Source organism: Schistocerca serialis, chromosome 4 (genome assembly GCF_023864345.2).
Source record: "Schistocerca serialis cubense isolate TAMUIC-IGC-003099 chromosome 4, iqSchSeri2.2, whole genome shotgun sequence".
Classification (NCBI taxonomy): Eukaryota; Metazoa; Arthropoda; class Insecta; order Orthoptera; family Acrididae; genus Schistocerca; species Schistocerca serialis.
In genome coordinates, this window is record NC_064641.1 from 368,824,552 (window position 1) to 368,896,640 (window position 72,089).

Sequence of the window (72,089 nt, forward strand, 5' to 3'; positions counted from 1 at the left end):
CATATTCTTATGCGTTCAGGGTCCTCCATGTCTTACAGTTTGTTGCGGAGCCGCCAGGTATTACCCGTGCTAGTAAACAGGTGGTAATTCTTCAATGCCTGCTTCCGAATCATCGGAAGCTTTCACAACGACTTCAGATTCGTAAATAATTCAGCATGTCTAGCAGTACTTTCTCTTACGTCCAAAAGCATCAGCTAGTGTCATTATTCCGAATTCTTGTATCTGTTCTAATAAATTTTAACCCTCCACTCCCGCTCCGAATCTCTCCCCCATCTTTCCCCATAATCGTGGATCTTTCTGACGGGGAACCCTCCCACCAAGTTGGGTTCGCTGAGTGCAAGATAGACTCGTCATCTGCCCGCCATGCATGCAGCAGTGAAAAGTAAGAGAGGTCACAGATATTGTTAGACGCTACTGAAGTACAAACAGGGAGTTTGGTTCTGAATCAGTCTGTGATCGAAAGAATTTTTCGTTTGTATGATTACTAGTTTCGATCAATTACAATGATCCTCAGATTCGCTTAGATGGGATAAAGGAATGTAATTGAACACAAAGTGAATAGTGCAACACAATAAGAAATTATTAGTCTTAACGTGCACCAAATTATTAGTATTAACATTCACATAAAAGTGTGGGATTTGGTTAAATATCATCGTATGGTAAAATACCTCTTGAACTGTAACCTTTCTTCGTTTTCTCTGAAAAAATAGCGAAAATTTTCAGAGAGGCGATTCATTTAAATTAATTTAAAAGTAATGTACGTAACAGATGCAGTCAACGGCGGCCACGAGAGGAGAACGCTTCATTTTATGGTGGTAAGTGATTTTGTTATCTCACAGGGTTCGTGCTACGAAAAGAAAGTACATACGTACTATGCGGAGATACGTGACTATTTTTTTACCACAATCGATTAAAACTAGTAAAGTGGAGCCTGTGTCTGAATGTTACTGAAGACGGACAACGTCATTGTTTGGAGGACAATGAGCGAATCATTCGCAGCATTGTTTGCACAAAAGTTGCAAGATACTAAGAATGATCAGTAATGCATCTCAGGTCCGCTTTCTACTTTGTTCAAAGAAATTAAAGACAGAATATGGTGCGTGTAGAATAGGTCACACACAGGTTTCATCTTACTTAAAGCCAGTGAAAAATACGTACACGTGCGGACACTTACATAATAACTCAACTCTGTAGAACAGGAAACGGAAGACAGGTTGCAACTGAGCTAGCACTCAAAAACTAAAAAGAAAAATACAAAGAAAGTGTAAGTACTATTGCATTTTCTTGGACTAGCAAAAGAATATTACATATCTTTAACTTTCTACAAGGTTCTGGTTTGAAAAACAGACCACTGGTATCTTTAGGAGGGTATCTGAATTTTGCAGTATCGATTGAAACGAAATTTGTGTATAATTCATTAAAGAAGGGAAGGTACACGTACCCCCTAGAGCTAGCTTCTGCCCTTAACATTAATAAGAAAAACAAATGTATTTCGCGTAGAGACATCTCATCCCCTCCCTTCAAGCCTTGGACTAATCCCATAGTGCGAGCTATGCTAGATATTTGCATTTTCGTACTTGTTCAGGAAACAGTGGCAAAAAGCTAAAACATATTGTATAAGATTGCTTGCAAATAATTTAAGTATCATATACATGATTACTGTGGCTTCCAAGTGCTTAAAGAAACCCTGGCGAGTTCATAAATAACAGATGGTTACTAGCGGATCCGTTTTTGCTCATGATTTGCTCAAGACATCGTGACAGGCTACTAGGGATTGGATTTTCACTTCAAATGATTGACTATGACTGATGGAGCTTTTTATCAGTGGTGCAAATTGATTTTCAGTCGTAGTATGTTTTTCAGTAGTTTTTATCTTCTTTTACTATGAGGTAGATTCTTGGTACTGTTGTGGCTGCTTGATGATAGATTTAAAATTTTGACTTGGCGGAATGTCTTTGACCGTGGCACCATACACAATCGTTAATAATGCGGGGGTGGAGTGATAGGATGGCTGAGTTCTAGCAGGGACCCAATCCTGTGGGATATGAAACGGAACCCATGCCCAGGGTTACGGGTGAAGATCTTAATGGCAGCGGAGAAGCTGGCAGATGAACCAACCCTCCTTTCTGGAGATTAAATGGGACAGTAAGCACTGACTTTTGGTGGAGGAGAAACTCCAAAGGCTAATCCTTTCTTGTGTTAGGCGTAGCAAGCCAATAGGAATGTCTTCATATATTGCTTTCAAACCACAGACGAGACTCTATGGACGATGCTGCAGATGGTGAGCTCCGCCTTAATCTCGGAAGCAAGACTGGCAGTCTTTACCATTCTCGCTAGCCTCCCGAAACCATACAGAATCTGCGCCGATCCAAAGCGACACACGTCATTGGTACCGACATGAGCCACCACCTGCAGTTGGCTGCACCCTGTACTCTTCATGGCATCGGGAAGCACCCTATCCACATCCAGAATGACTCCCCCCCCCCGGAATGCACACAGAGTGCACACTGTCTTCCTTCCCCACCTTGGTAGCCATGTTCCTAAGGGGCCCCATTTAGCGCCTAACATTGGAGCTCCCAACTTCCAGCTAACCCACCCTCTGTGAATGCCCAGACCTTGCGGGCCGAGAAGCTTCCTCTGGAATGGGGTGGACGAATGCATCCGGCTCAGAGACATAGTCAGCCACAGATAACGCCCGAAACCTGTTCGTCAAACGAACCGGAGAGGCCCTTCGATCGGCCCCACGGAAAGTTTTTCGCTGCCTGGCAGACTTTGGAATGATCTCCCACCCGACCACGGGTGAGGGGTCAACCTCAGCGAAGGCAGTACCCGGGGCGGCCACGGCAGTGGACCGACCGGAGGACACGTGGGACGTGAACGAAGTCCCTCGAATCCCCGCGTCCGGTCCTCCACAGTGACGCCCCTTGGCAGCAGCCTCAAGCTGTGTGACGGAAGCCACCGGAGGCTGAAGCTGTGAGCGAAGGGTCGCCAGTTCAGCTCACATCTGTACACAACTATCACAGTTCCTATCCATTACTGCACTCATCCAGTTTGAAGCTTTAATAATATGTAACAAGCGAACGGTGTACTCGCCTTAGTAGTAGCAGGAACTAGCGATGCGCTCTCGCTGACGGTCTAACTGACACTGATCCTCCCAAGAGGATCAATGATCTTTGTTACCAATTTCTACACATATATTTACAACACATAAAATTCGCGAAGAAAATACTGTCTTGTCTATTTGTTACTTCTCTCACACACAAGTAAAAAAAGTTTTGCATCACTCCGGTTCCCAGAACTCCTGAAGACAGACGGCGACTGTGGATATTGTATCACAGACAAGTCACTTTGACTGTTCAGAGATATCACTAAACCCACCCAAAGACGTAAACAACCATGCATGAGCAATGCCTATTAGACGGAGGGGTCCGACAGCTGATCAGTTCCAGTCATTCCACCAGGAAGGAGGTACACGGCTCGTGTTTCTGTAGTTCAATCATGCCTAGACGTTCAGTACCGCGGTTCCAACGCGTCCGCATTGTTAGTTTGTGCCAGGAAGGGCTCTCAACAAGGAAGTGTCCAGGCGTCTCGGAGTGAACCAAAACGGTGTTGTTCGGACATGGAGAAGACACAGAGAGACAGGAACTGTCGATGACATACCTCGCTCAGGCCGCCCAAGGGCTACTACTGCAGTGGATGACCGCTACCTACAGATTATGCCTTGCAGGAACCCTGACAGCAACGCCATCATTTTGAATAATGCTTTTCGTGCAGCCACAGGGCGTCGCGTTACGACTGAAACTGTGCGCAACAGGCTGCACGATGCGCAACTTCACGCCCGATCTCCATGGCGAGGTCCATCTTTGCAACCACGACACCATGCAGCGCGGTACAGCAACATGCCGAATGAACCGCTCAGGATTGGAATCACGGTCTCTTCACCGATGTCGCATATGCCTTCAACCAGACAATCGTCGGAGACGTGTTTGGAGGCACCCCGGTCAGGCTGAAAACTCCTTAGACACACTGTCCAACAAGTGCAGCAAGGTGAAGGTTCCCTGCTGATTTGGGATGGCATTATGTGGGGCCGAAGTACTCCGCTGGTGGTCATGGAAGGCGCCGTAACGGCTGTGCGATACGTGAATGCCATCCTCCGACCGATAGTGCTACCATATTGGTAGCTTACTGGCGAGGCATTCGTCTTCATAGACGACAATACGCGTCCCCATCGTGCACGTCTTGTGCATGAGAATGACTTCCTTCAGAGTGGTCAGCATGTTCTCTAGACATGAAGGCTATCGAACATGCCTGGATAGATTGAAAAGGGCTGTTTATGGACGACGTGACCCATCAACCACTCTGATGGATCTACGCCGTTGAGGAGTAGAACAATCTGGACGAACAGTACCTTGATGAACTTGTGGATAGCATGCCACGAAGAATACAGGCATGCATCAGTGCAAGAGAACGTGCTACTGGGTATTAGAAGTACCGGTGTGTACGGCGATCTGGACCACCACCTCTGAAGGTCTCGCTGTATGGTGGTACAACATGCAATGTGTGGTTTTCATGAGCAATAAAAAGGGCGGAAATGTTGTTTATGTTGATCTCTATTCTAATTTTCTGTACTGGTTTCTGAACTGTCGGAACCGAGGTGACACAAAAGTTTTTTTAATGTGTGTATAATGAAGGAGATCCTAGAGTTGAACGCATTACCTTAAATATTGATCATCCATTTTTTAGGATTAATCATCAGATGTAGAGACATACACTAAGGCACTATATAAATAATGTAGATTCTTTAATATATAATATTATATATTATATATAAATTATATATATATATAAATATATAAATTATATAATATATATATATTAATATAAATAATGTAGATTCTTTGGTGAAACATTCGTTGAAACTTTAACTGCATGGAGTGCATTTACTCTATCACTCATGAAATAATTCTTCAGTGTATTAAACATTTAAAACATTAATTTACAAGACATTGTGCATAAGTACATACAGAATAAAGTTCCAGAAAATGTCACTACATCCTTTCTCAGACCTTCGCAAGTCTCATGTTTCACAGTGTCCCTCTTGGCCCAAGGAGTGGATTAAGTTTGTTGGCAGAATTACAGTTGGAAACAACATTCGTGTGATACTCATATCCATTAATTACCTAGGATTGCCAGAATACCTGATCATATAACAACAGGTTCGCCAGTTCAGCTTTCTGATATACGTCAAGGCAATCATATCCCTGAGCCTTGCCGCGGATTTTGCTCGAATCAGGGAGTTCCTTGTTTAGAGTCACTGACACAGGTTGTTTATTGCGATCCTCTTGGGAATTCTATGTTCAGAGTACCTTGCTACCCAATAACGTCAGTTTAAGATTCTAGCAGAATTTGCTGTTGCATCCCTTAGTACGAATTAATTCTAAAATAATTACTTTTCCCGTTATAGCTAAAAATCGTCTTCCACTTTGGAGGTCAACCTTCACGTTCCCCCGTCACAGGAATTCAATGCCTAACAAGCTCGGCACAGACAATCATTTTACTAAGAGGAAGTGCATTTTATTGATCCTTCATCGAATTCTGTTATCTTCTGTGCCTGCTTCTCTACCCTTTGTGTACAAGTGTCAACAGTTCTCGACACTACACGATTATGCACTGGTGACGCTGAAATCTTGCTCGTTACACTGATGTTTTCTAACAACTGGCTAGCCAAAATATTCATTTCGGCCCCTGTTCAGTCACTATAGTAGTGGGGATTCCTGCAGCAATAGCATGGACTGCGGTCTGAACTTGGTCCTCACACTGCTCTTTCCAGGGTATAGCATCATTGCAAAGTTATTTTGGTATGTCGGTATCGTCGGTGTAACGTAACGTGTTTATTGGTTCGGTGTAACAGGTGACACCATCTTTTCCCATGGTCACTATCAGGGAGAGTGTTGAGACCGACTTTGGTTTGTCTTCACGTTTGAGGTGGAGGATCACTCTTCAGCGACCGCAACTATCCTCATTGGTTCCTGCAGATGCTGAGACCAACCAGGAGGCGGTCCCAGATTTGTAACCAACCGATTTAAGTTATCATTCATATTCTGTATTGGGGTTGGTCCATAAAAATAAGACTGCCATCGATTACTATTACGAGGAGACGTCCAATGTCCTCCATACAGCCCATTTCTACTCATTTGCTAACCGTGGCGTGCCGGTTCTGATGGCTGGTATTTCGTCTTATGAAACCTGCAGCGTTTTGCATCTGCTCATTTCTGTTGACATCTTTAGGTACACCTAGAGGTGGGCGCTGTTGCCACTAGTAATGATATTCCGGCCATTGCTGTAGTGGCGCGCGGAATGTAGTGTCGCCGCGCCACCGTTACCACTACTTTGCTTGGCGTCCTCCAGAATAAAGCCTAAAGAATTGACCGCGGACAGTAAGTTCTCTATGCAGTTTTCCGGTGTACGTATCAACTTTCCTCCAGTACGGATCGGTAATCTATCTTTCAGTATTCCTATTACGTCCTTATATCCTATCGGATTTTCCCAAAACCGAATTTTACTGAAGTTTCTCTTGAAATACTTCTTAAGACAGCTTTACTTCGGATCATAAGTCTCAGGATTGAACACTTCCGGCCTTAGGTGAGCTTGCACATCCACCGATCAATATTTTGTGAGGAACGCCTGTTCGAACAGCTAATTGATTAAACAAGTTTCGGAAGTTTCCGCGGCCCGCAGAGCGGATTCCCCTTGTACATTGAAGAGCCAAAGAAACAGGTACACCTGGCTAATATCGTATAGGGCCCTCGCGAGCACGCAGAAGTGCCACAACACGACGTAGCATGGACTCGACTAATGTCTGAAGTAGTCTAGGAGTGTACTGACACCATGAATCCGTCAGGGCAGTCCATGAATCCATAAAAGTGGAGATCTTCCTGAGCAGCACATTGTAAGGTATTACAGATATCCTCAATAATATTCAAGTCTGGGGAGTTTGATGGCCAGCAGAAGTGTTTAATCTCAGAAGAATGTTCCTGGAGGCACTCTGTAGCAATTCTGAGCTGTAGGGTGTTGCATTGTCCTGCTGGAATTACCCAAGTCCGTCGAACTACACAATGGATATGAATGGATGCAGGTGATCAGACAGGATGCTTACGGATGTGTCACCTATCAGAGTCGTATGTACACGTACCAGGGATCCCATATCACTCCGACTACACACGACCCACACCGTTACACAGCCTCCACCAGCTTGAACGGTCCCCCTGCTGACATGCAGCGTCCATAGATTCATGAGGTTGTCTCCATACCCGTACACGTCCACCCGCTCGATACAATTTGAAAAGAGACTCTTCCGACCAGGCAACATGTTTCCAGTCATCAATAGTCCAATGTCGTGCTGATGGGCCCAGGGGAGGCGTAGAGCTTTGTGTCGCTCAGTCATCAAGGGCACACGATTAGGCTTCGGCTCCGGAAGCCCATATCGGTGATGTTTCGTTGAATGGTTCGCACGCTACACTAGTTGATAACCCAGCGTTGAGATCTGCAGCAACTTGCGGAACGATTGCACTTCTGTCGCGTTATACGATTCTCTTCAGTCGTTCCCGGCCGTAGCGATGTCAGAGATTTGATATTTTTCTGGATTCCTGATATTCACGGTACACTCGTGAAATGGTCGTAGGGGAAAATCCCAACTTCATTACAGCCTGGAGATGCTTTGTTCTATCGCTCGTCGACTGTGACACCATGTTCGATCTCACTATAACAAACTTGATAACCTGCCATCGTAGCAGCGGTAACCGATCTGACAACTGCACCAGGCGCTGCAGTCCGCAATGGCGTATTCTGCCTGTTTACATATCAGTGAATAAGCATGCCTTTACCAGTTTCTTTGGCGTTTGGCTTGAAACTGCCAGTGCTTATGAAAACTTTCTTCCAGAAACAAAGCTGTTAACGGTGGTGTCGCCCCCATCAGTTCATATGAGAATTCTCCTTTTCGACGTGTTTTTGACAGACTTTTCCTGAGCACCTTCTAGAGCCTAAAAACATTCAGCCAGTTTGTTAACTGTATCTGGTATTTCGCAGCAGGCCTCTGTGAGGCTTGGTGTTTCTGTTTTGATTGATTCTTTATTTCTAACCATTTGATTATTAACGTCATTAAGCACGCCGTTGAATTCTCTATCCATTCTAGTGGATTGTTCTTTCGCGATTCTAGAAAAATTTTCCTTCATCTTGGCTCTTTGATTTTCTGCAACATTATCAAATTTTCCATCCATCTTTGTGGACTACTCTTTCATCATGCAATTCATTTTGGTCATTACTTCAGTATCGCGGGCAGTCGCCACTGTGGCTAATATTTCGTATAAATCAATGAATGGACTCACAGCTTGACTGTTTTGAGCATCTTCCACACCGAGTTGCGATTGTTCATCAATATTGGTCTGATTTCCCGTTTCGGTTTCCATGTTGTGCGGTTTCCCAAATTTTGTCATCACTGAGAGTTCAACAATATTGTAACAGTAAAAAGAAAGTGATTTACTGCGTCACACACGTATATTTTCCACACGTGAGCGCTGCAGTAATTATGATGTAAGGTTTAAGACAAGGTGGATGCTAATGTACCAAAATATGAGAACGTCAAAATATGCTACCATGCCGACGTGCAGTAGGAAAGCGGCCATGTTTTACAACTTTAATTAGTAATGTACACCATTGCGCAAATAAAAATTATCATTAAAATTCAGGATGTGTCATGAGTTTTCTTTAAAATTTTGAAAAGTTGTCGAGCACGTAAAACACGCAAATAATGATGGTACACCTTACCGTTCTATATGTGTATCTGTGTGTTGCGTCATGTCGTGGTAATAAAAGGTTTTTCCTTTCCCGGATCCAGTAGAGATTTTAATAAAATTACTTCAAGACAGATATCTTCGCTTTTTTTCTTTTTGCAGTTATTGATTTCCAAGTTTGCTCTCGGACATTTGACATGAAGCAGAAATGATTTATAATACACACATAAAAAACATTTCGCGGCCTTACGCTGGGTGTCAGCATGAATTGTTTCCCCCTCCTCGCTCTCTGAAGTAGTGAAAGCTTTCAGAGAAGCGAGTCAACTGCATTAAATTAATGACACGTATTAACAGAGACAGATCACAACTGCCACGAGACGACAACAATTAATATGACTGTGACAAGTGATTCTGCTACCGCATAGGGTTCCTGCTGCGAAAAGAAAGTGCATATCTTCAGTAGAGAGTGCTGGATGAGTATACTTGACATTTTTTCTACTAGCATTGGAAAAAATAGGGCAGCTGGGTCTGTATCTGACTGGTATTGAAGATCATTCTCAGCACAGTTTGCACAAAAGTTACTGCAAGATACTTTAAATATCAGTTAAAGAATCCAGGGCGGTTTTGTACTTGGTTCAAAGAAGTATTAATAACTGAACACGGGGTATGTTCGGCCATTACGACTCGTAAGAATTCGTTGCTGAATTCGCTGTTCCAGCCGTAGAATATTTCGAAAAATAATGACTGAATACACATGCAAGTCAAAGTTCAAGGAGAGGTAAGTGCTCTATAAATGAAATAGTGGCATAGATCAGACACATTAGTTTGATTCTTATTTAAAGCAGGCGAAAACTATGTACACGGGCAGACGATTACAGAATAATTCAACTCGGCAACGCAGGAAACGGAAGACGGATTGGAAGTGTGTTAGCGCACAAGGAAACAATAGAAGTACAATTACACTTTTCTGTTTTAGCAGATGAATATTGAATGTCTCTGACTTTTTACAAGATTCTGACATGAGGTACAAATCGCTGGGGCCATTCATATTATATCTGCACTTTACAATGTCGATTTAAACGAAAAGAAGGTGCACATACGCCCTAGAGTTAGGCTCTGTCCTCAACATCAATGAGGAAGCATGTATTTTTATAAAGAAGTATCTCAATGAAATAATCAAACGACCTGAAAACATTAAATTTTTAGTCACTAGTGGCAACTTCAGACGATTTAGAAGCTCGACGAGAAAATTGCTGTGTGATTTCGATATCTTTTCTTGCATTTTATTCACATCACACTATCTGATGATCGTCAGGCGGTTAACCGAGTCTCTCCTTCAGCGCATCATTTTTCGTGTCATTACCACAACGTCATACAACACCTCACATTGCTACATCTATGTAAAACATGAATATTTTGACATGAGAAACTGAGAAGCATTTAAATATTATCGTCTGAAAACACATCTACAGCTTCGTGACTACCTAAGTGCTTTCCGTATTCCTTCCATTCTAACCAAGAAATGAAATATCAAGTGCAGAGAACATTCTGCGAGCATCGTACCAGCTATGTGATGCATTCAGCCAGGTTTTAGTTAACGAACGTATAAAAATGTAAAACAACAAATGAAATGCTTCCTCTTACTATCAAAACACGTACTCAAACATTCGTCAGCACAATACGTACTACACCGTACAATTTGAAGTGTGTACCGCAATACAATAAGATATTTTAAATTTTAAATTGTGCTAATGAAAATGCTTGCATCGTTTGTTTACCAACAGCAACATCACAGAGTCGTTCGTGTCCACTCTATCATTTTAGTATAGTTTGTCATATACGTCATTTTGAAGCATCGTACAAGATAACTGCATACATGGAGCCTAACATTTTCTGGATGGAGTCGCGGCCATAATGTGATTTATGAAATAAAAAAATTTAAATACCTAGACCGCAGGTTTTTTTTCCTTTAGCAAATTAAAGGACAATAACTAGTTTCAGTTACTGTCTACAAACGTCTTCCGATCGTCGCAACCGTAAAAAAGCGGTGAATATTCGATGAAAACTATCATCGTTCCCTGTAATCATGCAATTATAAGCGTTCATGTTGTGGGCCAACAAGATTACTGTGATGAACAGAGCTCCTTATCATTAACAGTAAAGTGAAGTTGCTACTAGAACTTTGTTAAGAACAGCAATTAGGAGGAAAATCATATTAATGGTTTATTGCTTATCCTTATGTCTCTTGACAATGCAGCTGTCAGACACACATTACTGTCGCATTTTTATGCAGATTCTGCAGAACAGCCTACGTCACTTTTCATCTATTTTCATTTTCGATAATGTGATTGACATTCTGCTGGGAAGCTAATGCTGATTCATTAGTTTGTGGTGCTTGACGGAAAAAGTTTCAACAGCGCGATACTTTTGAAATCACCGACACCTGTCAATCGAGCTCCGATTACTGTGGCCTATATACGTCAAGCTAAATACGTTTGACCATCTATTTTACGCTTATCAAACGGCCGATAAGTGGAGAAAGCATACGTGCAATCCAAATGTGGTCGTTGGCTGTCCTCTGACATTAGTTGCCTCCTACTCAGCTTACGTATCTCGTAATTTTACTGACAACTATTCCGAAATAGGTGTGTCTAAAAATAGGTGTGTCTAACACCTTTGATTTTTTCCTTGCGTAATAGATCTCCGCGATAGCTGTCCATATAAAGCTACAATTTAGTGCATGTTTAATTAACGCCGGCGCTCCTTATATACTTCACGAATCACGCTTTATTTCTAGGACATCCATTGTTAGCAAATTTCTCCTAGATGATCAACCAAATGGCCACACTAGAATTTGATTTGACTAGCAAATATCCACATGATTACCGCTCATGCGTGATAAATCAGATGGTTGTTGAATTCGCACTTCAATAATCTACAACATATACACGTAAATAGTTTTCATCCACAGAAGCACTCTGCATCTACATCTCTTTGATTACTCTGCCATTGACACTGAAGTGACTGACAAAGGATTCATAGAACCACTTTTGAATCTCACATCCATCTACAATATCTTCAGTAAACTACAACAGCAAAGCTTGCGCAGGACCTTTATTTAAGAAGTGTCCGCGTCACATCTTCCTCGGTCCAGAACTTTCTCCGACAAAGCGCATGAGGCGCAAAAAAGTACCTTTCAAGCATTGTGGATACGAGACTCGATTTGTAGAATAGGGAATTTTATATGTTGCTCTATAAATACGAGGGTCTGTTGAAAAGTTTTTAGCCCGACATAGTTACAGTAATGTCTTGCACAAATAACACCACCTACTTTTATGGTGACCCTTGTGGGTATGAAAGTCAAATTTCGCGGCTCCAGCTTCGTTAGTGTTGCCTCTAGCATGCGTTGAGTACCGTAGTGTAAGCAAAATGGCGAATATCGAGAGAATGAAGAACCGTGCTGTGATTGAATAAGTTCCTTTGAAGCGAATGACGCCCAAGGAAATTGCGGAGAACGTGCAGAACACAGTTAAGGATAGTGCTCCGTGCTATACAACAATGAAAAACTTGGCGTCCCACTTGAAACGTAGAAGAACGAGTGTGGAAGATGAGCCAAGGAGCGGAAGGCCTATCACCGTTGCCACTGATGAAACAGTGACTGCAATTCACGATACGATTTTGCAGAATCGTCGAACAATGTTGCAGCACATTTAAACTACATTTGGAATCTCCCATGGGCGTGCTCGTGACATTGTTGTGGATATTTTGAGGATGCGGAAAGTTTCAATTCAGCGGGCCCTGAAAGACTTGTATGAAAAGATCAGAGACGGGAGGGTGTGCAGTCTTGTGAAGCAATCGTCCGCCAATTTTAAGCGGATGAAGGCGGCTTTCATGCAAACTATGTGACAATGCATAACACGTGCGTTCGCCACTTTGATCCCGATATAAAACAACAGTCACAACAATGGAAACATCCTTCATTCGCTCCGCGGGACTAGCCGAGCGGTCTTGGGCGCTGCAGTCATGGACTGTGCGGCTGGTCCCGGCGGAGGTTCGAGTCCTCCCTCGGGCATGGGTGTGTGTGTTTGTCCTTAGGATAATTTAGGTTAAGTAGTGTGTAAGCTTAGGGACTGTTGACCTTAGCAGTTAACTCCCATAAGATTCCACACACATTTTTGAATATCTTTCATTCCAGATGCCAAAAAAAGAAAAAAAAAGCAGGGTGCAAAAATTAGCCGTTGGAGTGATGGCATCGGTCTTCTGGGATGCAGAAGGGGGTAATTATGGTGGTTTACTTGCAAAAGGCTTGATTATCGATTCATCATACTATTGAATCCTCTTGCGCTGTTTGAGAGAAGGGGTAAAGAAAGCCGCGCCGGGTAGCCACGCGGTCTAAGGCGTCTTGTCACGGTCCGCGCGGCTCCACACGTCGGAGGTTCGAGTCCTCCCTGGGGCATGGGGTTGTGTGTCGTCCTTAGACTAACTTAGATTAAATAGTGTGTAAGCTTAGGGATCGATGACCCCAGCAGTTTGGTACCATAAGGCCAAACCACAAATTTCCAAATTTCCAGAAAAAGGAAAACAGGCGCGGAAAATTGGCGCCGCGGAGTTCTCTTGCATCGGGACAAACGCACCGGCACACAGAATTCTCGCAACACTGGAAACTCTATCTGAATGCGGATTCGAATTGTTACTTCATCCACTGTATTCTCCAGATTTCGCTCCACCGGACTTTTTTCTCTTCCCAAACCTACAAAACCACTCAAAAGACGACGATTTGACATTGGAGATGCAGTAATTGATACTGTGAACGCTTGGTAGGACTCGAAATCGAAGACCTCTTACTTCAATATTTTGCAGAAGGTATCTGAGCGTGCCCGCAACTGTATTAGTGTACGCGAGTATTACATTGGCAAATACACTCCTGGAAATGGAAAAAAGAACACATTGACACCGGTGTGTCAGACCCACCATACTTGCTCCGGACACTGCGAGAGGGCTGTACAAGCAATGATCACACGCACGGCACAGCGGACACACCAGGAACCGCGGTGTTGGCCGTCGAATGGCGCTAGCTGCGCAGCATTTGTGCACCGCCGCCGTCAGTGTCAGCCAGTTTGCCGTGGCATACGGAGCTCCATCGCAGTCTTTAACACTGGTAGCATGCCGCGACAGCGTGGACGTGAACCGTATGTGCAGTTGACGGACTTTGAGCGAGGGCGTATAGTGGGCATGCGGGAGGCCGGGTGGACGTACCGCCGAATTGCTCAACACGTGGGGCGTGAGGTCTCCACAGTACATCGATGTTGTCGCTAGTGGTCGGCGGAAGGTGCACGTGCCCGTCGACCTGGGACTGGACCGCAGCGACGCACGGATGCACGCCAAGACCGTAGGATCCTACGCAGTGCCGTAGGGGACCGCACCGCCACTTCCCAGCAAATTAGGGACACTGTTGCTCCTGGGGTATCGGCGAGGACCATTCGCAACCGTCTCCATGAAGCTGGGCTACGGTCCCGCACACCGTTAGGCCGTCTTCCGCTCACGCCCCAACATCGTGCAGCCCGCCTCCAGTGGTGTCGCGACAGGCGTGAATGGAGGGACGAATGGAGACGTGTCGTCTTCAGCGATGAGAGTCGCTTCTGCCTTGGTGCCAATGATGGTCGTATGCGTGTTTGGCGCCGTGCAGGTGAGCGCCACAATCAGGACTGCATACGACCGAGGCACACAGGGCCAACACCCGGCATCATGGTGTGGGGAGCGATCTCCTACACTGGCCGTACACCACTGGTGATCGTCGAGGGGACACTGAATAGTGCACGGTACATCCAAACCGTCATCGAACCCATCGTTCTACCATTCCTAGACCGGCAAGGGAACTTGCTGTTCCAACAGGACAATGCACGTCCGCATGTATCCCGTGCCACCCAACGTGCTCTAGAAGGTGTAAGTCAACTACCCTGGCCAGCAAGATCTCTGGATCTGTCCCCCATTGAGCATGTTTGGGACTGGATGAAGCGTCGTCTCACGCGGTCTGCACGTCCAGCACGAACGCTGGTCCAACTGAGGCGCCAGGTGGAAATGGCATGGCAAGCCGTTCCACAGGACTACATCCAGCATCTCTACGATCGTCTCCATGGGAGAATAGCAGCCTGCATTGCTGCGAAAGGTGGATATACACTGTACTAGTGCCGACTTTGTGCATGCTCTGTTGCCTGTGTCTATGTGCCTGTGGTTCTGTCAGTGTGATCATGTGATGTATCTGACCCCAGGAATGTGTCAATAAAGTTTCCCCTTCCTGGGACAATGAATTCACGGTGTTCTTATTTCAATTTCCAGGAGTGTAAATTGGTATTATGAAATTTGTGCCATTCTTTATTTATTAGGCTAGAAATTTTTCGACCTCCCCTCGTAACCTCTTCACAACAATACTGTCCAATGCAACATTGATGGGCATAGACTTATTCTTACTGTCGAAGAGATTTGGTTAGGCTGGATGCAACCTCAGCGAAAGAGCGGAAAACTCAAAAGATTCGTCTATTATCCGATCCGAGAACGATGACGTTATCCAGAGACAAGCTTATTGAGCTCTCATTTGAAAGGAATTGCGCTCGAATCCCCATGCTGTCATTGTGCTACGTTTTCCATAGTGCATGTTCTCCATCATTAAAGTACCAATTTGGAAACTCTGCAGAAAGAAGAGCACTGCCCAGAATGACGTCAAATTTGAACACTATATTATTAACGCAGGGGAAACGTCATGGAACTAAAAAAGATTTAATGGAAACTTCACTATCAAATGGCTCTGTAAGCGTCTTAACGTAAATGGTGTGGGCTAAAAATGAGAGATGAATCGTATTACGACGGCTAGGGTTTGAGTTACACAATATTCCATTCGTAGTGCATGGTTGCACAAGGTCGGCAGTTAACAGTTGTGGCAGTGTTAGTTAAAAAAGCCCATTCACCACGACAGAGTCCTATCACATCGGGTGGGAAAATCGCTTTGTAATTTTCTTGAGGCCAAAAACCGCGTATAAAGCAATATGGCATCGGTTTCTAACTGCCGTGAGACTGGTGCAAGACACGTTTAATACGTTGTCCACCGTTTTCTATCACAAACTGAAATCGAGAAACAGCGTGTTTCAGAGCAGACCAGGAGTATCTCGGGAGTCACGTTCAGAATGTACTGCGCAATACTTTGCCTTCAGTTCTGCTTCGTGCGTAATTGGAGCACTGGACATATCTTTCAGATAATCTCACATCCATAATCACGCGGATTAAGATCAGGCGACCTGGACTGCCAGACTGTGCAGTATCGATGGCAAATATGTCTGGCAGTTCGAAAATGCCTTTGCAGCTGCCGATTCACTGTCTGCGTGATGTGCGGAGGGGCGACATCTTGCAAAAAAGTTGTTCTACCTATATCTCGAGACTGCTGGAGGGTTGGATGAAGTTGGTGCGCAAAAAAGTCTCATAGTGTTTATCAGTGAGTGTACAGATAACAGGACCCGCAGGACTCATGTGCTCGAAAAAATACGGCCTTACGATAAACAATGCCGTCAACCCGCACCACACAGGCAGCTCTGCAGAATGAAGTGGTTCTGGTTGATGTGTGTAGGGATTTTCGGTTGCCCCTATTCTGCATTTCTGCTTATTGACATGTGCCTGGAAATGAAAATGGGCTTCGTCTGCACACGAAATGTTCCACGGTCATTCATTGTCCACTTCCATACGAGCAAGAAATTTCAGAGCGTAGGTTTGCTTGCTGGAACGTCAACAGGAAGTAACTCCTGAACCTGGGTGATTTTGTATGGACAGTACTTCGGGAATTTGTGCACCGTACTCTCAAGCATGACCAGTGTTCGGGCAATTCCCGTGGACTGCATATTTGCACATCATCGCTCGACCCCTCCAGCATTGCTTTGGCCACATTTTGACCGACGTCTGATCAACTGCTTTCCTCTCTCTGTCAGACTGCACTTCTAAAGAACCTGACTTCTAAAATTTTGTAATTATTTGTTCCAGACTCTTAGTAGACCACGGACCTCTGCCTTTTTTTTTTGTAACCTTCGGTGTCCGGAACTTCTGCAGAGCTACTGGTGACAGTCATCGTTCTTGTAAAGTATCTTTACCAGCAGCCCAGTTGTACTGCACGCATCGGGCGCAAACTGATGAACAGCCGCGTGCCGCGTGTCTGGTGGTGCGCATATTCTGACGCTTACACCGCCATCTATTGGCCAAATTTTCGTAAATTTTTTATATTCCATGACTTTTCTCCCTGCGTCAATAATGTCAATAAAATGGTTCACATGGCTCTGAGCACTATGGGACTTAACATCTGAGGTCATCAGTCCCCTAGAACTTAAACCTAACTAACCTAAGGACATCACACACATCCATGCCCGAGGCAGAATTCGAACCTGCGACCGTAGCGGTCGCGTGGTTCCAGACTGAAGTGCCTAGAACCGCTCGGCCACAACGGCCGGCTATTGTCAATAATATGCTGTTCAGATTCGAAGTCATTCCCCGCAATACCTCTCTTTTGCAGCGTTCTCAAACTGGTATTTTAATTATGGACTCCACTAACTCTAAATCAATGAACACAAATGCCGGCACGATCCCTTTGGGAAGGATACCACTGACTGCTTCGCCCTCGATGGGACGATAACCATCTTCTAGTCCAGGCACGGTTCGCTCTTCTACCTGGCTATTGGATCACTAGTATGACTCTGAAAAATTTCTTTCCTTTGCGACGGTATTACCAAGAGACTCAAAGTCACTGTAAAGGTCTGACAATATAGCATTCATAACTTCAAAAGAGAATTATGAAATCAATATACAGGAGCACGGTGGTTTTCTATTGATTGAAGCGGTTTTCTGTTGTTTCATGGAGGAAAAGTAACATCTTCGTTGAGTTCTTCCTTCTTCAGACCGTGGACACGGCGGACGCATAAGTTACTGTTGTCGGCGAGAGACAGAAAATGAGATGTTAATAATAGTCAGTTGTTCTTGCAGCATTTGTTATTATGGTTATTTGGTTTCGTACACAGTCTTCACGGTCTTCAGTACTCAGCAAGTTAGCTGAACAGTTCAAAGAAAACTTAAGTCTCCTTTCAAATATGTACCCCACTCATACAATTGTAGTCGGTGGTGACTTCGATCTACCCTCGATATGCTGAAAAACTATAAGTTTAAAGCTGGCGGCAGGCATAAAAAGTTATCCGAATATGTACTGAATGCTTTCTCAGAAAATTATTTTGAACAATTAGTTCATGAGCCCACTCGAAACGTAGGTGGTTGCGAAAGCATACTTCACCTCTTAGCATCAAATAATCCTGGACAAATAGTGAGTATCGTGACGAATACTGGGATTAGTGACCACAAAGCAGTTGCTGCTAGATTGAATACCCGTAACACCTACAACCATCAAAAAGCAACTCAAAGTATATCTTTTTGAAGAAGCTGATAAAAATGCTCTTAACGCCTTTTTAAGCGACAGTCTTCACTCCTTCCCATCTGATCATGTAAGCGTAGAAAAGTTGTGGAATGACTTCAGAAAGATAGTATCCGCAGCAATTGAGAGACATATACCACATAAATTAATACATAAGGATATTGATCCTCCGTGGCACACAAATCGGGTCAGATCGGTGTTGCAGACGCAGCGAAAATTAGCATGCCAAATTTAAAAAAAGCGCAAAATTTCGAAGACTGGAAAAGTTTTGCAGAAGTTCGGAACATATAGCGTACTTCAATGCGAGATCCTTTTAAAAATTCCCATAACGAAATTCTGTCTCGAAATCTGGCAGAAAACCCAAAGAGATTCTGGTCATACATAAAGCACACCAGTGGCACGACGCAGTCAACACCTTTACTGCGCGATAGTAACGGTGAAGTCACTGATGACAGTGCCACTAAAGCAGAGTTATTAAACACGGTTTTCCAAAACTCCTTTACCAAAGAAGACGATCTAAATATTCCTGAATTCCAATCAAGAAAAACTGCCAAGATGAGAAACATAGAAGTAGATATCCTCGGTGTAACAAAGCAGTTTCAATCAGATAATAAAGCTAAGGCCTCCGGTCCAGATTATATACCAGTAAGGTTCCTCTCAGAGTATGCTGATACAATAGCTCCATATTTAGCAATTATATACAACCGCTCGCTCGTAGAACAATCCGAACCTAAAGACTGGAAAATTGCTCAAAGGTCACCAATAGCCAAAAAGGGATGTAGGAGTAATCCGTTGAAGTGCGGGCCCATATCACTAACGTCGATTTGCAGTAGGAGTTTGGAACATATACTGTATTCGAACTTTATGAAGTACTTCGAAGAAAACGCTTTATTGACAAATAGCCAGCATGGATTCAGAAAAATATCGTTCTTGCGAAACACAACTAGGTCTTTATACTCATTAAGTAATGAGAGCTTTCGACAGGGGATGTCAAACGGAATCCACATTTTTAGCTTTGTAGAAGGCTTTCGACACTATTAATTACAAGCGCCTTCTAACCAAACTGCGTGCCTATGGAATATTGCCTCAGTTGTGCGACTGGACTCGTGATCTCCTATCAGATAGGTCACAGTTCTTGGTAATGGACGGAAAGCCATCTAGTAAAACAGAAGTAATATCTGGCGTTCCCCAAGGAAGTGTTATAGGCCTTCTATTCTTCCTGACCTATATAAGTGACATTGGAGACAATCTGAGTAGCCGTCTTAGATTGTTTTCAGAGAATGCTCTCATTTACCGTCTTGTAAAGTCATCAGATGACCAAAATGAAGTGCAAAATTATTTAGATAAGGCACCTGTATGGTGCCAAAGTTGCAGTTGGCCGTGAATAAAGAAAAGTGTGAAGTTATTCACATAAGTACTAAAAGAAATCCGCTAAATTTTGATGACGCGATAAGTCACACAAATATGAAGGCTGTAAATTCAACTAAATACTTAGAGATTATTATTACAAATAACGAAAATTGTAACAGTCACATAGATAATGTTGTGGGTAGAGCAAACCAAAGACACATTCACTGGCAGAACATTTAGGAGGCGCAACAGGTCTACTAAAGAAAACTGCTTACATCACGCTTGTCCGCCCTATTCTGGTGAATTGATGTGCGGTGTGGGATTCGAATCAGATAGGACTGACGGATGACATCGAAAAAGTTCAAAGACGAGCGGCTCGGTTTGTACTAGGGGAGATAGCACCACAGACAACATACGTGAATTGGAGTGGCAATCATTAAAACAAAGGAATTCTTCGTTGTGACGGGATCTTCTCATAAAATTTCAATCACCAGTTTCCTCCTCCGATCGGGAAAACATTCTGTTGGGATCCACCTACATAGAGAGAAATGATTGTCTCGATACAATAAGAGAAATCAGGGCTCGCACAGAAAAATTTAACTGTTCGTTCTACCCATGCGCCGTTTGAGAGTGAAACGGTAGAGAGACAGCTTGAAGGTGGTTCATTTAACCGTCTACCAGACACTTTATTGTGAACAGCAGGGTAATCACGTAAATGTAGCTGTAGAAGATGAATAGAGCACTGAGTACTTTGTTATTACGACAACTGTAATGACTGACTTAAGCAGACAAGAGGGAAACAATAGAAACGACCGATCAACTTCGAGAGATGAAATAGTGAAGGCAGAGGAGGAACAAATAGGCAAAAAGACGAGGCCCAGTAGAAACCCTCGGCTACCATCTGAAATATTGAATTTCCCAAATTTCATTTGATAAAGAAGAAAATATAATAATTATAAGAATGAAACAGGCGAAAGGAAAAAAAAATATGGCTCAGCGGGAGTGTTCAGTATTCAGTGATTCGAATCAAAAAAGTCTAGTAAACATGGCCTCTAAGCTGCATTCCTGGAGAGCTATGACCACTTCTCAAAGTTCCATACTGTATAACGAATCTCTTCTAATGCAAGGTCCTTGCTTTTCATAATTTGAGAGGAGGTAGTACTGACCAAAACAAGTATAAGTTGCTAACAAACATGGGCTCTAAAGTGCATGCCTTAAGAGCTATAAGCAGTTGTCTTGGAAGAGGTGTTTTTCATGCTAGCGAAGAAGAACAAGTACTCATATCGCTTAAGGTATACACTTTAAGGACCATGTTTACTGGCCTTTTGTTCTTTTTTTTTCCCATAGTAGAACATCTCAAGATATGGGAAGCAAAGGTCTGACAGATGAAAACGTTTGTCTCACAGTGTCGAAGATCTTAAGCTATATATTTTAGAGCCCATAATAACAAGACTACTTTTTCATTCGAATTTTCGTTGCCGTCATATCCCTAAATATAGACCATTCCTCCTGGGACACCCTGTATAGACTTCTATAAATGATATTGGTGTTATACACGAAACAGCTAAGGATATACTCCTAGATGACAATTGCAAGACAGTAGGCAAAAGGAGACTTTGAATAGGGGTAATAAGGTCAGTCTGGCTGGACATGAAAGCATTTTATTTCTTTGTCGATGAGTTATGTGATGTAACGATGACCTTTTTATATTTCATGAGTGACTTCAATTTTATCACTAAGAGCATAGAACCAGTCTTAATTCTTGTGCTATTGCATGAAAGTTTTTTCGCTGAACTTGCTTTTCATACGTTCGGGTCTGCCGAGTGCTGTCGTCAAGCGGGCTGCACTCAGCCCTTGTGAGATCAATTGCGGAGCTACTTATGGGGAAGTAACGGTACCGTCATGAAAACTGACAACGAGTGGGAGAGCTGTCTGCTAACTACACGCTCCTCCATATCCGTATCCGCTGACTCCTCAGGGTTGAGGATACACGGCGGCAGGTCGGTACCGTTGGACCTTCAAAGCCTGTTCAGACGGTGTCTGTTTGCTTGTGTACAGCTGCTAGTTAACAATAGACGTGGTTTATACTAGTACAGTCAATTTTTTCAACCTGAGTCTCTTACGAGTATGGTGTTGGTTGGTTGATTTGGGGGAGGGGTCAGACAGCGAGGTCATTAGTCCCATCGGATTAGGGAAGGATGGACAAGGAAGTCGGCCGTGCCTTTTCAAAGGAGCCATCTCGGCATTTTCCTGAACCGATTTAGGAAATCACGGAAAACCTAAATCAGAATGCCTGGACGCGGGTTTGAACCGTCGTCCTTCCGAATGCGAGTCCAGTGTGCTAACCACTGCGCCACCTCGCTCGCTGAGTATGGTGTAGAACGAGGCTCAGTTTTGTTATTGCTGTTACCCCAGATTTCTTATTCTTGTTCCTCTCTACACAAATGCATGTCACTACATGATGATTATTACAGCTGGCCGAGATGGCCGAGCGGTTCTACGAGCTACAGTCCGGAACCGCGCGACCGCTACTGTCGCAGGTTCGAATCCTGCCTTGGTCATGGATGTGTGTGACGACCCAAGGTTAGTTAGGTTTAAGTAGTTCTAAGTTCTAGGGGACTGATGACCTCAGACGTTAAGTCCCATAGTGCTCAGAGCGCTTTGATTATTACAGATACATCCAGTTTCTGTTCTACCTGATGTTAATATGGGAATGAACTGAAGATCTAGGTAGTAGTCATACTTTAAGTGTTTCACGGAAATGCGATCTAGTCAGTAAAAGATTTAAAAAAAAATTAAAACTTAACAAACCATCTTGGAAGATATGTTGAAGAAATGTGAACCTACTTTCATAGCATTTACAGATTTAGAAAAAGGCATTGAGAGTGTTGACTGAATACACTCACTCAATTTTTAAAGGCATCAGCGGTGAAGATATGAGGAACGAACCATAAAAGACTACGGTCATATGCTGAAGCACACGAAAAGTAGGCAGTTGTTGAGAAAAGAATGACACACGGTTGTAGCTTATCCCCTATATTATCCAGTCGGCATACAGCTGTAAGAAAAATCCAGTCAGGAAGAAGAAACAAAATCTGTGAAAATATGTTTCTTCAATGTCAGTCCATTATCACATTAATTTTTAGCATAGACTGTAGTTAAAGAAATGAGTTCTATATATCCTGGGATATGGTTTTTATATGGGTCTCTGTCGCAGCTTGTCTGATCGTTGCTGATGACTCTGAAATTCTGTCAGAGACGGCAAATGACTGTGCGCAGCTGTTCAACGAAATGGTCACTGTATTGAAAAGATTATGAAATGAACATCAACAAACGTGAACAAGCGTGCAGGAATGTCACCATCACAAGTCGTTTTGCTCACTGCCGAGTGTCGTGACCCCTAAGCCCCTCCCCCCGCCCGGAAATCTGATAGAGGGTGACTTGAAGCTCCTCACAATTCAGAACAATGCAAAGCCACGGGGTTGTCATGGAAAATATTTCAATCGTGTCTTCCTCAGGCGTTCCACTGACTTTAGTGGTAAGATGTTCCGCGTTGTATGGAAACTTCAACCTACTTTATACACTACATACGCTGTGTCTTTTTTACCCCATGCGTATTACGACGAGTTACTAATATTGAATGGATTTTCATCTTTCAACTCAAATGACGAAACAAAATCCCGAATGACACAAACACACACACACACACACACATATAAATGCAACAAAACCGCGAATGACACACACACACACACACACACACACAAACACACACACACACTCACACACACATTCACACACACACACACATACATACAAACGCACGTATAAAAAGGCAGTAAGAGGGAGGGGGTGGGGAGAGAGGAAGCAAGGGGTGAGAGCGAATAGCTACAGCTAGGGTATAATACAATTAAATTATAAACCCTCACTGTGATACCTGCTGCAAGGTATGTACGTGGAGAAAAGTATTTCATCCTCAAGTAACGATAAGATAATAACGTCACCACTGCCGTCAGGAACATGTTATTGTTCTCACACGTTTCCGACACGTCTTTTTAGGGACACGCCCTGCTAAACAAGTTAATTAACTTGTCGGTTATGATATTGCTAATGGCAAATTCGTGCTGTCTAAGTGTTTCCACATCTCGTACAATGATAGCGGGACAATGAAATTTCTCTTCGTTATCTAAGGAACTGACTATGCTGACACAATGTGTTATCAGTCGAGTGTCTTTGGACGTCAAACAACATGCAGAATACGGTTTTCAGATACTTTTATATAAGGACGAGAAGACTTCGCGCCGTATAAATAGGCCAAACACAGACAGCGTGAAACTAATCTGCGGGTTGTGACCCGGTGGCTGAATTGCTATTGTGTCTGGACAGTCGTCCACATGATTTTTTTTGTGCGTGCGGTCCACTTGTCATAATTTCGCGGCCCATAACGTTTAGTATAAGTCAACTATGTCAATTTCTGCTGCGGTCTGAATCGCAGTTTACGTGGACTGTCAACGCGTAACCTGTCTACGTTTACCCAATGTTCCTATAAAGTTGCCAGTTATGAGGTCAGTAGAATCACACCTAGTAAAACAACGAGAATTTGTGTTTGACGTTTTCTAAGTTTACCTTTGAAAATTCAACATTTCTCTTTTTGTTTGTTTTACGGCGCAAATGACAACTACGTTCATAAGATTCCCCGTCATAACCTTTGATCATCAAGCAGTAAAAGAACGTTTAGTGTACGTGAAGCCCAATCAGCAGAAGGAAAGCGAGTTAAGGACAAGGACTTCCTTGTGGAGAAAGGTCCACACAATACGCTGTAGGGCCAGCGGAGGTCCCGAACCTAAGATTAAAAATCCCTGGTCATACTGCTAAGACGAATAAAATGTAAAACACCACCGACAGCCCGCGCGTCGTTCGTTAAAACAACCGATAACTCAGACGGCAAACATACATGAGAAAGTAAGCGGTTAAAAAAGGGGCATTCGGTCAGGAAACGGAAAACCGTCAAATGTTGACTACAATGAGCACAAAGTGGCGGGAGTCACCACTTAAGAAATGGCGATGGCCAAAACGACAAGCTCAATACGCAACCTAAGTAAAAGGACTTCCTCGCGGCGAGATGGCCGAGATGAGGTCGGGCAAGCCTCTGGACGAGGTTCAATTCCTCAGAGCTGGTTCCCGCAAAGAGAAGACCAGTGGCGATGCCAGAGTGATACCACCTGACGACAGACTGCAACATGGAGATCATCCGAAGGCGTGGAGGAGCTAGGGGACCGAGGTAGGAGGACTGCAGCCTTGGCAGCAGAGTCTGCAGCCCCGTTTCCCGTCAGACTGATGTGACCAGGAACCCACATGAACATCACAGTGGCTCCCTCAACAGGGAGAGCACTTGGAAGCTTTCTTAGACCCGTTGCACTAAGGGATGGACTGTGTACAGCACACAGAGGCTCTGAAGCGCACTGAGAGAATCGGAACACATGAGACAATTAAGAAGCTTGTGTCGCCGGATGTACTGGGTGGCCTGGTAGAGGGCGAAGAGCTCTGCTGTAAATGTTGAGTAGTGTTCTGGAAGCCCATACCGAAAGTGTTCGGTGGCAATGACAAAGGCACATCCGCCATCGAGGTCGGTCTTAGAGCCATCAGTGTACACGAACGTGCTGTCACTAACTTGTGTGCGAAGGTCGAGAAACTTACTGCGACAGATAGAATCCGGAATAGTTTCCTTAGGAAACCATACCGCAAGAGAGAGCAGCCACGCACAGGTAATCTTTAATTTTTTGGAGTCACTGTAACAATGGGTGACGCACCATGTTTCCTTTTTCTGGGAATATTCAACATGTCAGCAACTTAATAATTTAGACCTAAGTTTTTATTGTTGGGTATTTAAGGCTTATGACATTGTTCGTGACATTTTTGTGTGTCACTGAAGTTAACAGAATTATAAAAGTTTTCAAAAGCCAGAATTCATAAGATGTTGATAGAATTACAAACAGAATTCGAAGAGTTGTTGTAACTTAATTAGCATTGTCCTGAGTGATGCACGTAAAGCAAGTGCACTACAGGGAATTATTCTAGACTAATTGTAATATACTCCCTTGTTAAAAGTAATTGTATTAAGTATTGCAAGAAGGACTTAAATAATTATCGTTGTAGTTTCCTTATTGACGTATTTTTCCAAAATATTTGGAAATATAATGTCCTTATGAGTAGTCTAACAATGAAGTAGAAAGAGTTTTTAGTTAGCATAGTACAGTTTGGGTTCCAATAGGGATGCTCGACAGAGAATATTATTTACACGTTCACTCATCAAATGTTAAAGGCGTTAAATACACATATTATATAGCGCCAGTTGAGCTTTTGATTGCGTGTATCATGTTTATATCTCAGAAGAAAAACAGTTTTATTGAGCTGAAGACTTTACAAACACTTAGTTTGACTCGTAACTAACAAACAGGACCCAAAAATTTGTCCTATGGAAATCAAACGATATTGGAAGGAGAGAAAATTTTATTGACACGTGGGAGCAATCACGGAGGCAATAACAGAAGATTCTATCTTGGATCCACTACTATTCCTTATACAGGTAGTATCACAATTACTGGTGCAAACATATGCAGTCGAAAGCACACTGTACGAGAAACAAAAAAAATGACTCGGTAAGCATGGACTCTAAAATACACACATGGACTCTAAAATACATATCTCAAGAACTGTGAACAGTTCGTCATCTTTACTATCGTCAAGCATTCTCTTCTAATGGAGGCTCTCTACTTTCCATGTTTTAGGTCGATGTAGCATAGACCAAAACAAGGAAATAATATTCAATAAATATGGGCTCTAAAGTGCATACTTTTAGAGCCATGAGCAACTGTTCTGTAGAAGAAGTGTGCGTAACAGAAGCGGAGACGGGCAAGTGCTCATAGCTCGTAAGATATGCACTTTTGACCCCAGGATTACTGGGCATTCCTTTTTTGGTATGGTCCATATTATCTCCTCCTAAAATATGTACAGCAAAGAGCATGCTGCACACGAGATTTGTTTCACAGTATCGAAGATATGCACTTTATAGGCAACGTGTGCTGAAGCTTTTCCGCTTCTGGTATCGTGTGGTTACAGCTGTGTTAGTTTATGCCATTAGTTATGACACACCCTGTACTCAGGGTACCTTAACCCTTTTGAGTCAAATTGGAAAAGGTGACATTGGGTTTACAACCGATTATACTGAGATTGGGAAGAAATGGTCAGAAATGTATATTTATTGTGGTACGAACATACACAACGCACACCACGTAACAAAGTGGCTTATAATAATTGTTCAAAGCGACGACCGCGTCTCTCTGTATGTATTATAACTGCTCTTACAGTTCTGCCGCTTTCTCGCAAAGATCTGGATATCAGCTGTACTTTGGAAAAGGCAGCGTGTGACAAACAGAATACGCCTCTGACCACCAAACAGATATACTGTACCCACATGAGCTCATAGAATGTTTGTCCTGTGACGACCGCCTGTATCACACTGGTGCATTAACCTATGCCACAAATACATCGCTATTCCTGGTGTCAATTGTCCATTGCATCAGACAGCTTGTGCTGTGTCCGTGGGGAGGTGTGTTACAGAGTACATTGCATGAAGTGTAGTCAAAGATGGAACGTTACTCGTCACGAGAGTTGGCAGACACGCTTTTAATGTATGATGTGGCAGGATATAGTGCCTGTAACGAAACACGAAAGTACAGAGAACGCTTTCCCAACAGGCCTCGTCCTAAGTGGAAGACGCTTACCTCCCTTCCACACAACCTGACGTGAGACGGGGTCGTTGATGTCGCAGAAAGCAGGCCATTTCCCCACCAAACACATGTCCGAACACCTGACTTTGAGAAGATGATTTTGGATCACGTGGCCGACCACCCAAGAATAAGCACCAGTCCCCTTATCCATGGAATGTACGTTTTAAATGGATACGGATAGAGAGTAATTATGGAACAGAACTAGTGCAAGCATTGGAACCAATGGATTTTGAGCCCCGTTTTCACTTCTGTCAATGGATTACCCCCTCTGTGCTTTAGTGCCAATCTCTGTACAGTTTGTATTGCTCATGGATGAGGTCCCATTCCCTTGTGGTGCTGTTTTCAACAGCCGCAACAGCTATGTCTGGAGTGAGGACAATCCCCAAGCCACCCACATTAGTGTTCACTAGCAACGATTCTCTATCAACGTATGGGCGAGCAATGTCGAAGATCACCTAAAAGGAATATATTTGTTGCCTCCCTGTTTGACTGATCCACATTATCGGTTGTTCCTGTGAGTTGTGCTGCAACAGTTCTTGGAGACCATACACCTCGTTGTCGAAAAAGTATGTGGTTTGGACACTACAGTTCTCCAGCTCCCTTCGATGTTAATGTTCACGACCAACTGAACAACAGGTGCCCTCATTGTTGGATTATAAAGGGAGGTCCTGTCCCAGGGACAGCGCGACTGCCGGATCTCACGCCTCTGGACTTTTTCCTCTCGGATTAGTCAGGATGATGGTGTATGAAACACCTGTAGAAACGGATGAGGACCTTATTGTTAGCGTTGCCACGTAAGCACTGAGACTGGCGGTCGTTACTTGAAGAATTACAATGAGTTATGACAAGAAGAGAATAGAGGCTTTCGAAATATGGTGCTGCAGAAGAATGCTGGAAATTAGATGCATAGATCACGTAACTAATGAGGAGGTACTGCATAGAACTGGGGAGGAGAGTAATTTGAGGCACAATTTGACTAGTAGAAGGGATCGATTGGCAGGACATGTTCTGCGGCATCAAGGGATCACCAATTTAGTATTGGAAGGCAGTGTGGAGAGTAAAAATCGTAGAGCGAGACCAAGAGATGAATACACTAAGCAGATTCAGAAGGAAGTAGGCCGCAGTAGGTACTTCGAGATGAAGAAGTTTGCACAGGATAGAGTAGCATGGAAAGCTGCATCAAACCAGTCGCTAGACTGAAGACCACAACAACAGTAACAACGTTGTTGTTATGTGGTATACGCTGCGTATGTACACAATAATTATGCTTTTCCGACGATTGGTTCCCTAGCTCAACACAGTCGGTAGCGGACGCGGTATCACCAGTTTCATTTTGACCATATAGATTTCTGACATGCTTTATTTGAATGACTTTGCACTTAACATTCACCGAAGTGAACTGGCACATTTTTCAGACGATACTAGTGTTGTAATAAACCCCATTTGATATGAAACAATAGAAGGAACTGTTAATGTGTCTTAAGAAATTATTTGTTCTTATCTGAATACATGCTCTTCCCAAATTAAAAAAATAGACAGTTATGTAGAGCAAACAAAGTCGTACCAACAACTGATGTCACATATGAAAGAGTCAGTTAACAGGGTAGAATGCTCCAAATTATCGGGTATACTTATTGACGAAAACTTCACTGGAAGAAGCAAATTACTGAGCCACACAAACAAGGTCAGTTACTGTTGTCGTCGTCCCCCCCCCCCCCCCTCCCTCTTTCATGGTTCATGTACCTTCTCGTTGGTGGGGAGGTCTTCGTGCCTCAGCGACATAGATAGCCATACTGTTGGTGCAACCACATCGGACCGGTATCTGTCGAGACGCCAGACACACATGTGGTTCCTGAAGAGGGGCAGAGTCTTTTAGCAGTTGCAGGGGCAACAGTCTGGATGACTGGCTGATCTGGCCTTGTAACATCAACCAAAACGACCAGACTGTGCTGGTACTGAAAACGGCTGAAAGCAAGGTGGAACTACAGCCGTAATTTTTCCCGAAGGTAAGCTGCTCTACCTTATGGTTAAATGATGAAGGCATCCTCTTAGGTAAAATAATTCGGAGTTGAAATAGTGCCCCATTCGGATTTTTGGGCGGGGACTACTCAGGAGGAAGTCGTCATCAGGAGAAAGGAAACTGGGGTGGAAGTTCAGAGAATTTAAAAAGTAAATGGACAGGTTCAAGTTCGGGATAATGGGAGTTAGTGAAGATAGGTGGCAGGAGGAGCTGGACCTCTGGTGAGGTGAATGCGGGCTTATAAATACAAAATCAAGTAGGGGTAATGCAAAAGTAGGTTTAATAATGAGTAAAATTGTAGGAACGCGGGTAAGCTACTGTGAACAGCATAGTTAACACATTACTTTAGTCAATATAGACACGAAGGTCTCACCCACCACGGTAGTACAAGTTGATATGCTAACTAGCTGCACATATGATGAAGAAACTGAAGAAATATATGATGATATAAAAGAAATTATTCAGATAATTAAGAGAGACGACAATTTAATAGTAAAGGGGGACTGAAATTCGATAGTAGGAAAAGGAATAGGAGGAAAAATAGCAGGTCAATATGGACTGGGAGAAAGAAATGAAAGAGGAAACTGCCTGGTAGAATTTTGCACAGAGCATAAATTAATCAGCGCTAACGTTTGGCTTAAGAACCATGAAAGAAATTTGTATACGCAGAAGAGACCTAAACACACCGAAAAGCTTCAGACTGATAATATAATGGTAAGAGAGTGGTTTCGGAACCAGATTTTAAATTGTAAGACATTTCCAGGGACAGATACAGACTCAGACCACAATTTATTGGCTATGAGCTGTAGGCTAAAACTGAAGAAACTGCAAAAAATAGGAATTTATGGACATGGGAACTGGATAAACTGAAAGAACCAGAGGTTGTAGAGAGTTTCAGAGGAAGCATTAAGGAACTATTAACAAGAACAGGGAAAAGGAATACAGTACAAGTAGAATGGGTAGCTTTGAGAGATGCAATAGTGATAGCAGCAGATGATCAAGTGATAAAAAGACGAGGATTTGTAGAAATCCGTGTATAACACGAGAGATACTAAATTTATTTGATGAAAGGAGAAAACATATAAACGAAGCAGACGAAAGAGAATACAAACGTCGATTACATGAGACTGCGAAGTGCGAAATGGCTAAGCAGGAATGGCCAGAGGACAAATATAAGGATTTAGAAACATGTATCATTAGGAGGAAGATAAAAGCTACCTACAGGAAAATTAAGGAGATCTTTGGAGAAAAGAGAACCACCCGTACGAGTATCAGGAGCGCAGATGGAGAACCAATCCTAAGCAAAGAAGGAAAAGCAGAAAGGTGGAAGGAGTATATAGAGGGTCTATGCAAGGCAGATGTGCTTGACAGCAATGTTATGGAAAGGAAGAGGACGTAGATGAAGACGAGATGGCAGATAAGATACTGCGAGAAAAATTTGCCAGAGCACTGTACTGAAAGTCTTATATCGAAACAAGGAGTACACAACATTCCGTTAGAGCTACTGATAGCCTTGCCAGGGCCGGTCATGACAAAACTCTTCCATCTGGTGAGCAGGATGTATGAGACAGGCGAAACACCCTCAGACTTCAAGAAGAAAGCAGTTGCTGAGAGATGTGAAAAATACCGGACTACCATTTTAACAAGTTACGGTTGCAAAGCACTAACACGACCTGCGTACAAAAGAATGGAATAACTAGTAGAAGCCAACTTCGGGAAAGATCATTTTTGATTTCGGAGAAATATAGGAACACGCGAGGCAATACTGACCCTACGACTTGTCATAGAAATAGATTAAGGAAAGGCAAACCTACGTTCATAGGGTTTGTAGAAATCTTTTGACAATGTTGACTGGAATACTCTCTTTCAAATTCAAAACGTGGCAAGGGTAAAATACAGCGAGCAAAAGGCTATATACAATTTATACAGAAACCAGAATGGCAGTTAAGAGTCGAGAGGCATGAAAGGGAAGCAGTGGCTGAGAATGGAGTGAGACAGGGGTGTAACATGTCCCCAATGTTATTCAATCTGTATACTGTGCAAGCAGTAAAGGAAAGAAAAGAAAAAATTTGTTGTAGGAATTAAAGTCCAGGGAGAAGAAATAAAAACTATGAGGTTTGTCGATGACATTGTACTCGTAATTCTGTCAGAGACGGCAAAGGACTTTGAACAACAGTTGAACGAAATGGACAGTGTTTTGAAAGGAGGATATAAGATGAACGTCAATAAAAGCAAAACAAGAATAATGGAATGTTGTCGAATTAATTCAAGTGATACTGAGGGAATTAGATTAGCAACTGAGACACTTAAGGTAGTAGGTAAGTTTTGCTATTTGGGGAGCAAAATAACTGATAGTGGTCGAAGTGGAGAGCATATAAAATGTAGACTGTCATTGGAAAGAAAGGCGTTTCTGAAAAAGAGAAATTTGTTAACATCGAGTATAGATTTAAGTGTCATAAAGTTTTCATTGAAAGTATTTGTATGGAAGTGAATCTTGGATGATAAACAGTTCAGAGAATAAAAGAACAGAAGGTTTTGAAATGCGGTGCTACAGAAGAATGTTGAAGGCTAGATGGGTAGATCATGTAACTAATGAGGAGGTACTGAATAGAATTGGGGATTAAAGAAATCTGTGGCACAACCAGACTAGAAGAGGGGATCGGTTGGTAGGACTTATACTGAAACATGAAGGAATCACCGATTTAGTACTGAAGGGAAGCGTGGGGTGATGCAAAAGTCATAGAGGGAGGTCAAGAGATGAATACCGTAAGCAGATTCAGAAGGATGTAGGTTACAGCAGTTACTCGGAGATGAAGAGGTTAGCACGGGACAGAGCAGCATGGAGAGCTGCATCAAACGTCTTCGGACTGAAGAACACAACAACAACGCTTTTGTCGTTCGTGAATTTGCTACTTGGCAACATAGGAGTCAACCTTCTAACATATTATATTTTCAATATTTCCTCTCAACAATGTCTGGGATAGCTTGTCATTTAGAATATTCATATGTCAGCAGTAAAGGGAATATGTGGGGTTCACCTGCAGTTATCTTGCGTTCAAGTTTCAGCACATTCCGAAAGATGTGATCGATACATAAGGGAAACCAATGTGGACAAAATAGATAATCACAACGAGCGGCAATACTATGCTTCTGAAATGTCTGATTTTTACAGGTGAAGCGACATTTACTTATCGCTGTCGATCGAAGATGGAGATATAACTTTGCATTATCCTAAGGTCTTGTGTAACCACACTTTTCTGGCTTTTGTTAGGTGCAGCAGCAACAAAAGTGGTCTGTAAACTTAACAGAGTGGCATGACAAGAATTGAACTGTAGGGCCTTAATTTACGCCAGGCGAGTTAAATGGAAGGGCATACGTAGAGTGCTGTGAGGAAGTGTGAGTACGCGTTCTCACACTATTCTGCCTCTTGGATCGAGAAGATATCACTAAACAATCAACAATGTACATGGTTCCTTATCGACTGTCCAGATAACTCTGCCTAGCCTGCAATGCAACATTTGACCGTTACACACTCAACCTACCACGTAGCTCTATGCTGCGAATGAGACCGTCTAGATCACCTAATGTGTGTCTTTATTTATTACGTAGGTTCGGCTTCTGCCACCCTCAAATCAAAACTAACGACGTGTAAAACAACATTCACTGGAAGTGACAATAAAACCTACGCTCCGATTTACACATAGGTTTTATTCATACCTTGCCGTTGCGCATAGCGTTTATTGCCCAGACGATTCGTACCGTTCACGAGATTTGTACGGTACCCGTAACCATCGCCACACACGATTGCTATTATTACAATATACGAAATGTATAGTGATGGAGCACTGCCTAACCGAGGAACACAGAGTGATGTTTGAAGAGACGCAGGCTCTTGTTCCTACATCTCGCTACTGGTTCTGTGTATAATAGAAATCAACTAAATTTAGTCTGCTATATGATATTATAAATCGTAACAAGGAATGTGCTTTAAGTTAAATGTAGAATTCTGTTTCATCGGATATTTAAAACAAAAAGGTCTTTGACTGGAGCGACAGAGTCACGCTCTCGTTTGAAATTTATCTTTCCTCTTGAGTTTCACCACTGGAGCGTTGCAACTTCTCTTATCGTTAGAGGGCTGCAGAGACAATTTCTAGCGAACACGCTGTTGGTTTTCTGTAGCGTACGAACTGCCGCCGTTCACGGCAGGAATCTGTTTCGGCCATATTTAGCAAACAGCCTTCTCGCCGGATGGACCGCTCAAGTACTGTGTAAGGATGATTGTATAATACGGCTGCCGACCCGGCAAGAAAAGTTGTAATTTTACATGTCGTTCTGGCTGGTGTCTTCAGTTTAGATACTGTTGTTGTTATGTTGTGGCGATCTTCAGTCCGCTTCCTGAAACTCTCTCCATTAGCCTACCTTGTGCGAGCCTTTTCATCTCTGCGTATAATGTAAATTCATTTCAGTCTGGATACCATAATCGGTCTTAGACTCCTTCTACAATTTTATCCTGCACATTTTCCTCCACTATGAAGTTGACCATTCCCTAATGCCTCAGGAAGTGTCCAATCAACTAATCCCTCCTCTCAGCCTCGTTGTGCTATAATTTTCTCATTCCTCAGTTCGTTTCAGTTCCTTTTCATTACTTATGCGATCTCCACATCTAATATCTGACATTCTCGTACAGCACCACATTTAATAAGCTATTATTCTCTCCTGGTAGGAACTGATAATCGTTCGCGTTTCAGTACCCTGTATACAAAGGGTGCTAAGGGAATAAGTAAAGATATTGTGCTAATTGGTACCCACCTCAGAGTGTTAATTGTTTTTCTATGTTTTCTGCACGGTGGTAATGCACCACAGAGTGGAATACAACTGTCAGTACTTACAAACCACTTTGCGTCCATGAATCCCTACTTCAAAGTTTGAACTGCTGCCTAGTGGGAAATAAGCATTAATGGCTCGCTCTTCCCATACGAAGTTGAACGTTCTAACCAACCTAAAAAATATTACTCGTTATAGCTGTAATTATGAATCTGCAAATGAAGTAAATATCGATGTAATTCAGCACACTGTTCTCAGTCACCAACAAAAATAGGGCGCTTACACCCGTACCACTCTGGTCACCCTGATTATATATCTCGTACATATCAGATATAAAATAAAAATTGTGGGAGGTAAGAACACTCTTGGAATCTGAACAGCTAACTACAATCCAAGACGCCTCCCTTATAGCGTCTACCACTGATCTTCTCCTTGCACTCACGAAACTAACATGTGAGGCTGCTTTTCTTTTGTTGCCTTTATTTTCTGTATCAACCCTAACTGACAAGGTTCGAGTCTTAGGTACAGTAATCAGGCATCGGCTGAACGAGGGTGCTGTACGCCACCTCCTTTGTGGGCTGATTATACGTTCTAGGCACTTTTTGCTCCATTTATATGCAGTTCGTGAAAAATATACGAAGAAACTTGCAGGCCACGTTGCTCACACTTCGGAGACCGTCTTCCAGATGGAAACGTTCACTTCTTCTTCGACCCCGTCGTCATCATCATCATTTCCTCATCGTTATCATCGTCTCGTCATCATCATCATTTCCTCATCGTTATCATCCTCTTCTCCTTCTTCTTTTTCTTCACCGTCTGCTTTCGTAAATACAATGTCTCCTTCTTCGTCTTTGTCTGTCTCCTTTCGGAATAGCTGAACTTCTCGAACGAAACTTCGAGAAACAGGTGTATGGGAAGTTGTAGTGAATGCTTCTTGAATTACATCTACTCGTCTGACAAAACTTCGGTACATATACATACTTTTTGCCTCTAACATTAGGCACAGCTGGATTAGTGTCTGAGATAACGTCCTCTTCCATACCGATGTGTATGTCATCACTTCCTAGAATGTACCTATCAGTTTTATATAATGCCCGGCTGAGAATTTTGCTGTAATTTCGAAGAGCTCTTGTAACTCTTTTGGGGAGCTTTTATCTTAAACAAAAACAAACAAATACCATCCGAGAAGGTCTTGAAGGCCCAGTGGTACCGTCTGGCCGCCGTGTCATCCTCAGGTCCTACTCATCACCGCATACAGCACACATGTGATCAGCACACTGTTCTTCCGGCCGTTGTCAGTTTCTGTGACTGGTGTCGCTACTTCTCAATCAAGTAGCTCCTCAACAGGCCTCACAAAGACTGAGTGCACCCCGCTTGCCAACAAGACTCGACAGACCCAGGCGGTGACCGATCCAAGTACTGGCCAAGCCCGACAGCTCTTAACTTCAGTGATCCGGCGGGAACCGTTGTTGCCACTGTGGCAAGGCCTTTGATTAATTTTAAACAATAGATTACATAATCCTAGTATTAAAATGGATTACTAGTCATCAATACCTTTGCTATCCAATCTAATGCCGTATTGAGTATCAGGTGTATTGTCTGTCGGTTCAACGAGAAATCGTGATTCCAGTTTCCCTTCTTTCTCTGCTATAATTTTCTTTTGTGATTCTTGATCATCATTCTACATCACATTTATCTACTTCTTCTACATTCAGAAATCGATTATTTTCTTTGGTTTAACTTTCTTTTTCTTGATCTGTCTCCTTTTGGAACAGAAGTTCCAATGTCTGTAGCACTTGAGAAATGGGCTCCAATGCACTTTCCCATATAGCTTGGCTTTTTTGCAAGAGCACCAGTTTCTTGTAAATATTTTGTCTAGATTTCGATACCCAAACTTAGGACTACTCTTGCGTACAATGGAATTCAGAGTTATATTAACAACCGAAGTGCTGAATCAACAACCACAAATGGTTAGTTCTTAGCAGTCAACACCCAGCAACCAGTGGCCAACGACTAAGGGCCAATGGCTAACAGCCAACAGCTAACAGCCAATGGGAAACGGCAAACAGGAAACAGCAAACAGCAAATGGCAAATGAAAAATGGTAAAACGATTGTCATGTACCATCTAGTGAAATCATCAATACATATTAACAAATGAAATATTAATTTCGTATGTTTCGTATCGCTTACCAGGGACATCATATGCTGGTTCTGTACTGTCAGTGATACGAGAATCCTGACGGGCAATGGAACACAAATGGATGTGAATCTGGATGCAGTTCACTTACGTTTGTCTACCGAGAGAACTCGTAGTCTAGATTCTATGGCTTTTTAGAATCTGGACACTGAGTAAGCTTCGTCCTCTGGAATTCTTTGTGGGGGTCGGATTTCATTCAATAATACAAATAAATGTTGGTGTTTTGAAACTGGCGTCTTATGTTAGTTTTTCAAGTGGATTTCATGTGATTTGTATATAATACATATAAATGTTGATGTTTTGATCTGTCTGTCACGACTATTTTCAGATTTAACACACAAAGCTATATCCTTCTGGCTAGGGCTCGGAGATAATGTGTTTGTGGGGGGGGGGGCTTACAAGCATTTTGAGATCATGTTTCTCGGAAACGAAAGAAAGAGGGCGAGGAGTACTCATCTGTTGGGATAGTCATGATGAATGGGGAAACTCGAGATTTTAGAAATGTGCTTGTGTAGCATCCGATTCAGCAGTAATTGATAAAAGAGGTCTGTGAGGAGGAGTCACCCTCATCGCAACCCTCCTATCGCAACATGCTTGGAAACTCATGGGAATTTGTTGCGTAGGCATTTCTCATGAGATAAGCGAATGTGAGTAATCCATTCTGCACATTTTGTAGAGTATGAAAAGCAGAACTTCAGCTTACAGAAGGCGTTTATGGTGCATAATCGTAGCTGTCAGTACTGCGAGCATTTGGAGTGTGCATCATACCTGAAATCTGAAGAACCCGAGATGAGGAGTTCATATTTTCTCTATGAATATGGGTTTAACTTAGCTAAGCAGAAGGGAACTGTCCCATATGAATATTACAAGCAACGAATGGACTGTACTGGATGATCGCCTGCTGTCAGTTAAAAAGTACAAAAACCTAATTAACAGGCAAAACAGTAACATGGACCATGTATGAAAGAACTTGCAGTGTATGGAATATATTCAATTGTAAAACACTGGGAGACAGTATTCAGATTTATGTTAGAAAACTGACCTGCTGCTCCTTGCCAACGAGTCTGAAATCTCTCGCTGTGTTTGCCGTAAGTCATATGAACTGGATCCAAGAAATTATATTACTTCGCCTGACTTGGGGTGGGATGCTCTGTGAAAATTATTTAAGATGAACTGCAGTTTATTACTGATATCGAACAGCTCCAGTTAGCTGAGGGTGATATTGGACGAGGAATTTTCCATGGTAGCTGCAGAAATGCATTTGCCAGAAACAGATTCGTGACTGATTATCATAACCAAATTGATGCATTTCACATCATTTATCTTGATGTAAATAGCCCATACAATTTGGTGACACTGCAGCACCTTCTGGTGCACAATTCTGATTAGCTTACTGAAGAGAATGTGTAAAGTATTGTGATGAAAGACCAACGATTCGAACATAGGGTACATATTAGAAGTGGATCTTGAATAACCCAAGAGTATTCGCGATAGATTCGAATTTGCCCCTATGGCTGGAAAAAATGACACCACCATGCAAAAGCTAGAATTGGAAGAAATTGTTTTCGTCCGTATATGTCATGAAAAACTATGTACTTCATTATAGAAATACTAAACAGTATTTGAAATATGCCGCATGTAGTGATTAATGCACAAAAGCACATGCGTTCGATAAAAACTTTTTCGGTATGACGCTTTATTGTGTGTATGGAAAAACGTGGAATATGTTTTAAAGGCAATGGACAGAGGACGAGCAGCAGAGCTGGGAAGGTAGATTTGAGACAGCTACAGTAAATGCCGCACCAATTTTCAAAGAAGTGTTACGTTCAACGATAATTTTGTCGTCATTGCAGTGGGAAGGGCAATTTTCGATCTTTCAAAGGCGCTTATTTTTAACTTCTACTGAGGATATGTATTAAACATATTGCTGCCAGTATGATGTAAAATTTAGCTGCACAGACCCTGATACGCTAATCTGTAACATTAAAAATCCCAATATTCTTGAGGATATCAGGAGTGATGTTCGCAAACAGTCCAGCATGTCACCTTACCCTGATAATAATATTTATAATATCTCACATCTCAAGAAAAAAGGATCTTGGCTTGATGATAAGTGAACTTAATGGTGAACTGCAGAATTTGGTGGCCTGATAACAAGACGCTATGCTCTCGAGATCAAATCTGGATATATAATGTGGAGAGCAAAAGTCATAAAATATTCTTCTGTAATTAGGTTAACCACTATCAATAAATTATGGACAGTTTTTCTTGGATTCAGAAATGAAAAACACTGTGCAACATAAAATTCAACAAATTGTTTCAACTGTTAAAAAAGATAAACTTACTTCATTGGTACAGGACGACAAACATCATATTATTCAGATAATGTAACTGCAACGTGTCGGGGTCGTACTGTATGAAAATGGTGACTGAAAATAATGTGAATTTCTATAAGGATGTAAATACCTGTAAATATGTAAACAACATAAATTGTAGTTTGTAGCTTTATGTGAATACCACCTTCCCGACTACACCCATGTTCTCATTATATTATAAAAATTATTATTGGGGCATTTGTTTTGGAACAAATAAAATTACAATTAACATACATTATTAAATATGCGCAAGGCTGCTTCTTTACCTTCTACAACAATACTCATCCTCCAGAGTCCTGACCAGAGTCGCGAGCAGAGCACACAGCCGACACATGCCGACTCCCGCCGACTCAAGCAGACTACACCAGACTACTACTGTCGACTCGCGCAGACTAGCGCAGACTAGCGAAGCAACAACTAACGACAACCACTACTCTCTGGTCAGAGACTCTGTCATGCCTCGCCCATCGCCGGCAAAGCATACGTCTTACATAACCCTCCACTGGGGGGGGGGGGGGGGGGGCGTCAAAAATTTGGCAGCGGTGGTGAGTCAATTGGACTTGCCATGAGCAACAAATTTTTCTTAATGAGCTAACTTTACAATCACAGAATATATGCATATATATAGGTGCAGAACATGAAATAAAATATAGCGCACATCCACTGGGTACAGAACATATCAGGCAATGACAAAATGTATACACAATGAGTACAAAACATATTAACAAATGGCAAAAGTGCACACGCACTGTAAAACTCGTTAGCATTTTTACCACAAATAAACATAATGAGAACAAATCATATTGACAAATGACAGAAGTGCACACGCACTGTAGCTCAGAACATATCAGCAAATCAAAAAATGTATATGTAATGAATACAAATCATGTTAACAAATGGTATAAAGTGCACACGCACTGTAAAACTCTTTGCGCTGCAGTCTGGAACCGCAAGACCGCTACGGTCGCAGGTTCGAATCCTGCCTCGGGCATGGATGTTTGTGATGTCCTTAGGTTAGTTAGGTTTAACTAGTTCTAAGTTCTAGGGGACTAATGACCTCGGCAGTTGAGTCCCATAGTGCTCAGAGCCATTTGAACCATTTTTTTGTAAAACTCTTTAGCATTTTTACAACAAATAAACATATCAAGGAGTGAAATAAAGTGCACACGCACTGTATAAGTTTTTAGCATATTTAGGACAACTGATCTTGTTAACAAATGAAGTGAAGTGCACACACACACACTGTATATGTCTTTATCATTTTACAAGAATTTAAACGCATTGTATAAGTGTTTACCATTTTACAAGAAGTAGGAAAGGAATGGGAAGGATTGCGTCATGGTTGTAGCACTTTAGGTTGCACGCAGCTGCACTGAAAGTCCATATCTTTCTATAGAAGCACAACACCAAGTGAGACAATCTGAAGTTCTTTTCCTTGAAGTATTAATCAGTGTAGCCAAGACACTGAAATGTCGTAATAATATTCCATGCTATCATTTTGGTAGTACACTAGGTACACCAAACAGTGGGACCATAATAACATCTCCATCGCTCAAGGTGGTGGACAGCATGTCGTGTCAACACCACGTTCTTGTAAAGTACACCAACGTAGAATTAGTGCAGAAACCAAATATAGTGCTCCATGATCATGAGGATAGACAGGACAAACGGATATTACAGTAATTTCTGGTAATTAGGTCAGAAGGTAAAGGACATTAAGTCACATACTAGTCTTCATTGAGAATTACACTAGTCTAACAACTGATTTGAGTAATTGGTGGCACTCATCGCCCAGTTACTGAACATTTCTGTACCATGTATGTAGTATTACAGAATAATGTTCATAAATTATCTGAATATAGTAATTATTGGCACTCATTGGCCAGATACAAAGCATTGTTTTATGCATTATTGAGAAGTCATCATTCAAAATGAGTTAATTATTGGCAAAGAATTTATACATAATTCATCTAATTATAGTAATCATTGGCGTCATAGGTCATCTCATTACAGTAATCAGTGGCATTCATTGGCCAGTTACAAAGCATTTTTTTATGCATTACTCAGAAGTGATCATTCAAAACATGAGTTAATTATTGGCATAGCATTTATAGAGTATAACAAAAATATTATTTACAGAAATTATGCGCGTAGTATTTATGCAGTATTACACAGCATCATTCAGTATTACTCAGAATTCATTATTCAAGTCACATACTACTCAGAGCTGATCAGTATTACACAGAACTCTCTTAAACCGGTAGCGTTATTTGGGACTGGTAATGCATTTTATTTTTGTGCTAGCAATGCATTGCGTTGGGATCGATAATTAATTACTGGGGCATAACAATATTTGCTTTTGAGTTATTGCTGCTAATGAAGATGTGTAACGTCATTCGTCATGAGTCAGCTGTAGCAAGGTTATGAAACCAGTAGAGTATATGTGATCACATTCATAAATGACATAGGTTTAATGAACAACTACTTATAGCACATTAATTTCATGAATAATTTCTCCTGCAAAATACACAAAAACGGATTATTAAACTGAAAGAAGAAACGCATATTATGCTGAAAAGTAGTGAACTTCGAATTAACAGGTAGTGAAATATGTATAAAAAATATATATGTTCTCTAGCTATCCTTTCCAAAACCTTCAGGCATCATACCATGCGATATAAGACATACTGTCAAAACGAACTGCAACAAATACTTAAATAACTACATAGCATTTCTTAACTAACAGTAAATAGATAAACTTCATCATTATCCTCATCTGTAAAGAAAAAACTTCATTATCCATATTATCATAACTCCATTATTTTCATCACCTGCAAAGAAAAACTTCATTATCCATAATAGCATATTCTTCATTATTATTCATCACCATTCATTATCATCTGCAAAAAAGTCACTACATTATTCATTATACAACTATTCCTTATTTCTAGCATATTTCATCACTAAAACTAAGATGTGTAGTTCTGTCTGACAGCCTGCATCAATCGCCTCGTATTCTGAAAGAAAAAATTAGTTAAGACTGCTATTCTACGATGTGTATAGTATATTCTTGTTAATGCTTGTTCATTCTGATCCATTTACTCTTCGTCACGAGGTATTGCATCTTCTTTCGTTCATTCCGAAGGTGAAATTCCCATTTATGTTTAATTTACTTCTTTTACACGTTATTTCTTTCTGAAATTGATGAACAAAGATTAATGTCCTGCATTTAAATCATATACCCATTAAATAAAAACTGGTTTATACTAACATAAATGAGCATACAGCATAGCATGACGGAAAACGTAATATGTCAAAAACATAGACAGTGTTCAGAGGCAAAAATGTGCACAGTGTATCACAATGTAGCAGAAAAAAAACTAAAGTAGTAACGATGTTGAGATATCATAAGGCAAAATGTTAAAGTCAACTGGTGTTTGTTATATCTTAAATATTTAATAGAGCATACAAACAAAATAGGAAAACAATCATACATATATGAAAAATGGAAAATATGCACGGTCTGATGTGTAACGACAAGAAGAGCGACCTGCTAACCTTACCTTGCCGGGCACTTGCCAAGAAAACATACGATAATCATCAGTAAGTGTTCATGTGAATATAATTGCATAAGTGGTCATAAAAAATTAGGAAATGGCATTCCAGTGTGATAAATCATAAAGTATGTTCCTTCAATAAAAGGTTTGATGTTGGAGACGTGGGGGTTCCCTTTGGTTTTTCTGGTTCTCAAAGTTTCGACGTGTACTACATTGGGGTGAGGAATGCTGCGAATTCGATATGTACCTGCGTATAGAAGCTCGAATTTACTGTATCTACTCTTTCCTCTGTCGGATAAATAATGTGTACGTACTAATACCTACTGTCCAATGCGAAAGTCACGGCGTGTACAAACCTGTTTTAGCTGTCTTCTCCGGCGCTCTGCGGCACGTTTGATGTTGTTCAGCGCAATGTCAATTATTTCATGGTGTCGTAGTCGACGAGATGTAGGAAAGGTTACTAATTCTTTAATTTTGTTAGGTGGTTCAACATTTTTCAGTATAACAGACGGAGATAGCATAGTAGATTCATTTGGTATGGAATTAATTACATCCTGGAATGAGAGTATGTGTGTGTCCCAATCAATATGTTTTTTATGGCAGTATATTATACACAGTTTACCAATTTCTTTCATTAATCGTTCGCAAGGGTCTGAAGAAGCATCGTACCTGGATATATAGATTGGAGAAATGTTTCTAGCTCGTAACATATGTGTCCATATAGCAGATCGAAACTGTGATCCATTGTCGGAAATTACTTTCAACACATGCCCTACATGAAATAGAAAATGTTTTACTAATGCTTTCGACACAGTTTTAGCTTTGCGTAACGGAGTGATGGTAACAAATTTCGAAGTGAGTTCAACAGCGACAAAGATGTAGCAAAAATCTCTATTAGTTCTGGGAATCGGACCAAAAATGTCTACAGCGGCCATATGTTTCAATTTAACAGATACAATGGGATGTAATGGAGGAACATGTGAAGTCGTGTCTGATTTAGCTTTCTGGCAGATTTTGGATGACGCTAAAACTCGTCGTATACGTTTCTGCATGTTGGCAAAATAACAGTTCTGTCTCAGTATAAGAAAACATTTTCTGGCTCCGTAATGTGCGTAACTTAAATGAGTATACCAGATTAATTTGTTAACAAGTTCGTCAGGAAAGCATAATAACCAATTGTTGCTGTCAGGATGAGAGCGGCGAAACAGAATGTCATTGCGTACAGTGTAATGGTTTCTAGTGGTAACATTATTCCTATCTTGCCAAAGGAGTTTAATTTCTTTCCATACGTTGTCTTTACTCTGTTCTTGGGCTATGTCTTGTAAGGACGAGGAAATGAAATTTTCAAATTAAACTTGTTGAATGTACATGACGCTGAAGTTTGCTTTGCAGAAGTTGGTTGCGATGTCTAGCTGATTGTTGTTAAGAGAACGGGATAGTGCATCTGCTACAATATTTTGTGTACCGGGAAGGTGAACTATTGTAAAATTAAATTCCTGCAAATAGAGTTTCCATCTACTTAATCTGTCGTGTATAAATTTAGCCGAAAGTAAAAATTGTATCGCTCTATGATCTGTGTAAACAGTAGTGTGTCTTCCATAAAGAAAATGCCTAAATCGGGTAAAAGCCCATATAACACATAATGTTTCAAGTTCTGTAACAGAATAATTTCGTTCAGCAGGTGACAAAATGCGACTTGCAAAAGCGATGTTTTTAATTACTGCACAACCATCTTCTTCAATTTCCTGAAAATATGTACGCCTAAAGCGGTGTTAGAACTGTCAGTGGCAATGGAAAAATTTCTGGTAAGATCTGGGTGCGATAAAAGTGGTGCATTCAACAAAGCATGTTTCAAATAACATTCTCGTGAACTAGATTCTGTGTGTCAAAAGTATTGCCTTCGTTACTGGAAGATGCAACCTATACTGTATCTAGTCAAATTCTATCTGACGTGTTATTATATTCAGGAGGATGCTGTGGCATTTCCACTATTTGTACTGTTCTATTATTTCTTCCTGACGTATTACGTTCTGGATGATACCTACTGTCTGGTTCATTCATGATAATATGTTGTTGCTGATGTTTTTGCTGCTGATAAGATCGATTGTTATTAAATGCACGCTGAAAATTGTGCTCATTATTTTTTGCGTCTGTCATGATAGTCATTTCTCTATGGTGCAGTGCGATAGGAATTGAAATAGTGTGTTTTCTGTACGTACTGATTTCCTTGTTGCTGTGCGTTACTATTTGTTGAAGCTGATGCTATACCTGCACGCAGCGAAACATTAAAGCTTGGTTTACCTTGTACATTACATTGTTGGTTAGGTATGCTAACCGGTTGGCTTTCATGCTGTTGCGGTGAAAAACGTCTATTGTTACCAAAATGTGGTTCCTGTTGCTGATAATTTTACACATACTGATGATTAAATTTTGTCCGTTATTAAAGTTCTCGTGGTTATCATTTCTGGAGCGTCTAATGAAAACTGTCACTTTCGGATAAAACTTGTCGTATCAGGTTTTCTTTACTCACTCTTAATCCTAGACAGAGCGAGAGTAGAAAAGCTGTTTTGATAGATAAAAAGGATAGTAGAAGAGAAGGCAGCAGTGCAGAAAACTAAAGATGAAATAGCACTACTATGGCTCGGGGCCCTCTTTGCACGCTACGGCACATATTCATCGAAGCGTAATGAATCTCCTGAGGTCAATTATGCGCTGCAAATAAACTTTAGCTTTTGCGTTACAGGCAATGGCGGTAAAAATTCAGAAGCAAATTGCTGTATCCATGCTAATTCTAGTTTCTGCATTACAGGTAATGGCGGTGAAAGTACAAAAATAAATTGTTGTATCCAGGCCAAAGCGTGTACCTGTGCTCTGTCATTTTTAAATACCTTAGATTTTCTCACTGATAGAAAATGTTTGTAATCAAAATTATCGTCTCTGAATGTGTGAACAGGTACACGATTGCATAGGAATCTGTTTGTCTGTGTCTTTTCTGATTCTAAGTCGCGTAGTCTCTGTAAATTACCTAAGTTACACTGGCTGTGTAAGTGTGACAAATGTTCGGAATGTGGCGTATGCTGTGACGTGTTAGTGACTGAAACATTTTTCATTTCTGTCACTTTAATACGTTCGTCAATGTGGCTGATCTGTTGTTCAAATTTCTTATCGACTTCCGTATTCAGAGTGTGTGAAACTTCTCCTGACATTAAATTAAACTCGTCGCGTATCTGTGTTGCGTTTTCAGAACATTGTTCAGTGGCTGCACTACTTTCATCTCTAACTGATTCTGTTGTGGTTGCATGTGTATTATTTAATTCTTGTGCAACAGATCTAATTTCTTCACTACTGTTACTAGCACAAGCCTTAATTTCCTCACATAATTGTTCTTTAGTATCATAGCGTTGCACGGTAACGGCTGTAATCTGTTCACTAAGTTGTTCATTCTGTTCATTAAGGTTGTCGTGTTTTTCATTCGACTGTTTGAAACTTTCATTAAATCGTTTGATCGACCTGTTATATTTTTCATTGAGTTGTTTGAAATGGTTGTCGAAACTTTCATTAAGTTGTTTGAAACTGTTGTTTAGTTCTTCACTGAATTGTTTGAATTTTTCATTACGTTGTTTGTACGATTCATTAATTTGTTTGTAATGGTCGTTTTGTTCCTTCTTAAACTGTAGCAATACTGCCATAATTTCATCCAAGCTAACATTAGCAACTCTATTCTCTGTGCTGTGTGATGGTGTATCTGCAATTGTCATCTTTTGTGTATCCATTTGGATATTCTGTGATTCTTGAAAATGTTTGCTAATCGGATGTGCACTGTTGGTCACTACACCGGAATTAAATAAATCTGTCGTACTCTGATTACACTGTTCATTTCCATTAGAAAAATTTGTCTGTTCATTACGTAAATTTTGCAAACCGGATGTGTCAAGCTGGGCAGCATTCATTGTAACAGAACGTCCCGCGTCGTCAATTGTCGTTAAATTAACAGACGACACAATTGAATTGATTTGTTCATCATTAGGATTAAAATCATTACTAGCGGTCGGTACGCACTGATTGTCTGTAAATGGAGGATAGTCATCATTACACGCATCATCATTACACTGCGTGTCGCAAGTGCTATCGGTCAAATTATTTGAGTCGGCTATTTCACTCATTACACATCGCGATGTACTGTTAACAGTTTTTCGCGGCATTTTTCACAAAACAAAATTAAGCACAAATGAAACAAGCACAATGCAAAAATGCAACAAACACAATTACAACAAAGAGCAACAAATTGCCGATGATCTGTGAAAGAAAGAGTGACAAATTAGTAAATGCGTTGCGCCAGATGCAAACTACATTTAAGTAAATAAGAGCAGATATATGACTACTTATCAGAAGATTCACAAAGAAATACGACCCTGGCCGGATGTCGCCAAGTGTAGCCTCCCCACACAAAAATATTTTTAAAAATTGAAAATGAAAATGAGCCAAATGTAACCTTCCCACAAAAAATATAATTTAGAATTAAATGAATTTTTAATATTGTAACCTCTGAACAAAATTGGCTCCCATTTTATAAACTGTGTGCAGAAATACATTCACATTTAATGTTCCCTCAAAATCCTTTTCTCATTTAATGTTAAGTTCGAAACAGAAAAATTCCTAAACACCAAAATAACGAAAAAGTTTTGTAACCTGATGAATTTTATGAGGACAGCAGCGCTGCCCTTAGGCCCTGTATTCTGAATAAAAAATGCAAAAATTCTTACCTCAATAAAAACTGCAATTATATCTGCTCTTAATTAGATATTTTTCGACACAGCTTCGTGCAATGCTGCCATATTATTTTTTTTTTTTATTCTTGGAAGGAATGATCATGCATCGGAAATATTCTTTAAATTGAAATGAATGCTTTTCTTTAAAAGAGTTACTTTATATTATAAAAATTATTATTGGGGCATTTTTTTGGAACAAATTAAATTACAATTAACATAAATTATTAAATATGCGCAAGGCTGCTTCTTTACCTTCTACAACAATACTCATCCTCCAGAGTCCTGACCAGAGTCGCGAGCAGAGCACACAGCCGACACATGCCGACTCCCGCTGACTCACGCAGACTACACCAGACTACTACTGTCGACTCGCGCAGACTAGCGCAGACTAGCGAAGCAACAACTAACGACAAACTACTCTCTGGTCAGGGACTCTGTCATGCCTCGCCCATCGCCGGCAAAGCATACGTCTTACAAGGAAAGTTAGTATACATAAAAGTAAGGATACACATTGATTTGTGTGTATTCAGCTCAGTACACAGTTTTATATAAATAATGCATATTTTTGTAGGTGGCATAATTTTACACATCTTTTTAATATTACGCTGATTGAGTACAGAGGTATGAAACATAGAAACTGTTGAAAATGAAGCAGAATGTTCATTACATTACCATGTTTCAACTGTGTCTGACATTATTAAGTGTTATATTAATTGTCAAAGTTCAGTATGATTTTTATAGTCTCTTTTTATATGTTTCGTTTGTTTCTATTTTCGTTCTCACAGTATGTTGTACTGATTAGACGTATGTGAAATGGGAGAGATCAAATGGGTAAGGAATACAGTACTGACAGGTGAAATACACAGATGTGGGCCTCTGTGTATCTGTGTGTGTGTGTGTGTGTGTGTGTGTGTGTGTTTGTGTACTTTACTCAGTACGCCATTTTAAGTAAATAATGCATATATCTTTTTGAACTTGGCATCATTTGTGCACATCCTTATTACATAACGTTGATTAAATGCACACTTATGCTAATACCTTTGAGATTCAAGTGAAGTAGCACAGCTTGGTGAAGACATATGTGTGAGTAGACACCTTTGTGTAAATATTACGGAAATAATGCACACGTTCGGCTTTGACACCTTTTTTATACATAATTCCAGTATTAGTCCAGAAGTTTGCATGTGTTCAATATATCTTGACACTATTTTGCACATCATTTTATTACTTCACTTTGACTGGATGGAAAGAATAGGAGAAGGGGGGTATCAACCACAACTGAAGTAATTCTACCAACTTGGATTTTTGTTATCTGTTTCATTTTAATGTTACTCTGTAATTTGCTGTAATTTGGAAATAGAAGGGGCAATGGCGCCTGTCTGAAGGACGACACTGAAAAGCGGGTCAGGATTTGATGATATCATGTGTTCAAAGCCATTGCCCCTACTCCTGGATGTATGCAACCCATACTTACATTTGTACTTTTCAAGGTCATTTAAGTACAAAGCTTCCCAGATTGTATCTTCATATGGTGCTGTACTGATATGCTACTGTACTGAACGCACATTGATGTCTAGGTCAACAAATTCGCTTGATCTGAATCCAGTGAAATTCACCTATGCCACTTTTGGACTCCAGCTCCATGCTGAGAAACAACCGGGCCATAATTGCGTGATCTCTCACTAGCCCTAACTGCCTGCTGCCATGCAGAATCTTTGCCTTATGGCGTCCAAACTTGGAGCAACACTTTAATAATGAAGTGTTCATAGTTTTGGCTCATAAATGTATGCTGACTGTAAGAACTTACAATATAATCAAGATGAAATGGTGCCTCATCAGTGAAAGCCACTATTCAACAAAGAAAGTGTCTGACACATCGCTGATTACATCATTCATAGAACTGTACACTTTGATGAAACACAGCTGCTGATATTTCTTTCTCCAAGTATTTGATGGTACAGAAACAGCATTTAATTATGAGACTGCTCAGAAAGCCATAAATATCAACATAATTTGGTGCAACCTATTGTCTTATGCTAGGGCGGCCGTCATGAAGAGTTTACTTCCCATGTGTCCTGGGAATTTGTATTTCTATGTTTTTCTCTTTTGCAAATAGGAGACGTCAACGACACACAGAAGATAAGACAAGGATCAGTTGCTTCAAACATCCTCTTGTCCAGAAATGGCATTCTATAAATATCTCCAAATACAAATTAAGAGCAGCAAGTCCTCTAGCATATGCTAATGAAAATATCTTACTGGTAACTGCTAATTCCTCACTTTTACGTACTTCCAATGATTCTGAGGACAACAGGTCCATTATGGACACTCGTCCATAACTGTTACATATACCGGGAATGGTACATGGAAAGGCAATGAAGTGAGTCCCTCGCTGAGGCAATTTTCATGCTACCACAGTTCAGTCGCTATTGAAATTTAAAAAAAGCAACCAAAAACTTGCAGTAAACCTACGAAATATAGTTAGTCATAGCATATTGCACATTTTGAACATTTTCTCTACCAAAGAATCTCAAGTGGTATTCTGATATGTTCTGTTCCTATGTATTTTTCGTGATTAACATACTTCTGATAGGTGAAGAACATTAGTTCTGAGTTTATATGTAAATTACATTCTGATTCCCTCGTGTAGACTGTATGGCCTGCACACATCCTTCACTGTTTTTATTTAATTTAGTTTTTATGTTTTTCACAAAGTGCAATATCTAATAAGCTTTTACGCTAATTAAGAGCATATAAGCATGGTCTTTTCCGAATGTACTTCCGACCAAAAAGTGGTTCTGGTAGCTGGAGTCCAAAGTTCTTGTTAGTGATACCTTTTGCGTTCTTGTGAAGGTATTTCCGTAGCAACTTTCATCCAGTAACAAATATTTGTTTATGTCTAACCGAGAAGTGAACTTCTAGTTTTCATAAATTTAGATTAAAAATCTTTTTAACGTAACGAAACATTTTCAAAAATTTTTTATCTCCTATTTTTCAATTCCCAGAAACATCGAAAAACGTTTCTTTATCGCTAACAGAGAAATCAAATACCAGTTGTCATGGATGTACCCATAGAAACCTTTAGTAGTTCTTCAGTAATTATTTATTTTCAGAAAAACGTTCACCCATTATTTTACCCCCAGAGTGACTGAATTTCCAAAAACACTGAAAAAAAGTATTTTTTTATTTTCTGAGTGAGAAACCAAATACCAGTTTTCGAAGTCTAGCTAATAAATTCCCTTAATAAAGACATACATTCAAAAGCCTTTGATCCCCTGTTTCAGCCCATGTGGAGTTGAATTTCGGAGAATCGATTCGTAAACGATGCCTACAATATAAGTTCTTCACCCTCTCCAGACCTCAAGTTTCTATCCTCAGCAGTATAGGCAGGCCGATGATGAGTCAGTGATTCAGTCTGACTCTATTTCACCCCCTTAGGGGCTGAATTTCTACAAACGGTGAAGCACGTATTTTTTCATCCATAATCGAGAAGCCAAACAACAGTTTTCAAAGATTTAGCTTTAAAAAATGCTTTCGCAATTAAATATTTTCATAAGACGTTGCACCCCCTATTTCACCTCCTTATGGTTTGAATTTCCAAAAACAGTGACAAGCGTATATTATATGTCTAACAGAGATGCCTAATACAAAGTATCATGGATTTACCCTCAAAAATGCTTTCACAATGAAATATTTCCATACAAACTTTCATCCTGCGTTCCATCCCACAGGGGCTACGTTTCTAAAAAACAGTGAAAAAGTTTTCTTTTTATTTCTACCTGAGAAGTCAGATCTAAATTTTCGTAGATACAGCTTTAAAAATGCTTTCATAATTAAGTATTTTCTTAAAATATCTGATCACCTGTTTCACCACCTTATAGGTCCATTTTCTAAAAGCTCTCAAACACGTATTTTTTTAAAAAATTTGTAACCTAGAGGTCAAATTCCAGTGTTTGTAGATGTATCTTTAAAAATACTTTAGTGGTTCTTTCATAATTACATATTTTGAAACAAAACCTTCAACTCACTATTTCACCCCCATAGGGTTAAATTTCCAGAAAGGTGAAAAGCGTAGTTCTTTATTTCTGACCGAGAAAGCAAATACCAATTTTCGTAGGTCTAGCTTCAAAATAGCTTTAATAGAGACATTTTTTAAAAGCCCTTCATTCCCTATTTCATCTCCTTAGCGTTGGAATTTGGAAAAATGTCTTATACGACGCCTACACGGTGATATCATTATTCAAATTTCAAGTTTTTATCCTTAGAGGTTTTGGCTGGGTGATGATGATTCAGCCAGTCAGTCAGTCAGGACATTGCCTTTTATATATAGAGATTCCATCTCTTGCCAAAGATGCAGTGCGTAACAGTACCTGGAAATGCAGAGTGACAGTGGCGGGAGCCCAAATTCTGACCAGGTCTGCTTTATACGATGGACTCTCTTTATATGCAGCTGTACCTAATAACGTCGCCTTGGAATTTGATCTGGGCTCAGAAGCACGTGATCTGCTACTGCTTCTGCATGCAAGTATGTAGCATTTTGGTTCGTTATACATCTAGACATAAGACTTCGTGTCTTGGTCTCAGTAATTGTTGATGTGTATTCCTTCTCCAATGAAAGGTCCTTTTTTTTTTACAAAGGTTTTAAATGAAGTTAATGAACACACAAACCTGTGCCAATAATATGCGTTACACCTCTCACAGACGACAACAGCAGCATGTGAAACAAGCTATAGCTGTGATAATAAGCCCTCTGTCGACCAGTGACAAAAGACACAACAGTCAACAGTTATCACGAATACAAATGATCCAGAATGCCTTACGAATGGAAGTGCCTGGACTTTTATGAAATCTGTAGACTGTAAGTCTGATCAGTATGAAATCACCTGCACTGTGATTTTATCGTCTCCTGTTTCCTTACATTTGCCAACTGGTCAACCATTATTTTATTGAATTGTCTCAAACTGAAATCTGCTGTTCGCTTTCAAATGCAAAACTGCTGAATCAGAATTTAAATTCATTTCTCCCACAGACTGTCAATATATAAACCAACAAACTGAAATTTCATTGCAACACCAACATATTGGTATTAGAATTTTGCAACTTCAGACATTGTTGTACATCAAACACTGTTGCACACGTAAAAGTCTTCCTTCCCAAGGACGACTATCAAAAAAAAAAATCTAACATCAATAGAAGAATGTTTACTGGTACGTCGAAGATATAGGTTCTGTAACCTATACATATAAGAACTACCCCTTGGTAGAGGGACTGTTACGTGACGAGGACTCTGAAGAGCTATTTGATAACGTGTAGCCTTTGAATAGTTAGAAGCGGATGGGAATTCTTATATTCTGTATAGTCCGTTTGAAACGTCACTAGAATTTTTTTAAATTGTTAACAGTTACATACTTTGGCCGCGAAGGAATGATTGCAAAATCTTGATAATGCTGATTTCCTTTCGGTTAGTGCACAGAACTGGCAAAGTTACTGCAGGTAAGTACAAGAGCTGGGGCGAGAATATTGGACCATAGATGAAAATGGTTATCGATTAGGTTATCATAAATACCACGCACTCGAGGTATGATAATAATGATAATCTTGAATCAAACACAAATGATAGTGATCTTTAGTGAACATCGTTTTGACAGTTGTTTCAGGCACAGTTGATTACACTTCGTAAACATTACTCCTGTGCTATTTTTAATAAATCCAATGTGCAAACAGCTTCAAAAATAAGTTTTTGACTTTCGATCCGTTTTTTCCAAATTGTACATTCATTTACAGGTTGATAATTACTGAACTATACCAAAAAAAGTAAATCAGTTACAAAGTACTGAGTGCACACACTTTATTCAACAAGCAAACGTCACTACCGTTATTCGGATTATTACGGTACACCTTGTCTTTAATATAGCCCCACAAAAAGGAGAAGCATGTGTTCAGATCCGGAAAATATGGCAGCCAATCAAGGCCCATGGCAATAGCCTCTGGGTAACCCCGAGACAGAATGCGCTCCCCAAAGTGCTTTCCTTTTGAATGGGGTCGAGCTCCGTCTTTCATGAACTACATCTCGTAGAAATCTAAGTCATTTTGAACAATGGAGATGAAATCAACTTCTAAAATCGTCACGTATCGTTCGGTAGTCACCGCGCCATCAAGGAATATCGCACCAATTATTCCGTGACTAGACATTGGACACAACACAGTCACCCGTTAAGGTTTAAGAGACTTCTCGATGGCGAAAAGCGGATTCTCAGTCCCCCAACTCAGCCAATTTTCCTTATTGATGAACCCATCAAACTGAAAGTGGCTCCGTCGCTAAACCAAACTATACTAATTCCCATCATGCCCCGTGACCAACCGCGCAATTTGAACCTCCTAACGCAAACCGTTCAGAAATTATTACGTTTTTATTTCGTATAACTGTCAGTCTGTACTTTTTTCATTGTTTGTAGCAAATAAATAATACATAAGTTACGGGTAATACTGTCGAGCATGACTCTGTCAACAAATTAGATGACTTCCGGTCCGTCGGACGTGTCACTTAAGCGGGCAATATTTTCGTTAGCGACGCCTCCTATTTCGTGTTACGCACAAAACGCGGGTAGTGGTGCCACCTCTCCCGACTCCTCTCCACACGGCAAACCGATATCTTGCCAGTATCATTGTCGATAACACGAAAGAATTGTCGAAATGTTTGAACTATTGGATGGGTGAACTGTTAATATACATAATTATATTCGTACAGGATTCTCAGAGATGTAAGTAGATACAAATATCGATGATATTCTTAATTACTTTTGAGCTTAGTAGAATCACAATAATACTACACAAAATATTCCAGAATACTTAGTTTCTTAATCGCAACGTCACTGCGTCACTAATGTGTTGCATTTCTCCTGATTCCGAATTTACTGTTTGAGTCTTTCCGGGTCTGTAAATGTATAGCGTGGGAGACGCGGCTCTACAACAACGAATGTAGGTTACATGAATTCGCGTTAGAATCACTGCCTACTTTAGCATCTGTCAGTAAGTCATATGTCTCATTATGTTCTTGGGAACGGCTTCTATATAAAGATCCTTGAAACGATAACTACCCGCAATACTATGTCAGAGTAGCAAAAGTCGGCATTGTTCGCACTGGAACAAAAGACTTAGCTGTGCATCGTAGGCTCTAGCACACTATCTGCCTTTTGGGACAATATCGGTTAGCGATCATATCTGCAAGCAAAGCTAATCAAATTTATAGCAGTTGCTGTCAACTCTTTTTACAGTCAAAGGAAAGTGGTATGCTTTATATCGGAGCAGTGCATTAAGATAATGATTTCAGAAGATTGTTCCTCGGATACGGCAAGCACTTCTCTCGCTTTAACAGATGAGTAACTTAGAAAACACTTGCGGTAAACTGATTTTCGCAAGTAGTTGAAGGAAAATACTTCAGGAGGAAGACATCAGATTGCTTATGACATTTACAGATTTCAGATACGGAAATATCAAGTCTAGAAAATTACCTGCGCAACAACCATTTTTCGCGAGTTCATCTGGGATACTGCTACCTCTTGCAGCGTTATTTCGGCTAACAACCTTTCAGCCATTCTGGAGATGAGTCCCTTGCAACATTTTTCCAGCACTTTACAATGTGCAGTAAACGCGCCTGCGTCAGAGATTATACTGTTGTTAAAACGAGAGTGAACAAGAGCATGAGTCGTAGATAAGACGTGTCCCATCTAAGGCTAAAACAAAGCAAGGTTCGGCGAATCCACAGTGCTTACGAAGTAGCTAGTTAACAATTATGGACGGCAAATGTTCGAACGGCAGGCAATGAAGCCCTGGAACATTTTCTTTCAAGGCGCAGGTGAGGAACGTCGGTTTTACCTGATTAGTCGAGCTGGAAGCCCACATCTCCGTTGTGCACGTTGTTTCCTAACAGTATTTCCACAGCTTCTTTGACCAGTGAATCACAGTAGGATGAGACTGTGGCCAGTATCTTGACTTTCACGTAGTCCGTTGGGCGACTGCTGATTTATTGGCTGTACTAGACGAGTTGTATCGCTGGTGTTCAATGCAACGCTCTTTTACAGTGCGTGCTGTTTGCCCTATGCATCTTTTAGCACATTCACAAGGAATTTCCTGCACACACGCCTTTCCTAAAAGCAAATCATCATCACAAATCCGAGACGAGCTGCTGGCTTGGCCACTGGTGGGAAGATCACTAGTACTCTTTGCAGTTTTTGAAGAAATATTTCCCACATTTTGTAGAAAAATCGTAGACTTAACATTTCTTTCGTCTTCCTCTCCTTTTCTCTGGTTTGGTGTTTCCGCCTGCAAAACTCTCTTAATTTGATGTTTTGTATATCCATTCCTGTGGAATATTTCTTCAGGGTACACCAGACTACTCCATAGGCTACCACTATCGGGAACAACATCAGCCCTGCATACTGAACTACACCCTTAGTTTGAGAAGTTTCGTGTCCTACGTTTTCACTGCCTTACATTCCAACATATAACATCCATAATAATGAAACACATACTTCGTAAGCACTGTGGATAAGCACTGTGGATTCGCTGACTCTGTGCTTTCTTTGGTTTACTCGTAGAGATGTATAGCTTTATCTACGAATAGCGTTGTTGTTACCAACAGTGCTATCTTTGACGTATGCGTGTTTATTGCTTAAAAAGCTATAAAAATCTTGCAAGCGCTCACCTGGCTGAAAGGTTTTCAGCCGAAATATCGTACAATAGGTAATAAAATCACGGATGCATTTCCGAAAAACTGAATATTCGATCCACCGGTAAAACTTCATGGATGAGATGGTTTTATATGCGTAGAGGTTGAACAACCCACGGAACCTGAGAGCAGGATTATTAAATTCATTGAGCTTGTTACTAAAATACTGTAGCCGTGAAATTTGAGAAAGTGGTACATCTCATTAAGACTGGCGCTGCTAATAAGATTACTCGCAAAGCTACCTTGGCACTGGTTAAAAAGAGAAACAAGCATACTCCCAGGAGACTGGATTTGCTCTCGGAAGAGCTGTATCCCTTACAAGTTAGCAGCTAGTCTCCCTTCAGTTACCTGGGGATGGGCTGATGGCGTCACTTGGGAAAAATCGGGCAGGATGCATCAAAACTCCAAGTTACAAAGTTTGAGCGTCTGATTACTTTTTCTGTTTTTAATTTAACGAAAAAGGATCTGAAGAAATCGACAATGGCTGTTTTAGGAAACGGCTTAAATTTTGCTCATACAGCGAACCCTTCCTACTAACACCTTTGACGGAGGAATTGGAGAAATCGTTGGAAAATTATCCGATGACTCTGCTGAAGAAATAAGCATGCGGAGCACTAAGAAGACCCCGTCCACAAATGAGGAACATATCCTCGTCTGAGAGAGCTGCTGTTTTGGTGCCGAGAGAGGACGACATAGAGAAAATGTACAACTTACTCGAGGACACAACATACCTAAGGATTGACAAGGATCCCATTGCTCGTGTCCAAAGAAAAACTCTTTCCTACCCAAGGAAGGCATTGACAAACTGAAGGGACACAGCTCCGTTTCTCAAAGACTATACAGCATCGCCAACGTCCAGAACATAACACAGAGACAAAAAGTGGTTCAGAAGGAGATGGGAATGATAAAGCACGTTTCGGGCATTTACTAAAAGCATTGCAATTTAAGCCAATTGTAACATAATTACACCTACTTATTGGTTAACTAAATATTTAGCCTAGTTGTTGAGACTTTTGGAGGTAAATGTGAACGTCATATCCGTAATTCAGCAATTTTTGTTAGTTGGTTAAAAATTTGGAAACATAAGAGCTATGACGTATTGGTCAGCTTTGACGTCGTTTACTTGTTCTCAAAACTAAGTATTCCTGACTCTCTGTCACTGATTAGCAACTAGGTTGAAGTGGACATAACGGCATTATTTAAGCAAGCCCCAACCTCCAGTTACTTCCTATTTCATAACCGATGTTTTGAACAGATTGATGGTGTTGCCTTGGACAGATCTCTCTCACCCATGGTAGCTAATTTAGTTATGGAGGATTTTGAAGAAAAGGCACTCCATTTTGCAGTTTTAAAACCGACAGGGTTCTGTAGATGTGTGGAATAACACATTCATAGTCTGGCCCCATGGCGAGGACAAACTGATCCAGTTTCTTCAAGGTATACACACCATTCACGAAAATATCAAACTTACTGTCTAAGGAAATGAATGGCTGTCTACCGTTTCTGAATGTATTAGCTAGTCGAAAGGAAGATGCTTTCTTAGCGCTTTACTTTAAGCCCACCCATACCGATTTATACTTGCAGGCGTCTAGCTGCCGCCATCCTTAGCAAACTTTATGTTCGACGCTTACAGCCTGCAGAGTGAACTGGTTCACCTGAAACAAATACTCCGTAAGAATGGATATACAGAGCACGGAATTACGAGAACTCTTCAAGCGAAAACGCCAGACCAACCAAAAAATAGCAATAAGAAAGAGATGTTAAGTCTACGGCCTATCTACCGTATATGGGAAATATTTCTTCAAAAACTGCAAAAATAATGAAGAAGAATAAAGTGGGCATGATTTTCCTTCTACCGGACAAGATGGCAGCTCTTCTGGGATCTGTGGAGATTATCTGCCATTAAGAAAGGCAGGTACACACAGAAAACGGGTACGCGCTGTAAAAGAAACTCGCATTGAACACCAGCGATACGTTCGCCCATGCAGCTAAACAAATCTGCCGTGGCTGAACAGCGTATTTCCACTGGACAATCTATGAATTGCGGGAAAATTAACGCTTAAATGTATAATTTTTCTATTTTCATTTAAAAAAATAATTTTTAAGTTTTTAAGGATTTCACAGAAAGGGAAAACAGAGAAATAACTCTTGGGTTGCTAATTTTCTAGAAAAGGTCACCGACCAGATGTTACACACATGGAACAACAAGTGTAAACATACGGTTGCCAGACAATAAGCCACACAACTGAATATGGAAATACATCATTTCTATTATTTTTCTAACATGTTTCCTAATATCTACTCACATAGAGACTCTATCATCCTTGTGACAAGTATAAGAATCTGGAATTAACACAGTCTGCCACGTAACATCATGTCCGATTTGTGATCAGTGATCGTTTAGCAGAGCACGGAGAGAAATTTTCCTGCAGTTGATGGAAACTGATATACCAGTTCTCGTATTTTGTTGAAACAAATATACTCATCACATGTAATGCTGAAAACCAGTGTATACTCACCACATTCAGGATACTTGATTCGATTTATTTTGGCTTTCCACTTAGGCCAGTGGTGAGTAGAGTCTGTTCGTACATTTTATGGCGACATAAGCCACGGCACAGTTCTTTTTTCTCGTCTCTAGTTGTTTCTGAATATTATTGTGAGGTGTACACCTCTTACGCCCAACTCTTCCTATGCCAAACAGATATTGCACCACAGCAATCCTGAATTGCTTCAGATTGAAGGAAGTAAACGGTAAAACAACCTGATATCATTTTATCTTATCAAAATAATCTACGTTTCCTTTAAATTTATTTTGTTGATCAGAGAGGGAAAGGTTCTTTCTTTTCCGTGTACACTGACTGTGTTCTGTCACTTACTTCGATGCTTTTGGGTTCATCATTCTTGTTCGACTGTTTGTGAGTACAGTTAACGGTTTTGCTGTTATTCTGATTGATAAATGGTGTAACATATCAAGAAACATTACGAGGAACTTCCGGAAAAATGAAATAACTCAAGAGTTTATTTTTATCTTCTGCTGTGGAATCATTTTCAAAACTGGTGTAACTATGTAACTCATTTGGATTTAGTGGAGAATCATCATCACTGCTATACTTTAAATCTTTGAGATCATCATTACTCTAGAAGGTAAGCCTAATAGCCGTCCTACGTACCCTGCAACAAAGTCGGTCTTCCAAAGATCATTGTAACTGAATAATCGATCCATAAACTAGAACTCAGCCTTAAATAATAATAATTAACTACCATGATAACTGTAACAAAACATAAAATAACATCCAACGTAAAAGCAAACCACTGGATGACAACATTTGTGCATAAATGGTGAAACCGCAAAATAAACTCGCGATTGCTGTGTGTCAGTATTCACGGAGTTTTAAACATGTGCAACACACACAAACTGTGATGTAAAGTCCAAAGTTGAATGATTTGACAATTTTCTTAATTCTAAATAGTTGCTTTTATTTGTGTGATTTTTTCCCCTTCTTCCTACACCGACTCTTAATAAGGGCAACACAATGTGTAATTAAGCAAAATTCACACTGCACTCATCCAAAGAGTTTATCAGGAGTCTGTTGTGAACCAACTACTTACTACACATGCAGTATAAGAGATTCTCTCCAAGAACTGAGGTGCATCCTTGAAACTTTAGCTACATCAATAAATTCCTAGTACAAGCAAACAAAACAGTTTTACGATCCATGTTACAGATGTGCAACACTATGCACTTACAGCCTCATCCTAGCGGGATTCAGTGATCAAGGGAGTTGTGGAAATACAATTAGCAGACAACCTGATCAAGCGAGCAGCGCTACTAATGACAAAAACCCTCGTTTCACAGTGCGTTCTCAAAGGAATTTCATTACCTGGTATTCCAATAATTGCCACTTCCCAAGCATTGTGGATTCTCTGACTCTGCGGTTGCTTTCATTCTTAGATGCGTCAAGTTTTATATATGACTGACCCTTCTGTTACTAACAGCGTTATCTATGTCACATACGCGTTTACTCCACAGTACCAAGCGTTATACAAATCCTGCAAACGGCTCGCATTAAGAACAGTTTAATGGTTATCAGTCGAAATATCGTGCAAGAGGTAATAGTATTCCAGGTATGCTCCCAAAAAACGATAGAATATCCTTCGGGAAAACTTCACATATTTTTCACTGAGACCTATGCAACTCACACCTCTGGATGTATCGACATCGACGATAATGCTGTGGATGGTAATAATACCAACAATAAGAAGAGCAAAAATAAATATCATATCTTCTGTGGTTTCAGAGATGAAATTTACGTCTTATTAGGCATGTTCCCACTTTGTACGAAGAGTGCATGTACTTGTTAAGTATCTTGGAATTTTTAAAACACTTATAGCCAGTTCTGTATTACAAAAAAATTAGGAAATATCGACAGACCATTCGTTGCAGTGAAAGAACTGTAAATATACAATATCAGAAAGTACTGTATAAACAGTCAAACAACATAAAATGAAACTTGGGTCATCCACAAAAATTACAGCTTAACGACTGGACACTGTCACAAAGTCAAACTGCGTATCTCAGATCATATTTAGTTTCCCGATCAGTAACTAGTAGATAATACTGCCGTAGTTCGTATTTTTGATATAAATATATAAATATCAAGAAACACAGACATCTTTGGAAATAACCTACTTCCTACAGTGGCATACAACTTAAAAAATCTTTTCCATTATTGTTATTTACTTGTTCGAAGCAAATCAACTAAGACTCAGGCGCCAATGTTCATTCTACCCAGGACGTTTCAGGTCCACATTAAAGGTTAAAGACAGACAACCACATCATTTGCGTGCGTAGCTCACATTCTTACAATGTGTATAAATTACAATGTTTCGAACTGTTAGCGCATGTAATTACTACGTAACTCACATATCTTCATCATCGACATAAGAAACAAAGAAACCTTGATAAAATAAGTGTTGTAAGCTAATAAGTTTTCTTTCTGTAGTGTAAGAAGATAAACATTCTTATTTATCATATTTATAGACTCCACTGGTTCATGCCAAATGTACATAAAGCATTCTTTAAAAATTAAGGTGATAGTACTTATTTTCAGTGGTCTTTCAAATCTGAGTTTTTTTCTGGAAGAACGAAAATTTTTCTTTTTGTTCGAATGCTCTTAGGTGATTTTTTGTGCTTTCAGATGTAAGGTTTATACCCATACATATACCCATATTGAAACTGTACTTCGTACATTTGACCTCTTTTTGTGTACCAAAATAATTAATTTTTAAATATTCACTGCTGCAGTAATTAAACTAATCATTTAATATTTACCATGAAAAAAAACAATAATAATATTCAATCATACAGTGGAATACAACAAAACAACCACTTCTGTGTATTCTGACGGCCGCAAGCTGCTGCGTGCTGCCACGTTCACTTGTTGATTTTTTAAAGTTATGTCCAACAGGTGGGAGCACTTATGCATGCTGATAAGACTGAACATCCACAAATGCGTACATGAGGTGTCCACTGACGAAAAATATTTCTTTTGCAGCTAGGACACAGCAAAAATTTATGTACGCAATTGTTGACAGTGTGTCTGAAATGGTTAAATACAGGTAACAAACTAACGTCTTTTGCCCTGGATTATGCGTCTTCTGCAATCCTACTGATTAATCTCTAACACATGATATGGATGAAAGGTATTTGTGCGCACTGTGGACCTAACATATGGATCATGAACAATTGCTTGAGGCGTAGCGTCTTGTAGCGCACCTGTGAAAGGCCGTGTCCTGCGTGAGCGACAGAAGCGACCGACAGCGACCGACGTCTGGATGCGCGACCCTCCAGCAGCAAGCAGCAGCATCGGGTGAAAGGCTCTGGTGTCCTGCGTGAGAGCGACCATCTCCCGCTGTTTTTATAAAACGATGCCCCTAAACTGCAGAATACTGTAGCTGAAGAGTAAAGCTACAAAAGTAGCTTTACTTGGGAAAATAAACCGAAAAGGAATGCAGTGCATGAAATTTACAAAGGGAGGAACCTTCGTGGAGAATTTAATTATTTATATCAACTACGAAGATCACCAGACAAATTCTTCAAATACAAGTGAATAAGCAGAGGAGTATTAGAATATCTCGTTAATAAATTAAAGACGAATGTTTTTCACATGATCAAGAAGTTTTAACAGTCGATAAATGCGGAAGGATGACTGACTACGTTAAATACAAATGAATGACCACATAATCTGCGAGCGATTTGTGGTGTCATGGGCTCGTTCCCGGTTGACAGTAGCGGTTAATAAAACGCTGTGGGTTCGTTCCCTTATACTTCTTCCATTTTAACTGACTTAGCTACCATCCTGTACATAAGTTTTATGTATACTGTTCATACTGCATCGCTAACTATATTTTTTAGGTCTTGCCAAAGTACTTGATCCTTAAGCGTATACGCACCTATCCCAGTATATCACACACCGTAAATTCCTATTAAAGTCATGTTAAGGCCAAGCGTTTCAGTTAATCTAAATATTTTGTAAAAGTAAAACACACAAAATATTTGAAAAGAAAGTCAAACGTTTTGTGAAATTATTTTTCTAAAAGAATGAAATAAGAAATATTAGAGAAACGTTTGCTGCATCTCATTTTCTGCTCATGATTTCACACATCATTCAAAGGCACTTAAAATGTTTCTTTGAACTATTTATTTGTTTTACACAAACGATTTCGGAAAATATTTGGCCGATTTCTTTCATTTTTTATTTTCAAGTTTTATTCAGGACTGACATTTCATTTGCCTTCCTAACGCCTTGGGTTTTCGAAAATCCTAACATTGGTACTTAATTCGAAGGAAGCCTTTTTCACATTTAAATACCGCATCAATGTATCTTCATATGTGCAAAATAGCTAGGCCTTGAACAGATGAATTTTATGACACTTCATTTACATAGCTCTGCAGCAGCTTTTTAATTTCAATTTTTTCTTAACTCAGTAATTAAGTTTTCCCTAATTACCCTGATTTCTTTCAAGCAGTAAATATTTCCATGCAAAACTAGACCTCACGCTGGACACTTTGATAACCTGTTTGCCTGTTTCTCTCCCTTTGTTTGGCTATGAATATTCGGACAGAACCTCACGGTGTAATTTGTTGGAAGTCTTGTTTTCGCTCTGCTCACGCGTTTGACAAAAACATAACGAGTGTTAATCATACGATAAAATATGCCTTTATGCCTGCTGTCATTTCCCAAATCACATCGTTTCAATATTTTGAACCGTCTATGGGATACGACGATTTGTACGACCGCTGATTCCTGATGCGCAGGAATGGATTGGAAGCACCACGAGCGTCCCGTCAGCAGTTATAACAACCTGTTTCTCAAGAGTGAAAAGAGATTATCATCCCGTTCTCAACTCTAAATACAATTTAGATATATTGGCTACATTTCATACCAAATAATATAGGGTCTAAAATGAACTATGTGAAAAGTTTACGCAATGTGATTTTACCTCTGCAAACTCTTAAAAATTTCGTGCAGCCATGTACTCAGTTTCGCGTAGCACAGTAACTATCACGAATAACGAAAGTAAATTAATACCTTTATCGAGCGAAGATATTAAGCTGTGCGGAAGAATCAAATTTTTTCACCCAATAGTTTTCTTAAAATCGGATGATAAGTATTTCATAGCTGCCGGTGAATCCGCTCCACTGCTTTGCTGAGAAGACGCGTGGCTGTCACTCTCACCGTCGCGCGTGCTGCAGCGACAAGATTCAAACGGGTTTGCTATGGACGTCGCCCACATAGGACTCTTCCGTAACTATACCTGCGGCGGTGTTTCGTCGTCTCAATCTGTCGCGCGCTATCGGTAGCTGTCTGTCGCTTACCTTAGGACGCGACCTAAGTCGGACTGTAAGGAACTGACAGATGCAGACAAAGAGTCATGGTTCCAGCATGAAAGATGTCCGCACTGATCCAGCAGTATCTGCAGTTAGTTACGGCTGTGGCCATAAGGCGTCAGCATCTTCTTCTTCTCAGCGATCACAGGCCCTGTAGACCACGCGCTGCATCAACGATCTGCTTCCAACGCCTTCTGTCTCTCGCAGTCTCTTTCCACCCTGCGCAAATTCCTAATGCTGCGACGTCCTCTATGTCATCTTTCCACCATGTACGAGGTCGGCCCAACGGTCTTGTTGGCTGGAGAGTTCCTTCAAATGCTGTCTTGGTGATTCTGTTGTTTTCCATTCTAGCCTATTGGCCTATTGGCCGGCACGGTAGCTCAGCGTGTTCGGTCAGAGAACTGGTTGGCCGCTGTAATAAAAAAAAACTGAGTGAAACGATCAACAAACGAACTTAACCGGATGTCATGTGACGTCCGCAACGAACAAACACAACGATCAACAACGAATAAAATAGAGGGAAAAAAAAATCCTGGCCACCACAAAAAAAAAAAAAAAAAATGCAGTCTCCCACTCAGCATCTTACTCACCAAATCCCAGAATGTCTAAGTAAATATTTTGAAATCCAAATTTTGTAGTTCGTGACTATTACGACTTTTATTAATTATTTAGTATTCAATATGTTTAGTTATTAATGTAAATTAAAGTGTGAAGGCGAAGTAATGTATTAAATGAATATTATTGGTTCAAATGGCTCTGAGCACTATGGGACTTAACAGCTGTGGTCATCAGTCCCCTAGAACTTAGACCTACTTAAACCTAACTAACCTAAGGACATCACACACATCCATGCCCGAGGCAGGATTCGAACCTGCGACCGTAGCAGGCACACGGTTCCGGACTGCGCGCCTAGAACTGCGAGACCACCGCGGCCGGCGAATGAATATTATTACGTACGTTAGTTAAATATACGTTAGTGTGAGAACTGTGTCAGTAGAGAGAGTGAATCGTATTTTCTGGGTAAATTTGCAAATTTCAATTAGTCAGTTTATGGTGCTGGGAAATAACAAACATTTTACAATAATACGGTTACTTGAAAAACGATCTATTTGGATGCTTGTCGATTTTTCCAAAATTTGGTCATTTAATAAACTGCTCATAAAGGTTATTAAGTTGTGACTGGTCCAGTGTAAAAGAAACGAGAGTGCCCAGTTTAATTCTGATATCTCCATCTGCGTTTACATACATACACCACAAGCCACCGTATGGTGCGTGGTGGGTGGGACGCTGTAGATCTACTAGACTTTTCCTTTTCTGTTCCAGTCGCAAATAGAAAGAGGGAAAATCGACTGTCTATACGTCTCCATCCCAGCCCTAATCTCTCCAACCCTATCTTCGTGTTCCTTATGCGAAATGAAAGTCGGCTGCAGTAGAATCGTTCTGTAGTCAACCAGAAATGTTGGTTCACTAAATTTTATCAACAGGGCACCTTGAAAAAACGTTGCCTTTCCTCAGGTAATTCCCATGTGAGTTCCCGAAGCATCTCCGTATCACTTGTTGTCGATCGAACCAACCAGAAAAAATGTAGCAGCCTGTTTCTGAATTGCTTCGATGTTTTTACAATCTGATCAGGTGCGGATCCGAAATACTTGAACAGTACTGAAGAATGGGTCGCACTAATCTCCTTCGTGCGGTCAGCTTGACAGATGAACCAGACTTTCCTAAAATTCTTTCAATAAACCAAAGTCGACCATTACCATTCCCTACTACAATCCTTACATGCTCGTCCCACTTCATATCGCCTTCCATCTTCACAGGTAGGTATTTAGTCGATGTGACTGCGTCAACCAGAACACTACTAAAACGGTATTAGAATCTATGGGTTTGCTTTTCTAATCATTTGCATTAGCTTACCTTTGTCTAAATTAGGAGCTAGTTTCCATTCGTCATACTAACTAGACACTTTATCTAAGTCATCTTGTCTCCTTCTATTGCCATTCAACAACGAGACCTTCTCATACAATCGCAGACTTCTTCTTTCCCTGACCGCAGATCATTAATGTATGTAGAAGATAAAATCGGATCTAACACACTTCCAAGAGGCCATCTTGACGATACCGTTGTCTCTTACGAACACTTGCCGTCGAGGACAACAAACTGCCTTCTTTTACATCATAAGTCTTCGAGCTACACACATACTTGGAAACGTGTTCGGTATACTTGTACGTCGTTAACAGTCGGCAGTGTAGCACAGTGTCAAATGGTTTACAGAAATCTAGGAATATGGAATCCACCTGTTGCCCTTCATCCATAGTTCACAGGATATCACGTGAGGGAAGGGTAAGCTGAGGTCCACAGGTACAATGCTTTCTAAAGCTGTGCGGATACGTGAACAGAAGCTTTTCCCTCTCAACGGAATTTGATAGATTCGAACTGATTTAAGATTCTGCACCAAACCGATGTTACAGATACAGGTCTGTAATTTTTTGGGTCCGTTCTTTTGCCCTTCTTACACAGGAGTCACCCAAGCTTTTTTTCAATCATTTGCGACTTCGCTCTGGATTCGCGATTCACGTTAAATGAAAGTCAAGTAAGAGGCCAATGTGGTCGAGTATTCTTTGTGAAACGAAACTGGGATTCCATCAGGACCTGGCGACTTATTTGCTTTCATCTTTTTCAGTTGTTTCTCTACAGGAGGGATGCTTATTACTACGTTCTCTAAGCAGAGGTCTGTGCGATGGAGAAACGATGGTATATTTGTACTATTCTCCTGGGTGAAAGATGTCTTAAATGCAAAATTTTAAACTACGACTTTACATTTGCTGTCAATTACTGCTACACCACATTGGTCGGTCAGTGACTGTATAGAAGCCTTAGACACACTTGGAGATATTACGTATTAAAATCGGAAACATTGTTACGAATACTTCGATAATTTACTGATAAGATTTTGGCAGTCAAAGTGTCTTCGAACATTCTGTGCTTTCGCTATCTGCGGGCCGTCAGGCAAGTGTTCAACAGAGAACCTCGTCCTACCACTTAGCCTAAAAAAAAAAAAAAACATGTTCACTCTACAGGTACACTGCCAATCCGAGTAGTTGCTTCCTTTATACACCACTGACTTGTCAAGGGGAATTCTACAATTCCCCACACAATAATATGGGACCAAAAATTTGCAATGAAGACCATCGACTCCAACCCAAAGACCCCGACTGACCCTGGGAAAAATGATGCAATATTGGACATCTGGTTTCACTCCACATGTGAGGCCAGCACCCTTCACTACATCTGCCAGCCGCCTCTATGGCCTCAGAAACTTAGTGACAGCTGTCGTTGGTGCCCCAGAATGAGCCACAACTTGCAGCCGACTGCACCCTGCACGCTCGAAAGCCAGATACAACGCATCCTTCGCATCTCAGATGTCCCCCCCCCCCCCCCCCCCTGTCGACGGACGTAGCAAGTGCACAATTGCTTTCTGTCCGGCCCTCAGCGCTATCTGCATAAGGGGATCCATAACGCACCTAGCGTTGGAGATCCCGATTACTAGTAAACCATTCCTCCCATGTATCTGCTTGGACCCTGCTGAAGGATCGGATATCTGTTCACTCACAGAGTGAATGAGCGAGGTCACGTGGCCAGCTTCCTCGCTGGCCCACGGCCTCGAGCGGCATGAACGCGTTACCACCTGCCGCTCATCCTCCTGTGAGGGTGGATCCACCACGTCGGGCACACTGGGAGGTTCTTTTGGCAGCAGAGCTCTTGGCTGAAACAAGCGGCACCTGAAGTATGTCATGCAACTCGCCAAATTCTCCGCCACTGTTACATCCTGATCCAACAACCTGAAGACGATTGACCGTAGCCGAAAGCATATTCAGATGTTCGCGAACTGCTGCTAACTCCTCATGTGTCCGCACACAGCAAGCACACTCGGTATTACTAACTTAAGAATTGACTATAAAAGCGCAGAGAAACCTAGATATGCAACGTTCTAATCTACTGACGTGTCGCCCACGAAGGCTGGTGCCGTTTGAGCTGTGAAGCTGGCTGTTCGACAGAAACGAAAACTGCACGACAGACTGTCTGGAAACACTTTAAAGTTACAAAAACATCAGATTAGACACGCGCGAAATTTAAGAAATATACTATTAAGAAAACACAGAGGAAGGGAAATACGTGTCTTGTCGATTTCCAAGTGACTACCAGACGGCAGTAGTAGTCTGATTGAAATCGGATTGGTTATGATCTTCTTAAGCCAATCAGAGGACAGTACGTTCTCGTGTATTTTGTGGGCTGTAAAGAATTGCTTTGTGAAGTCTAAGCGCAGATCGCTCAGTCGTCATCACGATTGGGTGCGTACATTAGGAGCTCCAAATAGATATTATAATTTAGCGGAATAATGAGTAAAACTTGACCGTGGAGTGCTTTAAAGTGAACGCGAACGTATGAGAAGGGCGAAGAAGCTAAATTCCGACTTTTGTGTGTAAACTGTGAGTTTTGGATTCACTGAAATCCGCGTGGCGCAGTGTGCAAGTCGGCACCATGAACTGAAGATTCAAACGGATCGAGATGTGTATTATTTCAGCAAGCATTCCGTCACAGTCTATCAGTTTTTTGTGATTTTTTTGGAAACTGGTTCTTGTATGTACCGTGAGCTAACTATTACGAGTGACTGTGATCTCGTGTGAGTGTTGAAACTATAACTTAAGACGTAATACGGGCTTGGCGTTGCTTTGGATTAAACAGCTAATAATATATTGAAGTTATCTCTCCCAGACTATCTGTCACTTAATAGCTCAGTAACTTGATACCAGAAAACATTTTATGCAACTTATAAATGCTTTTAGTGCGTCTGGTTCAACAAAAGCTCACCCCGTCGAGAAACATGATCCGTTTTCTGACAAAGCAGGCGTGTGTTCGAGCTGAGGAAGATAAGATCGCGGGATGGTGAGTGGAAATTTTCCGTAGGTGGGACATGTAATAATAGCGCCGTTGCACGCTGCCAGAACATCTGCTTCCTTCGTTCTGTTTGTTGCAGGCTTGCCCCTTACCTTTTGCCTAGTGTTCCATTGCCAATCCAATGACAAATTTTAGTGCATTCACTGTATTGTCATTCATGTAGGACACCATCTGTTGTAATACCTGTGTATGTACAGCTCAACTCCTCTCTTCGGGATTCTTGGACTTTCTCTGTAAAGAAGTAGTATATCTTATTTTGTCCGTACTTGAAATTCATTTTTTTTCAAACTAAGCAGTGAACGACACGCAATGGAGTCTATAGCTGGCCGAGAGATCTTTACTGGCGTAATTCTTGCCAGTATGAGATGGAGGATAAACCTTTCGATTGTTCCTCTGATTTTCTCGTTATCCGTTGTGTCAGTTCGTGTTCCTCTGTCACTTTAGTTCTCCTTGTAACTAGTTGGTGGCCTTGTGGTTAGCGTTGCTGCCACACAATCACGGGCTGCAGTGCTCGATTTCCCGTCGGGTAAGGGATTTTCTCCGCTCGGTATTGTGTGTGTGTCTTCATCGTCATCGACGCCTACTCACCGAAGTAGCTTCTGATAAAAGAATTTCACCAGGCAATCGAACTCCCTAGGAGGGGACAGTCAGCTAAAAATGCCATTTCACTTTTACTAGTTCTCTTTTTAGAATGAAAATTACATATGCTCCGCGCCAGTTTTATAAAGGTATATTAGCAGGGTAAACTAATGTTGCATCCTTATATCGTTATTTCAGTATGAAAACGTCCATTTCCCGCAGAAAATAACGAAAGTTTTCATATTCAAAATATATAAATGCTAAATTCTAAATATTGTAATTACTTCGAGACTAGTAATCAGACTGTAATGAGTCAAACGCCCCTGAATTTATCTCGTTTAGGAGCGCTACTATCAGCAGTAAATACCGCATTTCCGTCTAAAAAATCGAAGTTGATATCAATATGATACCGATACGAGCCGAATAGCTTAGCTGAATCACCCTGTATTAAGGAAAACATCTGTTCAGATGCAACAGTTTATCAATAAAGAGGCCTACAGCCACATTCTCGGGTGTACATAATGGTTTAAGTCATTAAATATATCGGCGATAGAAAGAAGCAAAGAGAGACCTTCAGCACTAAAACGTCATTGTGCGCCAAATGCGGATAGTCAGCTAAGGGCCGAATGGTGCGCACTGTAATGAATGGTTCGTAGCACACAGACAGCACAAATCTGCCGTTTATATTACATGTAGTAATAAAATAAAATAAAATTCGACTGGAAACTTTATATAATTTAAACATCTGTCTACGTCTCTGCAGATTAATGATGCAATGCGTATTGCCCTTTTCTTCTTGCTGATAAAACTACCATCGTCTTCCACAATGCACCAGTAGAACAAGAAATCCAATATTCAAAACTGTCACGAAATGAGGCATTGTAAAAACACCTCACCATCTTGCAGATTAAAGCACTTCGAATTGCTGGATAACATATGTGAACAAGTCCTCACAAACATAATGTTGGTAATTTATATCACCTTTTGAATGAAGCAAGTAATGAAAAATTGCCTCTTAAATATTATGTGTATGTCAGTTAAAATAGACACTCAAATAGGCTCTCAAACAGAAATATTAAAACATAACATACTTGCAATGTAGATATTAAGAGCGCCTACATCTAGATATTACCAAACATTTACGTAGGGGAAGCAATGAATATAGCATTGTGAAATAGACAAGTCGTAGAGCCAGTGGAACTATATACATTAAATAGTGGGAAATCCAGGATGGAATTATGACAATATTATGATAGGTATAGACCGCTACTCACCGTATGGAGGGAATGTCGAGTCACATGCAGGAACAACAAGAAGCTGCTAACATGTGAAATTTGGGTCAGAAGGGCTTCTTCTAACCTTCTAAAGTAGACCCCGCCCCCCTCCCCCCCCCCCACACACATTCACACAAGCACTACTCACACAAACACATGACCACTGTCTCCAGCCACCACTGAGGGTGCCCAGTGGGCAACAGTGCATTATGGGAGAGGCAGTCTGGGTGGTAGGGGTGAGGACGAGGCTATGGCGGTACCATTCAGGGCTAGAGAAACTGAAATCACATTCTTCACCAGTGTTTTGGCTACCTCTCATTGTGCCTTATGATGATGAATATCATACCTATTATCCTCCCCATCCCACCCACAGTAGTATTCTGCCACCCATGAAATCTGTGCAATATCCTTGTCCATCCCTACTCCACCACTGCTCCCAACCCCTTGCTACACCACTGATCCCAGCCCCTTGCCTCATGGCTCATATCCCTGTAATGTGATTCAATCCTATAACCACCACAACCACGAGTATCACCTATCCCACCAAAGACAGGGCTACCTGTGAAAGCAGTCACGTGATATACAGGCTAAGTTGCAACCATTATGCTGCATTCTACATGGGCACTACAACCAACAAGTTGTCTGGCTGCATAAATGGCTACTGTCAAACTGTGTCAAATAGAGAGTTGGACCACGCAGTTGCCGAGCATGCTGCCCAACAAAACGTTCACCTCATTTACTACTTCACAGCCTGTGCCATCTAGATCCTTCATAACAACACCAGCTTTTCTGAAATGCGCAGGTGAGAACTCTCCCTCCAGTATATCCTATGTTTCCACAAACCAACTTGGCCTCAATCTTGATAGTCCCTGCCATTCACACACCAGTCCCATTCCATGCTCCTACTCCTGCACTTCACAGCCTTCTGTTCCACCAAATCACCCAAAGTCTCCTTTCCCCTCTCCTCTACTTCTCTTACCCCATCCCCTACCCAGCTAAACTTCTATCCATTCTGACCTGCACTACCCTATTCCTATCACTTCCCTGCATGCTCCCACAAGCAGCACTTTCTGTCCCCAACTTCTAACCTGCTACTATCCCTCCCCCCTCTCCACCATAGTCTCCTCCTTACCCCACTATCCAGACTATTTCTCCCATACACTGTTGCTCGCAAAACGGCCTCAGTGGCCAGAGACAGTGGTCATGTGCGTGTGTGAGTTGCCCACTTTAGAAGAAGGTCTTTTGGTCGAAAGCTCAAGTGTTCAGCATTTTGGTTGCACCTGGCTGCGACTCAACATCTCCTCTACACGGGGAGTAGCAATGTATCCTTTAATAATACATACATACATCACACACGTCCAATAATAGCACTGGAATACGATTTAGGAGAGGCAAAAGGAAAATTCTCGCTATGTCAAATACAATCAAACGTTGTTGCAGTCACAATTGCTCTAATAAGCTGAGGCCCCGTACAGAATGTGAACTAAAAATTAAAATGTTTTATTACTTTACGATTCACTGTGTTTTCTGTTGCC